The 72,089-nt window shown below is 50.6% G+C and overlaps 1 protein-coding gene across 1 annotated transcript; it reads left to right on the top strand.

Annotated features, from left to right (window-relative positions):
* Positions 1 to 30,732: 30,732 nt before the first annotated feature.
* Positions 30,733 to 48,885, top strand: LOC149337110 (zeta-crystallin-like). The gene is made up of 5 exons (XM_089553332.1): positions 30,733 to 31,097; positions 43,017 to 43,081; positions 43,191 to 43,292; positions 46,891 to 46,986; positions 48,644 to 48,885. Coding segments are annotated over exons 1-5 (432 nt in total). The 5' UTR covers positions 30,733 to 31,096; the 3' UTR covers positions 48,812 to 48,885.
* Positions 48,886 to 72,089: the final 23,204 nt, after the last annotated feature.

Below are 72,089 nucleotides of genomic sequence, written 5' to 3'. Positions count from 1 at the left end.
CCTACTGGTCCAGGAGTCCACGGGCTTGTGTTCACGTAAAGCCCGATCCACCATCCATTTCTGGCCGGCGGGTTGAGTGGTCCGTAAAGCAGCCTCCCAGGAAGAATGAGTGGGATTGGGTATGGGGGATACTGCCTTTGGGGAAGGACATTCCCAAAGGTAGTGGAAAAGTGTGGATTTGGGTACGCCACAGGTGTTACAATCAGGAGGAAAGGTGGGGTGAAAGCATGAGAGACGGCCCCCACTGTGCCGTCTTCATAGGCTGCGACTGCCGTGAAATATCCTGCTTTAGAATTTTGTGCGGCGTCGACATAAAGGATGAGTGGGCTAGGCTGCAGCGGCACCGGCGTCATGTTTAATCGCTGCTTGCTCTTCATGCAGTTCATCACGTGTTTTGATGACCACGGCCCTTGCGGAATCGTCTCGTCTGGCTTGGCTTCTTCGCTTCTGGATGTGCACGTGGGTACCACCGTGTGCTTACCCTTGGACTTGCCAGCTGATACCCTGTGTGATGGCTTCGGGTTTCCCGCTTTCTTCAAATATCTGCAAGCCAGTCATCTCGCCAACTTCTCGTTAAATCAGCCAATCTCGCTGCTCTGCTGGTCTGTGACGTCACCTGCCAAGGATATAAAGGCCATGTGCGCGGATCGACTCTTCAGTGGGCTAGGCAGCTGCGGCACCAGCGTCATGTTTAACCGCTGCTTGCTCTTCATGCAGGTATGTTACTATTCTGGCGCTGAGTGCGTCCGGTCCGATGATCGATACTTGCTGCTGTACCCTTGCCCACGTACTCTTGTGTCCTGCTGCGTACACGCGTTTTATTGCGCAAGTCATCTCCTCCTGAGTGGTGACGTGGAACTCAATCCAGGCCCCCCATCAAAGTCAGCGATCTCCAGTAAAAGCAGTACATCTGGTACCAGATCTTTAACCCGGGCTGTGAGTGGTTCCAGTCTCACTCTCGGGAAGGCTGACGATGCGAGTTCTTCCGCTGTAAATCTTGACAGTGAAATCTCTTCAAATCCTTCGGTGTCTGATATGTTTTCTAGAATACTAGCAGGGCAGAATCAGTTGGTCCGTGACATCGCGGACATTAAGCAATCTTTTGCTTGTCGCTTTGATGCTTTGAAGTCACGTGTGGCTGCATTAGAGTCTTTGCCCACGCCCGAAAATTTCAATCTAATTTCTGATTTACACGTTGAAATTAACTCTTTAAATTCCAGAGTAACACAGCTGGTGCAAAAGAATGATGACCTTGAAAATCGTTCTCGAAGAAATAACATTATAATACACGGCGTTTCAGAAGACCCGAACGAAACCGCTGACACATTGTCGGCTAGCATCTCATCTGTATTTACTGATAAACTGAAGATTAGCTGTCCCAGTATTGAGCGCTTCCACAGGCTCAGCCAGCTCGCAGAGGTTATACTCGTCCAGTTATCCTAAATCTTTCTAGCTTCAACAACAGAAGTGTGGTTTTTAAAAACGTCTCTAAACTCAACGGCTCTGCCTTCTTCATTACAAAAGATTTTTATGCAAGTGTTAGGTTCATTCGGAAAAAAATACGGTTCTATCGTGAGGTTAAGTTTCGATCATGCCTTCATTGACAAGGTTCGTTACAAATGGGATGAAAGTTCTAACTCGTTGGTAAAAGCATACAATGATCTTGCTTGTTCTGCGCCTGTGTCCTTGAGTGCCGCATCATCGACTCCCTGACTTAGCTCTGGCCATCCTGATAAGCTAGTTGTTCTCAATATTAACGCTCGCAGCATTGTTAAAAAATTTCCAGATTTACTGTCCCTTATTTCTGTTCACTGCCCCATATTATTGACATAACGATGACTTGGCTGCATAGTGGAATTTACGACTCCGAATTCACTCGACAAAGTTTTGTTACCGTGCGCTTAGACAGAAGTTGCAGTACTGGTGGCGGTGTAGCATTGCTTATCAGGTCGGATTTACGGTTCTCAATTTTGCCTTCTCCCCCGATACAGAATCCTTGTGGTGCAAAGTTTATCTAAATAATTATAGTATTCTAATCAGTGTTATTTATCGTCCACCTGGTTCTTCCGTTGATGTCCTTCACGCTGTCGCAAATTTCATGACCAAGATCAACAATACTTCATCAAGATTTATCTGTTTGGGACACTTCAACACTCCTGGCATCCACTGGCCATCATTGTCTGCATTTGGTCGTGACATTACAATTTGTTAAGAACTAATAAACATTTCCTTATTGTTTGGACTAACTCAGGCTGTATCTAGTGCTACTAGGCTTAATTCCATCCTCGACTTATTTTTTCTAAGCTCTACTTTGGCCCAAAATGACTACTCTTGTGAAGTAATTGCTGGGCTCTCAGACCATAAAGGCGTGTTAGTTTCACTCTCTTGTCCAGTCTCCAAATCACCCGATTAGTTTACTACTTTTCCTGACTTCACTCGTGCTGACGACAATTCCATTATTGATATCTTAGCTGATCGTTTCGATACATTCTCTGCTTTCTCAGCAAGCCACGACGTAAATTTTCTTGCTAATTACTTTGAATGCCTTGTCAAGGATTGCGTCCAACGCTTTGTTCCTATTAAAACTAATAAAAGAAATCCTAATGTTCCTTGGATGACTCGAGACATTTTGCATTTATCTGGTCGCGTTCGTAGGCTAAGGCCTTCAGAAGAAGCAGCGATCCCATAACCTTAGACAGATTTCCCAAGGCAAAAAAAAAAGAACTTAATCTTAAGTTGCGCATGGCCAACGATTTCTTTTTTCGTGTCCACCTGCGCGATCTCTTAAGAACTAACCCCCCAAAATTTTGGTCATCCATCTTACCTCGTGATATTTCATCCACTTCGTTCAGATTAGATAATGACGTCATCAGTGAGCCGGCTGTAGTATCGGATGCTTTGAACAAATATTTTCACTCGGTGTTCGTTCCGGATAACAACGTCATTCCGCCACTCACTAATATAATTTCTTCTCCAGCAATCAGTGATGTTGTCGTAAACACTGATGGCATCCTAAATCTTGTATTAAACCTCGACGTTAAGAAATGTACCGGCCCAGATGGAATACACAATGCGTTCCTGGTTCGTTACTCCATGTGGTCTTCGAAATATCTGACCATCATATTCAACAAGTCTTTATCATCTGCTACCGTTCCTTCTTCTCGTAAATTAGCCAAAGTGCTCCCTCTTTTTAAATCCGGTGATAGACAGTGCTTGTCGAACTACAGACCGATTTCATTGACACCACAGTCATGCAAAATGTTGGAACACGTCATTCATAAACACGTCATGCTTTTAGAGCGCAGCTCTTTGGCGTCCGTTCCTGGGTTTCGCGTCGTCGTCGGCGTCGGCCTCGTAACCAGCTCCGCCCCCCTTTCATCCCCCCAGCGCTATCGGCGTCAGCGGCATCAGTCAGTCGCTGCTATCTCTTCCCTCCTCCCTTTATCGTGTTGTCCGCTTGCTGCGCGCGCTTCTGCCCCCATCGTTTGCCGCTGGGTGTACACGCCGCCCCCCTCCCCCCTCTTCCTGCGAGTCTCCGGTTGTCAAAGCGCCGGCTCGAACTTAATTCCTTTCTTCGCTCCTCCTCCAATGCAACCCCTGTGCGGTGGCAATCAGAGAGCCAGATCGGTGGCGGCGGATCTGTATATGTGCACCGCCCGAGCCGAAATTGCGAATGCGTGTGAAAAATAAAAAAAAATTCTGTGATAGCGCATACATGTGTTGCTCGATTTCTTTGCCTCAATCTATCGAAAAGGTGAAACAGCTTATTTGCTGCGCTCAAATTTCGCATTAGGAAGTAACGTAATCGTCGGTAATTTTTTTTGTTGAATCCAATAATTTGCTATCTAACATTCAGTATGGGTTTAGGCGCGGTTTTAGTACGGTAACACAATTAACAGAATTCTCTCATGATATGTTACATACCCTCGATGTCGGTAACCAAGTTGATGCCATTTTTATAGACTTCTCGAAAGCATTCGATACTGTTCTACATTCCAAGCTTCTTGCTAAACTAAATGCTATAGTAAACAATCCTCACTTGGTTGATTGGATTTTTAGCTTTCTCTCTTCTCGTTCCCAGTTCGTATCCTATAATTCTTCTCATTCTGCTGCTGTTGGTGTAACGTCAGGAGTGCCTCAAGGCTCCGTCCTTGGAGCACTACTCTTTTTAATATATATAAATGACTTGCCACATAACATTTCTTCTAACATTCGTCCTTACACTGATGACTGCGTTTTATACGAAGTAATTAATGGACCTAATGATCATCGTCGCCTCCAAGAGTCATTTACTATGTTTTGTAGTTGGCGTGGTACCTGACAAATGAGAATTAATTTCGACAAAACCGTCGTCATGTCTTTTTGTAACAAATCTTCCGTTTCCCATTTTAGTTACTCTTCCAATGGCCATGTGGTAGATAGGGTCTCTCGGTACAAATATCTTGGTGTCATATTCACGCATAACATGTCTTGGTCTAAACACATTGATTACGTATGTAATAAAGCACTTAAAAACTAGGTTATCTACGACGCACGCTACCCAATTCACCAAAAGACACAAAACTACTGTTGTATAAATCTCTAATCCGCCCTGTTCTTGATTACGCAGCTGTAATGTGGAACCCGTACAACCAATTCGAAATTAACATGTTAGAAGCAGTCCAGAAGAAAGCTGTGCGTTTTATATGTCATCATTATGATCGCGATTTTTCACCCTCTTCTACACTTCTCTCATTGAATTTAACCACGCTGTCTGCCCGTCGCCACACTGAATCATTAAAATTCTTACACTGTATCGTCAATTCCTTAGTAAGGCTCTCAGCTAACCACTACATTAACTTTGCACCATTATCATCTACAGGAAGTCATCACGAGCTTAATTTGATACCGTATTTTGCGCATGTAATTTTTTCAAATTCAGTTTTTTTCTTATTTCAAGAAATGCTTCGGCGCGGCAGACAAGGACAAAACGTAGAATAACATCACAGAGCTCTGTGGTGTTATTCTACGCTTTGTCCTTGTCTGCCGCGCCGAAGCGTTTCTTGAAATATGTATGACCAACTGGCCTACAAAACAACCCTTCTCAGTTTTTTTCCCCGTTCAATAGAAGCCTGGAATTCTGTACCTGGGTCCATTCGTTCCTGTCGATTTCAAAACTTTGTAACTGCCGTTGAAGACGCATAATAGCTGTGTATTCTTACCCTGTCGTTAACAGTTCATTTCTTGTTTGATATTTCGTTTGTGATTTTAACTTTTTTGTAGTGCTCACTTTGTACATTTTGCGGCATTTTGTTACCTTGTGTTTTGTGTTTTTCCCACTCCTGCCACAGCGCATATAATTGCGCTGCAGTATGTAAAAATAAATAAATAAATAAATAAATAAATAAATAAATAAATAAATAAATAAATATCGGAGCGGTTGCTGTATGTTTTGGTGTAATAGCTCGCTTGTGCCTGCCGCCTACCGTGATGGAGACTAGCACTCATATTGCGCGGTAGGGGCTTCTGATATATGTGATCCTGCGTGCGCAGAGAAATCATGTAAGGTGTAGGGCTGGTTGGGGTGGGAATTGGTGGATTGAGACGTAGCTGTCGCAGTTGGCATTGTCCTGTTTCCGTGCGACTCAGGCGGACTAATGAAGTTGGCGTTTTTGTTTCATGGAACATGGCGCAGTAGCTGAGTATCCCTCCACATTTATACACGCGGCGCAATCTCCTCGCTCAAGCGCAGCAGCCCGCAGCGGCGAGCGCGCGCGGCGGAGCACGCCAGCTGTGCGTAGTGACGTCACTTGTACCTCGCGCATGCGCAGTATAGTCGAGCAAGAGAGCACGAGGAACGGCAAGACTGTGGCCAATGTAGCTCACGCTACTAAAATTCAGGGGCCTTTTGTTGACCCAAAGTGCGGTGAGGCGAAAGCCTTAAGCGCAGTGTTGCTGCTTGTGTCACTGATGTGTGGTTAAAGTGTTGAGCTTCGCCTCTAAGAGTGGAACGCAACAGCGTCTTGCAACGCTGCCAGAGAGTCCACAGAACGCCACCGCCAATTCGGCTGTACGCCTTGCTCGACGGTAAATTCGTTTTTGAGGAAAGGAAATGCATATGTCTCGCATATCTTCGTGGACACCTGAACCCCGTCGTAAGGGAAGGGAGGAAGATGTGAGTGAAGAAAGACGGCGTATTAGCTAGACGCGCCTTTGTTCATTCCAAACCACCGAGCTGGTCTGCGTGAAGTGCCTGCGTACCGAATGTTGCAATTGCGATTTTCAATGCAGTACCTCTGCAATGTCTCTAGAAAAAATCTCTATAAAGATTTAATTGAATCAGTGCTCCATGTACCCATTTACCGATTGTCAAACTGCGGAGGCCCTGAAGCAGATGTGCTCAAAAGGGTTAAAAGAATGCCAGTTCACCCATCTTTGAAAACTTTCTTCTTCAAACTTCACACCGGAACACTGTAGGTCAAAACATGGATGCAAGATAAAGGACTCTTTGTCCCTTGGTCAACAGATTGTTTTGTATGTAAAAAACCTGAAACAATAGATCACGTGTTTTTAGATTGTTCGGATGCGTTTTTCTTCTGGCATGTGCTTCAAAGAACCTTAAAGAAAGATTTACCGCTACACCCGCATGGTATCAGGTTCTTACCGGTAGGAAAACAGCACATCCTTTATGACACTATTACGCTCCTTGTGCTCCATCCCCTCAAGGGTCCGTCCTTTACCCTCTCTCTTTAACATTACTCTCATCCCCCTCGCCCGAAAATTGGCAACTATTCTCCACCTGAAGCACACTCTTTATGCCGACGATATCACCCTGTGGACCACCCACGGCAGTGACGGCGGCAAAGAGAACACCTTACAGGAGGCAGCCACACTCACCCAACATTATGCACGGACCATCGGACTGTCTTGCTCCCCGTAGAAGTCCGAACTGCTCGTCATCCGTCCTAAGAACCACCGCTGTCCCCGCTCCCCAATTGTCATTGAACTGAATGGTGACCCGGTACCTGAGGTTGGCACCCTCCGTGTATTGGGCCTGCACATCCAGAACGATGGCAAAAGCACCACCACCCTCAAGAAACTCAAGCAGGTTGTAGGCAGGATATTCCACCTCATCCGCAGGGTTTCGGGACATCACAGAGGCATGAAGGAGCGCGACCTATGTCGCCTCATTCATGCCTTTGTTCTCAGCCGTGTGCTGTTACAACTATCCAAACATGACATAAATGCTTTGGATGCTTTGATTCGCAAGGCATTCAAGGTAGCACTTCATCTTCCCCTCAACACACCCACAGACAGATTACTAGGCCTGGGCCTCCACAACACGATCGGGGAACTGGTGGAGGCCCACCGACAGGCCCAATACATCAGGCTCACACAAACCTCCACAGGTCGGTATATCCTGGACTCCCTCGGAATCAGAATACCGGCCAACGACCCAACCTCCTCGCCACCCCCCGACCCCTTCACCAGGAGCTCCTGCATCAGGCCGCTCCCGAGGAATATGCACCCGTCCCACCATTAGCAGCGCCGCAGAGCCTGTGCGAAGGCACTCCATCGAGCGTACGGCCCCGAGCCGGACGCCGTATGGGTGGACGCTTCCTGCACGGGTGATCAAGTGACAGCAGATGTGGTGGACTCCTCTTTATCCGCCCTTCTCACACTACCTGTGCTTCCAGACGCCTCCCCAGAAGCTGCAGAGGAAGCCGCCATTGCACTTGCTATCACCCGCACGGAAGCCCGGTACATTTTAAGTGATTCTAAAACTGCGATTCTAAATTTTGCTCGAGGCCGAGTCCATGTTCCTGCTTTTGGCATACTAGACACGCCCGATGCACCCCCGCCCCGCCAAGTGGAGCTGATATGGGTGTCCGCGCACTCCGGGAATCCCGGAAACGAGGCCGCCAACCTTTTAGCCCGAGGTTCTTTAATCCAGGCTCAGGTGCCCTCGGATCGGGGATTCACGAAGGAGCGCATGCACTCATTCAGCGAGCTGACGCAGGCCTACAGAGCCTCACGCCAGCTCTACCCCCGCCCCACCCCTCCCTAGATAACAAACACGCAACGCTCTGGCGCAGACTAGAGACACACTCTCTTCCCTCATCCCTTACCCTAGCCCACTATCATCCCTCCTTCCCCACTCCAGCACGCACCCTATGCCCAGAACCCTTCGCCTCTTCCCTCCACATCCTTTCCCTCTGCCCGGCGGACCCTCCCCCGCGGAACCTAGAGAACCTCAAGACCTGGAGGACTGGGAGACCCTGCTGCGCTCGGAGGACCCGGCCGGGCAGACCATCGCAACCGGCCGGGCTGCCAGTGTTATGGACCTTAGGAACATAAACACTTGAGTGCAGCGGGGTCGTTGGGGGACCCTGGGGCGTGTCCCGAATTCCTTGTACAATAATGTTTTTTCTCTCTCTCTGGGCTCCATAGTTTATGGAAAACAGGGACACAATTCAACAATGCAGAAGTAGTTGTGAGGTCTCCACGCGAGCATTTCATTGAAGGTGTCACACGTCTGAGGGAGAGAGAGAAAACTTTATTTACACAGGAATTCGGGGCACGCCCCAGGGTCCCCGCACGACCCCACTGCACTCAAGTGTTTATGTTCCGAAGGTCCATAACACTGGCAGCACGGCCGGTGGCGATGGTCTGCACGGCCGGGTCCTCCGAGCGCAGCAGGGTCTCCCAGTCCTCCCAGGTCTTGAGGTTCTCTAGGTCCCGCGGGGGAGGGTCCGCCGGGCAGAGGGAAAGGATGTGGAGGGAAGAAGCGAAGGGTTCTGGGCATAGGGCGCAAGCAGGAGTGGGGAAGGAGGGATGATAGTGGGTTAGGGTAAGGGGCGAGGGGAGAGTATGTGTTTGTAATCTGCGCCAGAGTGTTGCGTGTCTGTTATCTAGGGAGGGGTGGGGCGGGGGGTAGATCTGGCGAGAGGCTCTGTATGCCTGCGTCAGCTCACTGAATGAGTGCATGCGATCCTTCGTGAATCCCCGATCCGAGGCCACCTGAGCCCGGTTTAAAGAACCTCGGGCTAAAAGGTTGGCGGCCTCGTTTCCGGGATTCCCGGAGTGCGCGGGCACCCATATCAGCTCCACTTGGCGGGGCGGGGGGGCATCGGGCGAGTTGCTGACATTTTTTAGTTCTTTGTACCCGTTGAGAAAATGCAATAAAGAAAAAAAAGGGCATGGCGGAGTAGTTAGCGTCCTTGTCTTGCACCCCTGAGACTGTGGTTCGATTCCCCAGTTCTAACAATTTCCTACTCGGTTTTATTTATTTAGGTGGTCTGACTAGGAAGGTTAATTAGGCTGTACCGCAGCTGTTATGCCATCCATCACACCCTGTCAAGTGATGAAACTGTCTAGAATGCTCGACACGTGTAACTGTTGTTGATGGTTAATGAAAGTTAAGCATGACTTGCACATTTCGTGCCGTCAATAAATTGCAAGACTGGAATGATGTGAAACTGTCCAGAATGCTCGACACGTGTAACTGTTGAAGGTTAATGAAAGTTAAGCATGACTTGCACATTTCGTGCTGTCAATAAATTGCAAGACTGGAATGATTTAATGGAGGTGGTCTCCATGTGCAATGTGCCAGAATGTTCTTGCGCAAAGCGCGAAAACATGCAGGTGGTTTATTTTTAGTGGCTGAACCAAAAACTAGAGCAACTTTCAGAACAATGCACTCTCATCCGACTAATATTATTTCGTTCCCAGTCCTGCGGAAAATTCTTTATCAATTCCTTCCACGCACTCGAAAATAGCAAAATTCTTCAGCCCCCTGATGGCATTTCCTAGTAGTCATGTTGGTTGTCAGTGACAGAGCGCACAGGTTGGGGTGACTAAAATTGGTTTTTGAGGAAAGAAAATGGCGCAGTATCTTCCTCACATATCTTGGTGGACATCCGAACCGCGCGCCGTGAGGGAAGGGAAGAAGGTGGGAGTGAGAGAAGAAGGAGAGAAAGAGGTGCCGTAGTGGAGGTCTGCGGCATAATTTGGACCACCCCGCCTATCCCTTCCCCCATCATGGTGGTGGAAATATTTATTGCCAAGCAATGCAGAGGGGGCAAACCCTGCCTCCCCTTACGTGGCTCGAGGCAACCCTTAGGGGGTTGCCCTTAAAGGGCAAAGGAAAAAATTCAGGGGGCACTTTGACTGTCTAAAGTGCGTAGAGGCGAAAGCGTTTTCCGCACCTCTTTGACTGCTTCTGTGGCACTTGTGGCGTCACATGTAATTTAGTGCTAATTACTAAGTGACGACAAATAACTAATTAATGATTAATTACTTATTTGTTCCTGAATACTAATTAACTACTAATTAATGACGCTTCAGCTTCGCCTTTAGGAGTGGAACGCGACAGCGTGTTGTAGCGCTGCCAGGGAGTCCACGGAACGCCACCACCCGTTCGGCGCGATGCCTTGCCCTTTGAACGCTTTTTGAGGAAAGGAAATGGCGCAGTAATCCGCTGTCATCTCGGTGGACACCTGAACCGCACCGTAGAAGAAGGGAGGAAGTGGGAGTGGAAGAAGAAAGACAAAGATGGCCCGTAATGAAGAAAATGAAAATTGTATTTGAGGAAAGGAAATTACGCAGTAACTGTCTCACTATCTCGGTGGACACCCGTCAAAATTCAGGGGGGCACTTTTTTGACCTAAATTGTGGTCACTGATGTGTGGTTAAGGTGTTAAGCTTTGCCTCTAAGAGTGGAACGCGACAGCGTCTTGCAACGCTTCCAGGATTCTATAGAACGCCATCTCCCATTCGGTTTTATGCCTCGCTCGCCGGCAAATTGGTTTTTGAGGAAAGGAAATGTATGTGTCTCTCATATCTCGGTGGACACCTAAACCTCGCAGGAAGAGAAGTGAGGGGGATGGGAGTGAGCGAAGACACCGTATTCACTAGACGCACCTTTGTTCTTCCCAAACCATTGAGCTGGCGTGGAGGAGTGGATAGGATGCTCGTCTCACACTCCGAAGACCGGGGTTCGATTCCCGAGCTCGACCAATTTCTCACTTGGTTTTATTAAGCATGAAATGCTTTTAGCCCCCGTTGTCGGCAGTGTGGTGACGTCACGCCGAGACCGAGAGCCATCATCCGGGCACTGAAATCCAGTCATCCGGGCACTGAAATCCAGTCATCCGGGCACTGAAATCCAGTCATCCGGGCACTGAATTCCAGTCATCCGGGCACTGAAATCCACTCATCCGGGCGCTGAATTCCAGTCATCCGGGCTCTGAAACGAGAACATCCGGGCACCGTACGAGACTTAACGAGATTTAACGAGACTCTCTAAGCCCTCCTACGCGACCGGCATGCAAGCGCCGGTTGGTCTCCAAACGAGACAAAAAATAACTGCTGCCAGTGCCTTCTCAATGTTTATCAAGATATCAGTGGAGCTGTGGGTTTGATAATGCACGGAATTATAATTTCCGATTTCTAATAACGCGTGCAAAAAGCACATAAATGCCACGTTACACTTCGTTGTCATACGTGATCTCTTAGGGGCTTCGCGCATCGAAGCAAAGCCGCGCAGGCGCACAGGGGCCCGGGGGAGAAGCGCTGCGTTCAAAGGGCAAGGCATCGCGCCGAACGGGTGGTGGCGTTCCTCCGTAACGGTGCGGTTCGGGTGTCCACCGAGATGGCAGAGAATTACTGCGCCATTTCCTTTCCTCAAAAAACCTTGCGGTCAAATGGCAAGGCATCGCGCTGAACGGGTGGTGGCGTTCCTCCCTTCCTGTACGGTGCGGTTCGGGTGTCCACCGAGATGACATTAGGCCCGTAAACATTTCATGCTTACTCTACTCTCGTTTACGGGAGAGGCAGAGTTTTTTTAAGCATGAAATGCTTTTAGCCCCCGTTGTCGGCAGTGTGGTGACGTCACGCCGAGACCGAGAGCCATCATCCGGGCACTGAAATCCACTCATCCGGGCACTGAAATCCACTTATCCGGGCACTGAAATCCACTCATCCGGGCACTGAAATTCACTCATCCGGGCACTGAAATCCACTCATCCGGGCACTGAATTCCAGTCATCCGGGCACTGAAATCCACTCATCCGGGCACTGAATTCCAGTCATCCGGGCTCTGAAACGAGAACATCCGGGCACCGTACGAGACTTGACGAGATTTCACGAGACTCTGTAAGCCCTCCTACGCGACCGGCATGCAAGCGCCGGTTGGTCTCCAAAGGAGTCACAAAAAAATTCAGGGGGGCACTTTTTTGACCTAAAGTGTGGTCACTGATGTGTGGCTAAGGTGTTAGCTTGCCTCTAGGAGTGGAACGCGACAGCGTCTTGCAACGCTTCCAGGAGTCCACAGAACGCCATCTCCCATTCGGTTTTATGCCTCGCTCGCTGGCAAATTGGTTTTTGAGGAAAGGAAATGTATGTGTCTCTCATATCTCGGTGGACACCTATACCTCGCAGGAAGAGAACTGAGGGGGGTGGGAGTGAGCGAAGACACCGTATTCACTAGACGCACCTTTGTTCTTCCCAAACCATTGAGCTGGCGTGGAGGAGTGGATAGGATGCTCGTCTCACACTCCGAAGACCGGGGTTCGATTCCCGAGCTCGACCAATTTCTCACTTGGTTTTATTTATTAAGGCGAAAGCGTTTAATGTCTCATCGTTATAAGCAGCAGTTGTCGACAGAAATGTCACGCTTTTCAGTTGGTCGAAACGGTCGTGACGTCACCGCGCGCAAATTTCAAACAGAGGCAATTGTACTTGCTGAAGTATGTCATTGTAAGTTAGTAGTGGGGTAGGAGGTTCCACGGCATCCGCACTGGGTGCCCGGGGGAGAAATGCTCGGGCTGAGGCATGTGCGCTCTCGTTCCCTGGGATGCCCTGGTGACCTGGTACCCATATTAAGTGTTTGTGTGTGGGTTGGTAGCCACGGATGTAGCTATCTTGCAGGATTTTAGCTGCTAGCGGTGCGACCCTGCCCCTGAGGTAATTGCGATACGCTGTCTGTGAATCTGTGAGAATGTATATTGAGCTAGTGTGTGTTGCAGCTAGAGCAATCGCCACTTCTTCCGCAGCCAGTATGTCCTGGCTAGCCAGTACTAGTCCGTCGACTGTTGTATTTTGGTGCACTACCGCGACGGCCGTCATTCCCTGCTCGGGACCCGCAGCATCGACATAGAACACGCCCTCGCGCTCGCCGTAGTGTCTTTTCATGGCTTCGGCTCGTGCTTGTCGTCTTGACTGGTGAAAATCAGGGTGCATATTCCTGGGTAGTGGAGCTGCCTTGAGTTGTCCTCTCCATGAGGCTGGGATGTCGGTTTTGGTGTCTAGCTGTCGGGGGCAATTGATGTTTAAATCACTCAGGACTTGTCGGCCAGTTCGAGTTGTGGAGAGCCGTACCACCTGCGCCGTAAGGTGTGCCTCTATCAGCTCATCGATCGTGTTGTGCACACCCAGTCGCAAGAGCCTGTCCGTCGATTTCGCAAGAGGGAGTCCCAGGGCCTTCTTGTAGGCAGTTCTGATTATGATGTCGAGGTTTTTTATGTCACGCTTCTTAAGGCGGAGGTAGGGCGCTACGTAGACGACGCGGCTTACAACGAAAGCCTGCACCAGTCGCAGAGTATCGTCTTCTCGCATCTCTGATTTGCGCGTCGTTATCCTGGCGATCATCCTGGCGACTTGCTCGCTCACGAGCCGTAGTTTCTGGAGGGCAAGAAGGTTGTTGCCGTCGCTATTTATGTACAGACCCAGTATCTTCAGGGTCTGAACTTCCTTGATGGGTGAGTTGTCTACGCGGATATTGATGGTGTCTTGATTCTTGCGTTGACGGAAGACTATGAGTTCGGATTTTTCGGGTGAGCACGTTAGTCCACACGCCCGGGCATAATTTTGAACTGTTGTCGCCGCGGTTTGTAGTTGTTCTTCAATCATTCCCATACTTCCCGTGGTTGTCCAGATGGTTATATCATCAGCGTACAGGGCGTGGCGTATTCCCTGTACCTGATTGAGAAGAGGTGGGAGGTTTAGGAGTGCTTTGTTGAAGAGAAGTGGGGATAGTACTGCCCCTTGCGGAGTGACTCTCGTGCCCATCTTCACTTGCGTTGTGTGTTTTGTGCCGGTGCTGATGTTGACGGTTCTGTCCGTAAGGAAATCGCAGATGTACGAGTAGGCTCGCTGTCCGCAGTTCATGCTGTGGAGGTTGTTGAGGATTGTGGAGTGTTTGACATTGTCAAACGCTCCCTTGAGGTCAAGTGTTAGAAGCGCTCGGTTACTGTTTGTGCGTGCGGGATCAATGACTTCACGTTTGATTTGCAGAAGCACATCATGGGTGGACAAGTGTGCCCGGAATCCAAACATCGTGTGTGGCAGTAGCTCATTGTCCTCAAGATAATTGGAGAGACGGGTGTGGACTGCCTTTTCCATGAGTTTGCCTGCGCACGACGTGAGGGATATGGGGCGCAGGTTTTCAATGCTGATTTTCTTGCCGGGTTTGGGAATAAAGTGTACATTGGCTGTTTTCCATGCTTGTGGAATGGTGCCGGTACGCCAACATTCGTTTATGTAATCCGTGAGTTGCTGCAGAGCCTCCGTGCCGAGGTTGGCCAGAAGTCCGACAGTAATTTTGTCTTGTCCCGGGGCTGTGCCTCGGCGCATATCTGCTAGTGCTGCAATGATTTCCTCTGAAGTGAAATCTCTGTCTAGGTCTTCGTTCGGTTCCCCACGGTACTCCTTATTGTAGGGTTGTGGGTCTCGCGCGGTGCAGATATAGCGACGCGTGAGTTCATCCACGAGTTCATGATCCGTGCCTTGAAAGCTGTGTAGGGCTCGATGCAAATTTCTGTGTTGTTCACTCTTCGCTTTCGGAGGGTCAATTAGGCATCGCAGAAGGTTCCATGTAGCCTTGGTGTCTAGGCGGCCTTTGAGGGATTCGCACTTCGTTAGCCAATTGGTGCGAGCGAGGTCCCATGCGTATTGGTCTGCTTGAATAGTAAGCTTGGCTATTCGAAGTCTTAGTTTCCGATTGTGTCTTTGTTTTTTCCATCGTTTTATAAGACTACGTCTTGCTTCCCAAAGGTGTAGGAGGTGGTTGTCAACAGCTGGGTGGTCCTCCGTGGTGGCAAGAGACTTTGTGAGCTTTTCTTTAAGGTCGAGAATGGAAGCCGCCCAATCTTCGTAGCTGGTTATTTGTTCGGATGTGGTTAGTTTGGTGTCCTTTCTGAATGTCTCCCAGTCTGTAATTCTGGCTTGCCCTCGTGGTTTGCTGTGCTTGTTGCTTTCGAAGATGGTCTGCAGCACGTAGTGATCGCTGCCTAGGGTCTCTCCTGTATTGAGCCACTCATAGTTGCGGGCATTGCGGACGAGCGTGAGGTCGGGAGAAGTATCCCGCGTTACGCTGGTGCCGACTCGCGTCGGGTGCTGCGGGTCCGTGAGTAGGGTCAGGGCCATGTCAGCGATGGCGGATGCTAGTTTTCTGCCTTTCGTGTCTTCCCTGGGGTATCCCCATAGGGGGCTAGAAGCATTAAAGTCGCCAACTATAGCTAGGGGAGCTTTTTGGGCTTCTCTTAGGGCTTTAAGAAAGATCACGTCGAAGGCTACGCGGTGCTGTTTGGGGCGACTATATATATTGAGTATATAGGTGCCCTTGCTGTTTCTGTGCTGTGGCAGTATTTTTATGAAGGTATATTCAATGTCGCTGTCTAGATTAAGGTCTACAGTGATTGCCGTGCATGATTTGTGGACCAAGATGCATGTCGAGGGATTTGTTTGATGTGTTGAGTATCCTCTGATCTTAGCCTCCATATTCACTTCTTGCAGGGCTATTATTTGCGGCGTATCGGGATGAGAGTCTATGTATTGCTGTAATGTTTCCCTCTTCCGTTTTAGTCCTCTGCAGTTCCACTGTAGGATAGTAAGATTATGTCTACGTTGTGGAGCCATGCTGAACACTAGAAACTTGTGCCTCATCATGTGGTGCGCCCTCAGGTTGTTGATCTGGCTGAGTGCTTGGCAGACGACGAGTTCCCATTTTACCCTGCAGCTTTGTGCCTCTGTTGTGAGAAACATCTGATAATTCCTGAAGTTTGCGGTCAATTCTGATCTCCTGCGATTGCATCCTTATTAAAACTGGTTCGAGGTTTTCCATCATGGGTTTAATAACTGATTCGAACATACTTTTGATTGTCGTCTCGATCATAATTTGTAATTTATTTTCAATGAGGTCTTGAATTGTTTTTTCCAAGCGAGTGATGCGTTCCTGGGTTTGGGGGTGCTCTGTATATTGCTGCTTTAGTGCCTGCGATGGTGGTGCCTGCGGAGTTGGTGCATGGTGGGGTGCGTCTGGTGTAGTTGCTTGCCTCTCGGGGGTGCTAGCATCTAACTGGTGTGGAGACGGAGGGTGTAGCTCTGCCCTATCTTCTTCCATCGGACATGCCTGTTGCGTCGATGGAGGTAATGTGTTGTTTGGATTGACTGCGATGACTAACTGCTGTTTCAATGTGCTATTTTCTGATTTTAGTTGTTCAATCTCTGCTTTAAGTCGTTTGTAAGCCAACGCTTCGGGGGAGGAGGCAGCTACATCTGCCCAGCTCACCTTGCTGCCGTTGCGCTGCTCCTTGTTATGGGGTCCTGTTGTCTTCTCGGCTGGACGACTGCCGTTGTTGTGCGTCACATTATCGGTAGTCCCCGGTCCATTGCTTGAAGAGCGTGAGCCGGGTGGTGCTGAGTTGTTGCTGGACTGGTCCTGGTGGGTCAGTCGGTCCCCGCTGCTCGATGGACCTCTGCTGCCGGACCGGTTCCGAAGCCTGGATCTTGACCGGTGGTTGAATTCTCCTGTCTTGGGCTTGGTTTTTTGTGATGTTCGGTACTTGTACTTGCACTGATTCGACCCCATGGGATGTGGACCTTCGCAGACCGTGCACTTGGGTTGGCAGTGGTGGGATTCTGGAACATCTTGCTGACCGCACTGCGGACATCTAGACTTCGAAGGGCAAGGGCAAACATCCGCCCGGTGTCCAAGTTTCCCGCACAGTGCGCAGGCTGGCGTTGTTTTCTTGTATAGGCGTACTGGAACCGCTTCACCGTAGTAGAAGACGTGAAACGGAACCTTTCTTCCTTCAAACGTGATGGCCGCCACGTTGGAGGAACCTAATTTTCTCACGCTCACCACTGGTGCGTCCGGGGAGCGAAGCGCGTTCGTGATGTCTTCGTTGGAAACCCTCGGGTCCACTTGTATTACTCCTTTGCAAGTGTCGTCGGAGGGGCGGAGGTAGGAGTACACTGCCTGTGCCTTGTCCCCAAGCTGAATTTCGTGAATTGCCAGGATCTTTCTGATTATTTGGGCGTCTCGCACCCCGACGACGATGATGTTCTGTTCCCATATGGGCCAAACGCTGAGCTCGGCTGAGCCCTTGTCGACGCCAGCAGCAATGTGCAAGGCGTTTCCGACCGCGTTGCTTCCCCTGAATTTGCTGAGATCCAGCGTTCCTTTAGGTTTATGATCACTGCGTCTTGCTTGTCCAGACGCGGCTGCGGAGGTGGCTTCCAACGCTTGACTTGCGTGCGGGGCGTCTGCTGCAGCGGCGTATCCCCTGCCGCGGTGACGCGTCCATCTGGCGTTCGACCTTTTTGCCGTGCCGAGTGGTCGTCACGGGCTGATGCGCGTTCCCACTCTTCTATCTTGCGTTGGATAATCGCCTCCGTAACCTTGTCGAAAACTGGGGTTTTCGCCTGCGGCATGGTGACAATCTGCATCCCCTCCGGGTCGTATCCCATCAGGGTCGTCATGGTTTGCGGCAGAATTTGCCCGCGGAGCCGCGGCGGGCAGCTGAGTCGTGGCCTAACTGTTAGGCTTAGCAACTCGCGCGATCCGCTTGGTCTTCAAATTCTCGAAGGATTTGAGAAAACGGTCCCACCTGAACAAGGGTGAGTGGTCTCCTCGTTGTTCTGGAAGTGTAGCCAGATGGTGTCGCAGCGCTTCGGCAAATGCTTCGGGAAAGGATCATAAAATTCGGCGGAGCCGACGTGAGACACGTCCGCTCGTCCCGACTGCTGAGGCGCGTCTCTACAGGAAGGGAGGAACGTCACCACCCGTTCAGCGCGATGCCTTGCCATTTGAACGCAAGGTTTTTTGAGGAAAGGAAATGGCGCAGTAATCCTCTGCCATCTCGGTGGACACCCAAACCACACCGTAATGGAAGGGAGGAACGCCACCACCCGTTCGGCGCGATGCCTTGCCCTTTGAACGCAGCGCTTCTCCCCCGGGCCCCTGTGCGCCTGCGCGGCTTTGCTTCGATGCGCGAAGCCCCTAAGAGTTCACGTATGACAACGAAGTGTATCGTGGGCATTTATGTGCTTTTTGCACGCGTTATTAGAAATCTGAAATTATAATTCCGTGCATTATCAAACGCACAGCGACTGATATGTTGATAAACATTGAGAAGGCACTGCCAGCAGTTATTTTTTTGTGACTCCTTTGGACACCAACCGGCGCTTGCATGCCGGTCGCGTAGGATTGCTTACAGAGTCTCGTGAAATCTCGTCAAGAGTCATACGGTGCCCGGATGTTCTCGTTTCAGAGCCCGGATGACTGGAATTCAGTGCCCGGATGAGTGGATTTCAGTGCCCGGATGAGTGGATTTCAGTGCCCGGATGAGTGGATTTCAGTGCCCGGATGAGTGGATTTCAGTGCCTGGATGATGGCTCTCGGTCTCGGCGTGACGTCACCACACTGCCGACAACGGGGGCTAAAAGCATTTCATGCTTAAAAAAAATCTCTGCCTCTCCCGTAACCGAGAGTAGAGTAAGCATGAAATGTTTACGGGCCTAATGTCATCTCGGTGGACACCCGAACCGCACCGTACAGGAAGGGAGGAACGCCACCACCCGTTCAGCGCGATGCCTTGCCATTTGGTTTTTTGAGGAAAGGAAATGGCGCAGTGATTCTCTGCCATCTCGGTGGACACCCGAACCGCACCGTAAAGCAAGGGAGGAACGCCACCACCCGATCGGCGCGATGCCTTGCCCTTTGAACGCAGCGCTTCTCCCCCGGGCCCCTGTGCACCTGCGCAGCTTTGCTTCGATGCGCGAAGCCCCTAAGAGATCACGTACGACAACGAAGTGTACGTGGCATTTATGTGCTTTTTGCAGGCGTTATTAGAAATCGGAAATTATAATTCCGTGCATTATCAAACGCACAGCGCGACTGATATCTTGATAAACATTGAGAAGGCACTGGCAGGAGTTATTTTTTGTGACTCGTTTGGAGACCAACCGGCGCTTGCATGCCGGTCGCGTAGGAGGGCTTAGAGAGTCTCGTTAAATCTCGTTAAGTCTCGTACGGTGCCCGGATGTTCTTGTTTCAGAGCCCGGATGACTGGAATTCAGTGCACGGATGAGTGGATTTCAGTGCCCGGATGACTGGAATTCAGTGCCCGGATGACTGGAATTCAGTGCCCGGATGACTGGAATTCAGTGCCCGGATGACTGGATTTCAGTGCCCGGATGACTGGATTTCAGTGCCCGGATGAGTGGATTTCAGTGCCCGGATGATGGCTCTCGGTCTCGGCGTGACGTCACCACACTGCCGACAACGGGGGCTAAAAGCATTTCATGCTTAAAAAATAACTGCTGGCAGTGCCTTCTCAATGTTTATCAAGATATCAGTCGCTGTGCGTTTGATAATGCACGGAATTCTAATTTCCGATTTGTAATAACGCGTGCAAAAAGCACATAAATGCCACGATACACTTGGTTGTCATACGTGAACTCTTAGGGGCTTCGCGCATCGAAGCAAAGCCGCGCAGGCGGACAGGGGCCCGGGGGAGAAGCGCTGCGTTCAAAGGGCAAGGCATCGCGCCGAACGGGTGGTGGCGTTCCTCCCTTGCTTTACGGTGTGGTTCGGGTGTCCACCGAGATGGCAGAGAATTACTGCGCCATTTCCTTTCCTCAAAAAACCAAATGGCAAGGCATCGCGCTGAACGGGTGGTGGCGTTCCTCCCTTCCTGTACGGTGCGGTTCGGGTGTCCACCGAGATGACATTAGGCCCGTAAACATTTCATGCTTACTCTACTCTCGGTTACGGGAGAGGCAGAGATTTTTAAGCATGAAATGCTTTTAGCCCCCGTTGTCGGCAGTGTGGTGACGTCACGCCGAGACCGAGAGCCATCATCCGGGCACTGAAATCCACTCCTCCGGGCACTGAAATCCAGTCATCCGGGCACTGAAATCCAGTCATCCGGGAACTGAAATCCAGTCATCCGGGCACTGAAATCCAGTCATCCGGGCACTGAAATCCAGTCATCCGGGCACTGAAATCCAGTCATCCGGGCACTGAATTCCAGTCATCCGGGCTCTGAAACGAGAACATCCGGGCACCGTACGAGACTTAACGAGATTTAACGAGACTCTGTAAGCCCTCCTACGCGACCGGCATGCAAGCGCCGGTTGGACTCCAAAGGAGTCACAAAAAATAACTGCTGCCAGTGTCTTCTCAATGTTTATCAAGATATCAGTCGCTGTGCGTTTGATAATGCACGGAATTATAATTTCCGATTTCTAATAACGCGTGCAAAGAGCACATAAAAGCCACGATACACTTCGTTGCCATACGTGATCTCTTAGGGGCTTCGCGCATCGAAGCAAAGCCGCGCAGGCGCACGGGGGCCCGGGGGAGAAGCGCTGCGTTCAAAGGGCAAGGCATCGCGCCGAACGGGTGGTGGCGTTCCTCCCTTCCATTACGGTGTGGTTCGGGTGTCCGCCGAGATGGCAGAGAATTACTGCGCCATTTCCTTTCCTCAAAAAACGTTGCGTTCAAATGGCAAGGCATCGCGCTGAACGGGTGGTGGCGTTCCTCCCTGCCTGTACGGTGCGGTTCGGGTGTCCACCGAGATGACATTAGGCCCGTAAACATTTCATGCTTACTCTACTCTCGGTTACGGGAGAGGCAGAGATTTTTTAAGCATGAAATGCTTTTAGCCCCCGTTGTCGGCAGTGTGGTGACGTCACGCCGAGACCGAGAGCCATCATCCGGGCACTGAAATCCAGTCATCCGGGCACTGAAATCCAGTCATCCGGGCACTGAAATCCATTCATCCGGGTACTGAAATCCAGTCATCCGGGCACTGAATTCCAGTCATCCGGGCATTGAATTCCAGTCATCCGGGCACTGAAATCCACTCATCCGGGCACTGAATTCCAGTCATCCGGGCTCTGAAACGAGAACATCCGGGCACCGTACGAGACTTAACGAGATTTAACGAGACTCTCTAAGCCCTCCTACGCGACCGGCATGCAAGCGCCAGTTGGTCTCCAAACGAGACATAAAATAACTGCTGCCAGTGCCTTCTCAATGTTTATCAAGATATCAGTCGCTGTGCGTTTGATAATGCACGGAATTCTAATTTCCGATTTCTAATAACGCGTGCAAAAAGCACATAAATGCCACGATACACTTGGTTGTCGTACGTGATTTCTTAGGGGCTTCGCGCATCGAAGCAAAGCCGCGCAGGCGGACAGGGGCCCGGGGGAGAAGCGCTGCGTTCAAAGGGCAAGGCATCGCGCCGAACGGGTGGTGGCGTTCCTCCCTTCCTTTACGGTGCGGTTCGGGTGTTCACCGAGATGGCAGAGAATTACTGCGCCATTTCCTTTCCTCAAAAACCTTGCGTTCAAAGGGCAAGGCATCGCGCTGAACGGGTGGTGACGTTCCTCCCTTCCTGTACGGTGCGGTTCGGGTGTCCACCGAGATGACATTAGGCCCGTAAACATTTCATGCTTACTCTACTCTCGGTTACGGGAGAGGCAGAGAATTTTTTTTATTTATTAAGGTGAAAGCCTTTAATGTCTCATCGTTATAAGCAGCAGTTGTCGACAGAATTGTCACGCTTTTCAGTTGGTCGAAACGGTCGTGACGTCACAGCGCGCAAATTTCAAACAGAGCCAATTGTACTTCGGCTAGTAACCAGGCACCCAATTGAAGGGATAGTATAGTGATGCTCCAAGTAAGTGGGACTGAGCTTAGTTAATTGCTTAATTGCTCAATTAGCCTAATTAAATTTCAAGTGAGGCCATATAAAAAATTAAACCAAGTGAGAAATTGGTCGAGCTCGTGAATCGAACCCCGGTCTTAGTTAGTTAGGCTAATTGAGCAATTCAGCAATTAACTAAGCTCAGTCCCACTTAGAGCATCACTATACGATCCCTTCAATTGGTTGCCTGGTTACTAGCCGAAGTACAATTGCCTCTGTTTGAAATTTGCGCGCAGTGACGTCACGACCGTTTCGACCAACTGAAAAGCGTGACATTTCTGTCGACAACTGCTGCTTATAACGATGAGACATTAAACGCTTTCTCCTTAATAAATAAAACCAAGTGAGAAATTGGTCGAGCTCGGGAATCGAACCCCGGTCTTCGGAGTGTGAGACGAGCATCCTATCCACTCCTCCACGCCAGCTCAATGGTTTGGGAAGAACAAAGGTGCGTCTAGTGAATACGGTGTCTTCGCTCACTCCCATCCCCCTCACTTCTCTTCCTGCGAGGTTTAGGTGTCCACCGAGATATGAGAGACACATACATTTCCTTTCCTCAAAAACCAATTTGCCGGCGAGCCAGGCATAAAACCGAATGGGAGATGGCGTTCTATGGACTCCTGGAAGCGTTGCAAGACGCTGTCGCGTTCCACTCCTAGAGGCAAGCTAACACCTTAGCCACACATCAGTGACCACACTTTAGGTCAAAAAAGTGCCCCCCTGAATTTTGACGGGTGTCCACCGAGATATGTGAGACAGTCACTGCGTAATTTCCTTTCCTCAAATACAATTTTCATTTTCTTCATTACGGGCCATCTTTGTCTTTCTTCTTCCACTCCCACTTCCTCCCTTCCTCTACGGTGCGGTTCAGGTGTCCACCGAGATGACAGAGGATTACTGCGCCATTTCCTTTCCTCAAAAAGCGTTCAAAGGGCAAGGCATCGCGCCGAACGGGTGGTGGCGTTCCGTGGACTCCCTGGCAGCGCTACAACACGCTGTCGCGTTCCACTCCTAAAGGCGAAGCTTAAGCGTCATTAATTAGTAGTTAATTAGCATTCAGGCACAAATAAGTAATTAACCATTAATTAGTGATTTGTAGTCACTTAGTAATTAGCACTAAATTACATGTGACGCCACAAGTGCCACAGAAGCAGTCAAAGTGGTGCGGAAAACGCTTTCGCCTCTACGTACTTTAGACAGTCAAAGTGCCCCCTGAATTTTTTATATGGCCTGACTTGAAAAGCTAATTAGGCTAATTGAGCAATTAGCATTTAACTAAGCTCAGTCCCACTTACTTGGAGCATCACTATACGATCCCTTCAATTGGTTGCCTGGTTACTAGCCGAAGTACAATTGGCTCTGTTTGAAATTTGCGCGCTGTTACGTCATGACCGTTTCGACCAACTGAAAAGCGTCACATTTCTGTCGACAACTGCTGCTTACAACGATGAGACATTAAAGGCTTTCGCCTTAAAATCCTTGGAGGGCTATCCGCTTCAAGGCGTCGCTAATTATCCAGCGCTGGTCAGCAGCAGCGGAGCTGGCCAGGAGAGTCTCCCAGTATGACTCCTCCTTGGTTGGGGATGGAGGCTGTGGGAAGGTAGGGCATGTGAGAATGATATGAATAAAGTGTCTCTGTTTTCCGCAGGGCTTACAGGAGGAAAGGAACTGATCGGGGTTGCGGGCATGAAGAAGAATAGGGCAAGGAGCAGTACGGTTCTGGAGTCGGCGCCAGTGGGAGGCCTGAGTTTGAGTTAGAGAGGGAGCCGGTGGTGCGTATCTCAGTAGTGGGTAAGGATATCTCTGAAGGTAAGCATATGCTCCTGGGATGGCGGAGGGGGCCAGCTCTAGCACGGAAAGTGAGACCTCGGGCGAGGGAGTGGACCTCCTCGTTATCCGGGAGGCCTGCGTGTGCAGGGGTCCAGATTAGGGTTACATGGCGGGTGGGGTGCCAGAAGCGTAGAAGCCGAGCCGCAGTGCGGGATATCAGGCCTTTAGCGAAACTGGACAAGTCGGTATTTGAGTCGGAGAAAATTTTGGTGGCAGAGGTGGAGATGAGAGCGAGCGCAATGGCTGCTTCCTCTGCAATTTCTGATGAGTCTGTGGCGATGGAGCCTGATGCGAGTAGTCGGGCCTGATTGTTAGCGATGGCGGGGACCATGCGGGAGCCCGACGAGCACTGCCATGCGCATGTAGGCTACCTCGGAAATGTGGCCGTAAAGCTTGTGCAGGGCTTTGGCGCGGGCTGCCCTGCGTTCTCCGTCGTGCTCCGGGTGCATGTTCTTAGGGATGGGATGGATGATGAGGTGGGAGCGTAGGTCAGGATGTAGGGGGGCCTCGGTAGAATGGATGATCGGGGCGATGCCTAGCTGACAGAGCAGTGTGCGGCATGTCGCGGTACCCGACAGGCGAGTCAGTTGTGCTGTTAGAGTGGCTTCTGCCAGCTCCTCAAATGTGTTGTGGGTACCGAGATTGAGGAGCCGGGCAGTAGAGGTGCTGGGGGGTAGGCGGAGAGCAACCTTCGTGCAGCTCCTGAGGAGCGCGTTGATGCGGTCCCGCTCCTTCTGCTTTAGGGGGAGGTAGGGGAATGAGTGCGCCGTGCGGCTCGTGATATAGGCTTGGGTGATGTGGTGGTGAAAAACATTTATATACAGATACACTTCAAGAGGTTATGTACGAGCTGGCCCAGAGGGGGCCAGCACTTACAAGTACTAGGTGGAGGTCCCTAGTTCGCGACCCCAGTGGCGTTGGCCGCTGCCCGAGCTCGCGCGACCAAGGCCCGTTGGGCTGTCAGGTCAGAGCAGCTGAGCACGGTCGCCTCCTTGTCCTTCCGGGTTAGGTTGGGGTGAGGGGGATAGCAGGGTTGGAGGGAGAGGCCCACACCATGTTGTAGATGTCCGAAGACTTCTACGCACAGTGCGGACAGCTGCAAGAGAAAGAAGGGTCGAAGTGTTTGAGAGCTGCCAGAACAGCAAAGTATTAGTATACAGGCGAAGGGGAAGCCGCTCCTGCGCCTTTGAAAGACCTTTACACGGGCGGGGATAAAGACCGTGGCCAGATTGAAAGAGTAAAATAATTTCTTTCAAGGTGTAAGCTAGAACAAATTCGAGTTCCTGATAGTCGGGGTTGGAGGGGAATGTCCGGTGAGAGAGCGCGCGGGCGGCGTCGTCAGCTGCCTCATTTCCCTCAAGTCCCATGTGAGCAGTAGCCCAAACGATACGCCGGTGAGCGGGTTCCCCAGTGTAGACGCTGTTTTGGAGAATGCGGTAGGCTAGGTACGGTGCCCAGCCCTGCTCGACGTTCCGACAGGCCCCTTGAGAGTCGGAAATGATTGTTTTTGGAAGTCGGATAAGATGCAGGCAACGCAATGGCGACCTCCTCCGCGTGTGTTATGTCACGGGTTCGGAAAGTAAGGCCGTTCACTGTTTTGGATCGGTGGACGACTGCGGCCGTGTACCATCCCCCATGGTGGGGGCCGGAGGCATCAACGTAGAATACGCCGGGTTTCGATCCATAGTGGCGGGCCAGGGCTTCCGCCCGCGCCAGGCGCCGGCCATTATGGTCATCACGGTTCATGTTCGTGGGAAGAGGGCGCACGTGGAGGGCGCTACTCCACTGGGTGGTGGTGGTGATGAAAAACATTTATAATACAATAAATATTTACAGAGAGGTGATTGGGGTAGGCCCTATTGGCCCTTTCCCCTAACAATACTAGGTGGAGCCCCTATTCCGGGGCCCCATTGGCAAGCAACGCCGCCCGCGTCCGGTGAACCAAGGCCTTTTGGGTCTTTAGGTCCTGACAGCCGAGCAGGGCCGCCTCCCAGTCCTCTCTGGTGGGGTTGGGGTTGGGGGGGATAGATGGGTTTGACTGACACGCCCAAACCATGTGGAAGGTGTCAGCCACCTCCCCACAGAACTGGCACGCGCCATCAAAGGATGTATTGAAATGTTTAAGCACCGCCGGGCACAGTACAGTGTTAGTAAGAATTTTGATGAGGAGGCGCTCGTCAGCGCGATCCAGACCCTTACAAGGGGCCGGGTACGCCGGTGCTCCTCCTTGTAGTAATCGGTGATTTCTTTGAATGTAATGGCCAGATTGTCTGATTGGGAGTACCCTTCCAAGGACAGGGAGATAGCCCGGGGAGAGAGTGCGCGGGCGGCCTGATCGGCCTGTTCGTTTCCCTGGAGTCCCTGGTGACCGGGGGCCCAAATCAAGTTGCGTGGAGTTGGATCTTCAGATCGACAGCTATATTCCAGTATGCGCCAGGCAAGCGGGGGAGCCCAGCCCAACTCGTAGTTCCGACAGGCCCCTCGCGAGTCGGTGATGATGTGTTTCGACTTGGGAGTAGTGAGAGCAAGAGCAATGGCAATCTCCTCCGCGTGTGTTGCGCTGTAGGCTTTGAAAGTGAGCCCGTTGACTGTGTTTGTGTTGTGTACGACTGCGGCCGTGTACCACACCCCGTGGTGTGGGCCGGCAACGTCTACGTGATACACATGTTCTTGGTTACCATAGTATCGCGCCGACGCTTCCGCGCGCGCCTGGCGACGACCGCTATGGTCTTCTCTGGACATGTTGCGGGGAAGGGGTCGGACCCGGAGGGCGCGTCTCCAGGGTTCTGGCACTCTCTCCCTTTCCTCAATATGGTAGTCATGTTTGATGTGTAACCGGTCCAAGAGGCGGCGACTGGACGTGGTCTGTGCAAGACGCGTGTATTGGTTGACTAAGTGGGCCTCTCGAAGCTCCCGAAATGTGTTCACCACGCCCAAGGCCAGATGTCGCTGGTTGGACGTGGTGACCGGGAGGTCGAGAGCCCGCTTGATGACTTTCCGGTGGATGACCTCCAGTTGGTCATCATCATGTTTGCGCAGGTGCAAGTAGGGGGTTGAGTAGAGGATTCTACTCGTTACGAAAGCATGGGCAAGCCGCAGTGCATCCTTGCTTCGTAATCCGCCCCGCTTGTTGGAGACCCGGCGGACCATGCGGCCCACCTGGTCTCCCACCGTGCGAAGTTTGGCTAGGGTGGTGTCGACTCTGCGTTGGTGGTGTATGAAGAGACCAAGGACGCGGATCTCCTTGGACTCCCGGATCGGTCCCGAGGGGAGACTGATGCAAAGCGGAGTTGTGTCCCGAGGGGAGGGACGTATGTGCACAAATTCTGATTTAGACGATGCGCACTGGAGTCCGCAGTAGGCCGCGTAGTCGTAGACTAGGCTCGCCGCTGCTTGCAGGCAGGATTCCATGTGGCCCAGGTTACCTTGCATGGCCCAGATTGTAATGTCATCCGCATAAAGAGCGTGTTGTATCCCGGGCAAAGAGGACAATTTGGAGGGAAGATGAAGCATTGCCAAATTGAAGAGGAGGGGAGACAGGACCGCGCCTTGAGGTTTTCCCCTCGAGCCGATGGTGTAAGGCCCGTGTTCCGCATCTTGTATGCGTATGTAGGCTTGACGGTCTGTAAGAAATTGTTTTATGTAGTTGAATGTTTTGTGGCCACAGTTGGTGTTACTGAGGTGGTCCAGGATTATGGAATATGTACGCGCTTTTCCATGGGAGTGGTGTGTTGGATATATAATCGGGCAAGCAGGCAGCGACCCGACGATGTTTTCGAGAGAAATGTGCATTGGTTTGTCAAGGGGGCTTCCCGGCGCTCCCGAAATGTGTTCACTATGCCCGGCCCCAGGAGGCGCTTGTTGGAGGTGTTCACGGGGAGGTCCAGAGCCCGTTTAATAATTTTCCGGAGGATGACTTCGAGTGAATCCTCGTCTTGCTCCCGCAGGTGGAGGTATGGAGTCGAATACTGCATTCAACTGGTTACAAATGCATGCGCCAGCAGCAAGGTGTCCTTACATCGTAACCCCCCGCGCTGGTTTGAAACCCGGCTGGCCAAGCGGCCCACCTGGTCCTCCACCTGACTGAGTTTGGCCAATGTTGTTTCGGAGCCTCTGTCTTGATGTATAAAGAGCCCCAGTACCCGGATTCTGCATTTTCAGGGATTGGACGTGTCTCAAGAGACAATGAAATTTTAAGGCGAAAGCCTTTAATGTCTCATCGTTGTAAGCAGCAGTTGTCGACAGAAATGTCACGCTTTTCAGTTGGTCGAAACGGTCGTGACGTCACAGTGCGCCAATTTCAAACGGGGCCAATTGTACTTTGGCTAGTAACAATGCAATTAATTGAAGGGATCCTATAGTGATGCTCCAAGAAAGTGGGACTGAGCTTAGTTAATTGCTTAATTACCCAATTAGCCTAATTAACTTTTCTAGTCAGGCCATATAAATAAATAAAACCGAGTAGGAAATTGGTCGAGCTTGGGATCGAACCCCGGTCTTCGGAGTGCGAGACGAGCATGCTATCCACTCCGCCATGCCAGCTCGATGGTTTGGAATGAACAAAGGCGCGTCTAGTGAATACGGTGTCTTCGCTCTCTGCCATCCTCCTCCCTTCCCTTCCGGCGAGGTTTAGGTGTCCACCGAGATATGAGAGACAGATAGATTTATTTCCTCAAAAACCAATTTACCGACGTGCGAGGCGTAGAACCGAATAGGCGATGGCGTACTATGGACTCCCTGGACTGCTATGGACTGCTGCCACTGCATCACACTCGGGTTGTTTATTCATGGCTCTAAGTCTGCCTTAGGGCAGGTCCATGTGACATATTCTAGTGTAGGTTTACCCTGACACCACGGACATTCCTCTGCATATTGTGTAGGGAAAATCTTGCGTAGTTTGTGCAGGTGTGGGTAGGTACCGGTGTGTAGTCTACGCCAGTCTACCGCCTCCTCTTTGGTGAGCCTGTCATCGGCGTACAGCGCATGCTGCACACCGGCAACAGCGCCCAGCTGGGCCGGTAGGTGCATCATAGTGAGGTTGAATAACAGGGGAGAGAGCACCGCGCCCTATCGTGTACCCCTGGTTCCTAAATGAAAAGGGCCATGTTCTTTATCCTGGATTCGAATGTAAGATTGTCTGTCGGTTAAAAATTGCCGAATGTATTGAAATGCATTTCTGCTGCAGTTAGTTTGAGAGAGGTGGGTGAGAATGATCTCGTGGGTAACGTTGTCGAATGCACCCTTCAAATCCAAGGCGAGTACGACCTTGTCATTGTGAGGGCATTCGACGGGGTCGAGGACAGCTCGATTGAGTTGTAGCAGGACATCTTGTGCAGATCTGTGTGGGCGAAACCTGAACATGGTGTCTGCGAAAAGGTGTTTGGATTTCATGAACTCGGACAACCTGTCACGTACCATCGTCTCCATGAGTTTGCCCACACAGGAAGTCAGAGAGATGGGGCGGAGGTTGTCCGTGTTGATGGCCTTGCCAGCTTTAGGAATGAATGTGACCGGGGTGGTCTTCCATTCGATGGGGAGTGGTACTTCCCCAAGCCAGATCGAGTGAATGTAATTCAATAAAGACAGGTATGCCGGGTCAGGGAGGTTAGCTAACAATTTGAGTGTAATTTTGTCCCGACCCGGAGCGGTGCCATGTTTCAATTTGCCAGGGCCGCCCTCAGGTCATGGAGCTAGAAAGGTTGATCCAGCTCAAAGTTCTCAGAGCCTGCATAAGAGTACGCCTGCCCGCGGGGGTCCTGGGTGGTCCACAAGTACTGGTCCCGGAGCTTGTGCGCAAACTGAGTTGTGTTGCCCTGAAAGCTGTGTATTGCTCTTTGGAGGTGTTTTTGTGTTTCCGTGCGTGTTTTCGTACGGTCAGTTAGGGCTCGAAAAAGTCGCCACGTGTACCTGCTAGACATTTGCCGCGCGGCCGTGTTGCATGGGGCCACTCAGTTGGAGTCGGCGTGTTGGGCCGCATACTCATCCGCTCGTTAATGAGCTGGGCGATGCGAGCTTTAAGTTTCTGCTTGTGCTTTTGCCGGCACCACCGACGGACAGGGCAATGCGGGGCCTCCCAGAGGTGGAGCAGATGGTTGTCCACATCCGAGACCGCCTCTAAGAGCTGAATTTGAGTTTTGGAGTATCGAAGCCCAGAGACCAATTGTTCGGACCAAGACTGGCAGCTTTGCTCATCTGTGGCTGTCGCAGTGTTATAATTTTGCCTGAACTTGGTTCAATCTGGGAGTCGCGCTTGTGTTGATGGTCGCGCGAAAGGATGGGTCCTAACCGCAGTGTTCAGGAGGCAGTGGTCGCTGCCTACGGTTTCCTCGATGTTGACACAGTCTGCATATTGAATGTTTGGGTTAAGGTCAAGTCCGGACATGTATCCCTAGTCACGGAGTTGCGTATAGGAGTTGAGTGGACTGGGTCAGTGGGGAGAGAGAGAGAGAGAGAGAGAGAGAAACAACTTTATTGCCATAGATTGGCGGGATTTAGGGCAGGTGGGCTTGGTGTGGCCCCCAGGTGGGGGCGACTTCCTGGGCCCACGAAATGAGTGCCAGTTGGATGCTCTTGTCTGGCCTTCTGAGGAGTTGGTTCCATCCGTCTTCGGAGGGAGCTGGCAGTAAGGTTCGAGGGGGCGGATTTCCCGCGCAACCCCAGAGGATGTGAGCCTGGGTGGCGATTTCTCCCTGGTAACAATTTTGGCAGACGGGGTCGTATTCCCCGTCTGTGATGAGTGAAAGTCTAGAATGGCTAAGGATGGAGTGTGTCTGCAACCTGCGGAGCAAGGTGGCTTGCGCTCGATTCAAGTCGGGGTGTGGAGGCGGTGTAAGGAGATAGCGCCACCCAGCGGCGTTCGTGAGGAGAAGAAGACAAAGCACGAGGAGCGTGTGCGGAGGGGAACGCGGGACAGGTCGAAGAGGATTACGGGGGAGAGAAGAGAAGAGCGCGGTGGGCGACGGACGTGGACGAGTTCTGCTGGCTCCCCGAGTTCCGGGCTTGGGCCTTAGCCGCAGACGTCCGGGCCACCAGACCTGGACATCCATCGTCGAGAGCCTCAACCACCAGGCCCAGGCGCCACTCTTCTCCGACCACCCGTCAGCTGCTCCACACAGGCCGCCTCTGGCGCCTACGTGACCTTTTCCGGGATACCAGACCTGGAAACCGTGCCGGGAGCCCACAGACGCCGACGCTGCGGTAGCGTCGCATCAACATCGGAACGCCAAGAGACTCCTTGACTGCCCGACACCCAGCCAGTCCTCTCCGCTCGTTACTCAAATAAGACAAGTAGTGTGAACTTTCCTCTTTGATTTTCTTTTCCCTGTATTGTCCGTAAGCACTTTGTTCTGTTCCACCGTGTGTTTCTTTCCCTTGCGTTGCCGCCTTGCTCTCTTGTTCCTTTCCTTTTTTTCTCGTTCATATTGAAATTGGTCTCCTTTCCGATAAAAGCCGCCTCGTTTATTGTTTGTACTTTTGTGTTTGTTCAAAATAAGACCTGCAATCTCACAGAGTCCTCACAGGCGGGAACTGGCGTCTCATCTCTCTGTAGAGGTTGGTAATTTCGGCAAAGGTCTGGGGTGCCTCGGCAAGAGCGTCTGGGTCCGTGGGGCCGGCCGCCCGGTTGGTTAGTCCTCGGGCTAGTCGGTCGACCCCTTCGTTTCCAGAGTTTCCCGCGTGTGCGGGTACCCAGACCAGATTGATCTTATGGTCGGGAGTGCAGCAGCGAAGGATGCGTGCAGCGGGGTGGCAGATAAAACCTGCCGAATAATTTTGTATCGCTCTTTTGGAGTCGCTGAGGACTGTGCGCGTACGTGGGTCAGCGATGGCCAGCGCGATGGCGGTTTCTTCTGCCGCTGTCGGAGAGTGAGCTACTACTGTGGCGGCGGTGACGATAGTAGATTGTGGCGTGGTTGCACAAGCCACGTATGTGTTTGCACTTTGCCGTGCAGCATCTACGTATATTGCGTGTTCGTCGGCAAGGTATGTGGCATCTAGTGCTTGGGCTTTCAGCTGACGGCGCGTATCATGGCGGCCAGGTAGCATGTTTTTGGGGAGTGAGGCCCAGCGTTGACGCAAGCTCCGCCAACTTGCGTCCCTACTTCGCGGCAGTAACCCCACATCTGAGCGGGAGCGTTGAAATCGCCCACAATAAAGAAGGGGCCCCGACGTGCAACGCTCAGCGCGCGGCTAAATAGGTCCGCGAATGGTACATTCGGTAATTTCGGATTGCAGTATACATTGAGTATGGGTAACGGTGGGTCCTGCTTCCGGAGTGGGAGGAGGGTCACCATTACATGTGAGTATTCAAGTTGCATGTCTAAGTCGACCTGATTGGCTGTACAATTTCTGTGCGCGCATAGAAGAGACGAGAGGTCCTCCTGGAACGTCGTGCAATTTGTTAGTGTGGCGCCTTTTCCTGGCTCTTGGAAGGCAACCACGGCTGGCAAATGCTAAAAGGTTGAAAAATAAAATTGGCTGAGGCTAGCTTGGTTAAGCTCGGTAATTGCGAAAGCAATTTCCCCTGGCTGCGCCTAGGTTGGCTGGTGGTGTCTCTTGGTGGTGCTCTTAGTAATGGTTATGCTATCAAAGTAAGTTAATGAGGCTTAAGCTTCGCCTTTAGGAGTGGAACGCGACAGCGTGTTGTAGCGCTGCCAGGCAGTCCACGGAACGCCACCACCCGTTCGGCGCGATGCCTTGCCCTTTGAACGTGACGCTTTTTGAGGAAAGGAAATTACGCAGTAATTCTCTGTCATCTCGGTGGACATCCGAACCGCACCGTACAGGAAGGGAGGAACCCATTCAGCGCGATGGCTTGCCCTTTGAACGCAAGGCTATAGCCCTGGCTGCGCCTGGTTTGGCTGGTCACGTAGAGCAAGCGCCTCCCCCTCGTGAACGAATACACGCGGCTCATGCAGTGGTGGTGGTGGAAAACATTTATGTGCAGATACACTTCAGGAGGTGAGGAATGAGCTGACCCAGAGGGGGCCAGCCCTCACAAGTACTAGGTGGAGGTCCCTAGTTCGGGACACCAGTGGCGTCGGCAGCCACCCGGGCTCGCGCGACCAAGGCCCGTTGGGCCTGCAGGTCATAGCAACCGAGCAGGGTCGCCTCCCAGTCCTCCCGGGTTGGGTTGGGGTGAGGGGGGATAGCAGGGCTGGAGGGGCAGGCCCACACCACGTGGCAGATGTCCGAGGACTTCTCCGCACAGCGCGTACAGCTGCCAGAGAAAGAAAGGTGGAAGTGTTTGAGAGCTTCCGGGCACAGCAAAGTATTTGTATACAGGCGAAGCAGAAGCCGCTCCTCCGCCTTTGAGAGACCTTTACACGGGCGGGGTAAATACCTTGGCCAGATTGATAAAATAAAGCAATGTCTGTGAAGGAGTAAGTGGGAGTGAATTCTATTTCCTGATCGTCGGGGTCGGAGGGGAATGTCCGGTGAGAGAGCGCGCGGGCGGCGGCGTCAGCTGCCTCATTTCCCTCAAGGCCCATGTGAGCAGGAGCCCAAACGATACGCCGGTGAGCGGGGTTCCTGGTGTAGACGCTGTTTTGGGGAATGCGGTAGGCTAGGTACGGTACCCAGCCGTGCTCGACGTTCCGTCATGCCCCTCGCGAGCCGGAAATAATTTTTTTGAATTGGAATCAGATGCAGCCAATGCAATGGCGACCTCCTCCGCGTGTGTTATTTCACGGGCTCAGAAAGTAAGGTCGTTCACTGTTTTGGATTGGTGGACGACTGCTGCCGTGTACCATCCCACATGGTGGGGGCCGGAGGCATCCACGTAGAATACGCCTGGTTTCGATCCATAGTGGCGGGCCAGGGCTTCCGCCCGCGCCAGGCGCCGGCCATTATGGTCCTCACGGTTCATGTTCGCGGGAAGAGGGCGCACGTGGAGGGCGCATCTCCACTGGGATGGAATACGTACGCGCTCTTCCATGAGAGTGGTGTGTTGGATGTGTAGTCGGGCAAGGAGGCGGCGACCCGACGATGTTTTCGAGAGATGTGTGTATTGGTTGGTCAGGTGGGCTTTGCGGAGCTCCTGAAATGTATTCACCATGCCCAGCCCCAAGAGGCGCTTTTTGGAGGTGTTCACGGGGAGGTCCAGAGCCCGCTTAATAATTTTGCGGAGGATGACTTCGAGTGCATCCTCGTCTTGCTTTCGCAGGTGGAGGTATGGAGTCGAATATAGAATTCGACTGGTTACAAATGCATGCTCCAGCCGCAAGGCTTCCTTACATTGTAACCCCCGCGCTTGTTAGAAACCTAGCGGACTAAGCGGCCCACCTGGTCCCCCACCTGATGGAGTTTGGCCAATGTTGTTTCTGACCGTCTGCCTTGATGTGTAAAGAGCCCCAGTACCTGGACTTTGATATTTTCAGGGATTGGACCTGTCTCAAGAGACAATGAAATTTTGGCTGTGCACTTTGGTGAGGGGCGTATGAGCACAAATTCAGACGAGCTGTCCTCGACTCCGTCGAATGCCCTCACAATAACAAGGTCGTACTCGCCTTGGATTGGAAGGGAGCATTCGACAACGTTACCCACGCGATCATTCTCACCCACCTCTCTGAAACTAGCTGCGGCAGAAACGCCTTTCAATACATTCGGCAATTTTTGACCGACAGAAAATCTTACATTCGAATCCAGGATAAAGAACATGGCCCTTTTTAAGGAACATGACCCTTTTCATTTAGGAACCAGGGGTACACCACAGGGCGCGGTGCTCTCTCCCCTTTTATTAAATCTGGCTATGATGGACATAGCGGTCCAGCTGGGCGCTTTCGTCGGTGTACAGCATGCGCTGTACGCCGATGACATCACCCTGTGGTCCACACAGGGTTGCCTTGGAGACATTGAGGACAACCTGCAGGAGGCGGCGACCATAGTGGACCGTTATGGTCGCCGCTGCGGCCTCCAATGCTCCACCCAAAATTCTGAATTTGTGCTCATGCAGACGGCCCCTGGGTGCCGCCTGCTAAACCGCTTACATATCCAACACGACTGCACTCCAGAGGAGGCGGAGCATATCCCAGTACTGTGGCGCCATATGCTTTGGGTCCCTCCGCTCCCCCGTAACATGGACACCGACATGAACGAAAACAGACGACAAGCGCGGGCTTGGGCTCTTGAGAGACGGGATCCACGGGATTTTACACGGCCGCTGTCGTTCACCAGGAAATGCACGTTGATGGACTCTTCTTTCGAGCCCCGAATTCAATGCAAGCCGAGGAGGTAGCGATAGCGCTTGCTGCCGCCCACGCAAATTTGAGAATCATCATCACGGACTCCCGAAAAGCATGTAATTATTACTTGGCAGGGGAGATCTCCCCCTTAGCTGCTTGCATTCTAAGACGGACTGCCACTAATCCAACATCGAAAAGAATCATTTGGGCTCCTCGCCACTAGGGCTTACGAGGTAATGAGGCCGCTGACGCGGCTGCCCGAGCGCTTATTCACCGGGCTCCTCATCCCAGCTCTTCTGGCTGGGAGACTAACCAGCCGCTGCTGCGATTCAGGGAAATAATAACGTATTATAGCGACAACCACAGCCTTTTGCCAGCCCCTGCAAAGGGGCTGAGGAAGACGGAGGAGCGAACTTTAAGGTGCCTGCAGAAAGGTACTCTACTCTGTCCTGCAATAATCAAACATTACGATCCTAACACGAATGGGCGATGCCCGCACTGTGGCGAGACCTGTGATATCTTCCACATGGTGTGGGCATGTACTCAAAATCCCCACCTCCCCGCTTCCCCTACCCCTTCCAGAGAGGCATGGGAGACTGCCCTCCTCAACTGCTCCTCGCTTGAGTCCAAAGGGCTCTGGTGAAACGGGCGAGAGACGGGGCCTTGTCATGCGGTGTCCCGGACTAGGGACGCCGACCATGTAGCGGGGCCACTCTGTGGTTTCCAAACTCCATTTCATCAAAAAAAAGTTCACCACCACCACGGCAGCGACGCGTGTAGGATTCGCTGGGACGATCGCGACGAGCCGAGTTGGGGCCCCGCTTTTCCAGAGCTGGTAAGACGTCACGTACAGCGAGCGCCCCTCGTGGCAGCGCCGCGCAGTTGCGGCATGGAGGATTCGCTGGGACGATCGCGACGAGCCGAGTTGGGGCCCCGCTTTTCCACAGCTGGCATGACGTCACGTACAGCGCCGCGCAGCTGCGGCATGGAGGATTCGCTGGGACGATCGCGACGAGCCGAGTTGGGGCCCTGCTTTTCCACAACTGGTATGACGTCACACATAGGTCACGCTAAAGGTCAATGGTGGATTCTCCGGGACGACGGCCAAGAGCGGAAACCTCGAGCAGTATCGTCATAGTGATGGTTCAACAGCGCAAACACACACAAACAACTGTAAGTTCAGCGCTGTGTGTGTCTGCTCTCCTTCTTGGTCTGTGTGTGTTTGCGCTGTTGAACCATCACTATGAATGTACACCAACTAGCCCAATCTGCAGTTCTTCTAGAGCAGTATCGCTTTCGCAATAAAAGCCGGAGGTGGGCCCACTTGGAACGGGACCGGCGCCCCCGACCGTTCAATTGAGTAATCGTAATGGGGGAAGATGATTTCGAAAGGGGGGAGCGCCTACACCTAGGATGTACCGCCATGCTCAGATTGAGAGGTGGAAGCGAGGCTACCCCCGAGCCAGTTACTGGGGGCTGAAGCTCAGTACCTAAAAGGGGGCAGCTGTCTTCGTCATCGTCGAGGTCATTGACTCGGCGGGACAATCTGGAGGGCCGACCAGATACGTCCTTAAGGAGACCGCCTCTGCTAGAAAGGCGGGGGTTAGTCGCGGCGTGTTGAGCGATCATAGGGGGAGTAGCCTCCATGTTTCGAACGATGAGGCGTTGTATCGCTGTCTCCAACAGGTTGTCAAATTCGGCATTAAGACAGGCTTCGAGTTCGGCAAGGGAAGATTCCAGAGTCGGCGCCGCCATCTGGCTCTCCATAGCCTCCGCATCTGGGGTACTGCGAGGGAGGGGGGTTGTTTTAGCCTCTAAAGCTTCAGTTTTCGCGAGTAGCATCTCGTTTTGTGCCCGTAGAGAAGCTATAAGGTTGCGGAGTTGAGCGTCAGCCGCCGAGTGAGGGGGACAGGAGAGGGGATGGGAGGAGGAGGCAACCTGTCCCGAACCGCTCATCTGTTTGCCATTTTTGACGATGTTGGCTCAGGCACCCGCGACGCCATTCTTGAGCGTGCTTTTCCTGACCGCCGTGTGGGGGTGGTGGTGGCACTTGTCTGCTCTTTGCGTCATTCCCGCTAGTAGGCGTCTGTTAGTTTGAGCTGGGGATGTCACCGCAATGTGTTGAAGCATTGCTGCAGACGCTGCCGTGGTGTTGGGGCTGCCTGCCCGTCACGCTGCATTTCGCACCCTTTGGGGCGGCTGGCTTGTGACGATATTTTTCAGTGCAGTGCCGCGAGTTCGTGACATGACCACCACCACAAACCGCACAATTGGGCGTACACTTGTGAGAGGCCCGCTCCCCATCTTGTATGGGTGCCCGCTGTCCACACAGGCCACACTTGTCTTGGGTTGGGTCGGGGCAAGAGTCCTCCCGATGGCCGACAGTTCCACACAAACTGCAGGCCGGAATACTGCCCAAATATGGCTGCACTGAGACGATCAGAGAGTTGTAGTGGGCGAACCTAGGCTTCGCCGTGCCGGCAAAGGTGAGCCGGGCCTTGTTTGATTTATCAAGTAAAGTGCCGTTCCTAGTGCCGTTCCTCGACTACACGCAAGGTTGAAGTAATTCAGACGTCTCTAGGTTGACCACCGTAATGAACCCATGGCAGACGTCCTCTTCATGTTCTTTGAGATGGCCGGCTGGAGGCACATCTTTGGCTCATTTAATGAAAAAGTCACGTAACAGGCGGTCTGCGATGTGGGCGTTCCGAGTGCTAGCGAGGATCAAATTTTGCTCCTTGCAGAAAAGGCCCACACCCACACCTTTCTCACCCCCGCACGTCTTGCGCTCCTCCACCCCACAGCGTACTCGTCGGCCTCCGATTATGTGGCAGCTCAAGGGGTGGTGGTGATGAAAACATTTATTCAGAACGGACAGGAGGTGTTTGGATCAGACCGTAAGGGACCGATCCTTACAAACACTAGGTGGAGGTCCCTAGTACGGGACCCCAGTGGCGGTAGCCGCCGCCCGGGCGCGCCCGACTAAGGTTTGTTGGGCCTGTAAGTCGTGGGTTGGGGATGGGGGGAATGGCCGGGTTGGAGGGGCAGGCCCACACCATGTGATAGGTGTCCGAAGACACCGCACTACAGTGCGGGCAGTTGCCGGTAAATGAGGGGTCGAAATGTTTTAGGGCTGCCGGGCACAGCAATGTATTGGTGAAGAGGCGGAGAAGGAGACGCTCATCCGCCTTCTTCAGGCCTTTACATGGGCTAGGGTAAAGGCGATGGCTATCTTGATAGTAGGTTGAGATATTTTTTAACGTATCGACCGGATTAAAATCGGGTTCCTGATCAGGTGGGGAGGAGAAAATAGCCCGGTGAGAGAGCGCGCGGGCGGCTGCGTCTGCTGCCTCGTTTCCTGGCAACCCCTGATGAGCAGGGGCCCATATGAGGTAACGGTGTGCGGGGTCCGTATCCCGTATGCAATTTTAGTATATTCGATAGGCTAGGAAGGGAGTGCAGCCTTGCTCGACGTTCCGACAGGCCCCTTGCGAGTCGGTGATTATGTATTTTGAATTGGAATGTGAGGGCGCGAGAGCAATCGCGACCTCTTCTGCTTGTGTTGCACTGCGGGCTCTGAAAGTTAGGCCGTTAAATGTGTTGCTGTTGTGAACTACCGCGGCCGTGTACCATCCCCCGTGGTGAGGGCCGGAGGCGTCCACGTAGTATACACCTGTTTTGTTGCCATAATATCGGGCTAGCGCTTCCGCTCGTGCCAGGCGCCGACCATTGTGGTCTTCATGTGACATGTTTGCTGGAAGAGGCCGCACGTGGAGGGCACGTCTCCAAAGTTCCGGGATGCGAAACCTGTCTTCCATTGGAGGGATGTGTTGGATATGGAGTCCAGCAAGAAGGCGGCGACCCGACTCCGTTAGCGACAAGCGCGTGTACTGGTTTGTAAGGTGCGCCTCCCGGAGCTCCCGGAAAGTATTCACCACCCCAAGAGCCATTTTGCTAAACCTGTTCTTTTTTGCATATATTATGTATTCGCCCCTCCTGCTTGGGCCTACTGTAGGCCTGCAGTATGTTCTAAATAAATAAATAAATAAATAAGCCGGCTGTTCGAAGTAGTGATGGGAAGGTCAAGGTCACGCTTAACAATTTTGCGAAGGATGACCTCAAGGGCGTCCTCCTCTTGTTTCCGTAGGTGGAGATAAGGAGTCGAATAAAGAATTCGACTAGTTACGAAGGCGTTTGCCAGCCGCAAGGCATCCTTACTTCGTAACCCTCCGCGTTTGTTGGAAACCCGGCGGACCATGCGGCCCACCTGGTCCCCCACCTTACTGAGTTTGGCCAATGTAGTGTCTGTTCGCCTGTGTTTGTGGATGTAGAGTCCGAGTACCCGTATCTCATTACTTTCGCGTATGGGACCACTCTCAAGAGAGAGAGATATTTTAGTTGTGCACTTCTGTGAGGGGCGTAGGTGCACAAATTCCGATTTTTGAGGGGAACATTGAAGACCGCAGCGGCGGGGACTCTACATAAATGTTTCGTAGACTCACCGTCGCCTTGACCATTTCATCGCTCAGCTCTGCGCATCAGTGGCAGCAGGCTGGGGTGTCCAAGTCCTAACAATGGTGACAGCGGTGGTATGCCCCAATCCCAACAATCTTCAATTGTATGCCTTCCCAGCATCTTCATCTCTTCCCTTAAGGCGTGGTTGAGGTGTCCAGCGATATGTGAGGCAGTTGCTATTCCATCGTCTTGTCTGAAAAATCAATGTTCCCTTCAAAATTATGACGCAATCGTTCATCGTACATCGTTGCGGGTGGTGTCGTACGATTTTTCTTCGCATATAGCGTACGTGCCTTAGGTTGGAGGCTAGTTCGCGACAGGTGTTCGAACCGAGTATTTCACTCGAACCTTCGTGGACTCAGTCGAATCAGCGTTCGCAGGCGCGTCTTCATTTCATTTCTCAGTGAGCAACATGCATCGAGGTCGAACCTTCACGCTGACACACGCCTGCTTTTGCCTTGGCAGCACGTAAGCAGTCTTAAGTATCGTCTGATTTTTGTTTCATTTTCGAATACGCTTTGTCGTCGGCAGAGTCCCGCACGACCAAGTTTTCAACCCCTCACATGCTTTCGCCTGAATTACAGCAAAAAATGTAGCCCAGGCTTTCTGCTCCCTAGTGCATGTTATAAATTGTTAGAAACCTTCCAATGTACCATTCAAAGTTGGGAACCTTCGGGTTAAATTTATCTAACCTCGACATTTTCTTTTTACGACGTTTATTAACAGCGGCGTTCTGCGCAGATCGCACAGTATTTAACGGCTGAGCACCTTCCCGACATGGCTTTGCGTCGTTGACGACTACGGCGCTTCTTCTCCAATGCGTCGATTGGGCCCGATACTGGTCGAATGCGCTGCAGTGCTCCTCAGAGTGCGTACTCCGCTGATTCCTTTCCTACTGAAAGTTGTCCAAAATCTTACTGGCATAACGGCAGCTCCAATTAAGAGAGAGAGAGAAATGTTTATTATTGTTTATATATAAATCCTCAATGGATGGGCTTGTTTCCAGACCTCCACTGGAGATTGCCAGCCGCTCTGCTCCGTCCGCTATAGGTAGGTCTGAGCGGCAGGGCCATCGCTGGCCAGCATCTCCTCCCATGTGGGTAAGGGTGTGGGGTCTGGGAGCATTGTTTGTCTCTCGCACGTCCATGTTAGATGTGCTAGGGTGGGTTTATTCCCGCATCATGGACATATGTTTCTTTGATATTGAATAGGTGCACCTTGTTAGTGTGTGCAGGGGTGGGTTACGCGTTTGCATTGAAATATTTTATTGCCAAGTCTCGCACACGTACGTGCCCGCACACACACACACACACACACACACACACACACACACACACACACACACACACACACACACACACACACACACACACACACACACACACACACACACACACACACACACACACACACACGCACACACGCACACACGCACACACACACACACACGCACACACACACACGCACACACACACACACACACACGCACACACACACGCACACACACACACACAGACACACACACGCACACGCACACACACACACACGCACACACACGCACGCACACACACACACACGCACGCACACACACACACACACACACACACACACACACACACACACACGCACACACACACACACACGCACACACACACACGCACACACACACACACACACGCACACACACACACGCACACACACACGCACACACACACACACACGCACACACACACACGCACACACACACACACGCACGCACACACACACACACACACGCACACACACACACACACACACGCACACACACACACGCACACACACACACACACACACACGCACACACACGCGCACACACACACACACACACACGCACACACGAGCGCGTGCGCGCGCACACACACACACACGTATAGGCCGCTTTCACACCAGCGGAGACACATCTCGTTGCGAACGCTGTATACAGAGCTGACGCGGAATTATTGCAGGCAATGACATTGCTTTCTCCGTCTCCCATTTAGAGCCCCTTTTTTTCGTCCACCCGCCGGTGTGGCTCAGCGGTTAAAGGGATACTGAAGGAAAATCTTAAAATTGAACACAAACGCTGAAAATAGATTCTTGGAATGTGATTTCAACGAAATCTAGTCATCACTTCGCATATTTTTCAGCGGATGGTTTTATTTTTGTTTTTTTATGAGCGCGCGCCAAGACCTCCCGGCCAGTGTGAGGTGAGGAGCGTGACGTTATGACACCCTTGTCCGACAGGCAACCGGTCGCGTCACTCGAAGCGCGATGTCGCACTGTAGTTTGGGTAGACCATGCGATAAGACTCCCAACGTCCGACGCTGTCGACGCAAAACTGGCAAAGCCCGCGAGTAGCGATGGCATACGTGCGCCTGCGGGAACAGTGGGTGCGCGGGCGTTATGACGTCAAGTCGCGGCTACCACAGGCGGCCGCCAGGTGGAACGATACGGGAATAAATCAAGAAAAAAACGTGCCATCCGCCTTTTTTCGTCAGAATGCTTGTCGCATTTATCAATTTTGGCAGTAAAACTCTTCTTTACATGTAAAAGAGCAGCTCCGGCTCGCCGCGGTGGCTCAGTGGTTACAGCGCTCGGCTGCTCACCCGAAAGAAGCGGGTTCGATCCCGGCCGCGGCGGCCGAATTTCGATGGAGGCGAAATTCTTGAGGCCCGTGTAGTGTCCGATGTCAGCGCACGTTAAAGAACGCCAGGTGGTCGAAATTCCGGAGGCCTTCACTACGGCATCCCTCACAGCCTGAGTGGCATTGGGACGTTAGACCCTAATAAGCTGTTAAACTGTTAAAAGAGCAGCTAGAAAAGTTTGGTTCAGTATCCCTTTCAGTCGGTCAGCTACTGAGCTCGAGGATCGGGGTTCAAACACGGCCGCACTTTCTCGAAGATTGTGATAGTGATGCCATTAAAAAGTAATACTGTTAAAAAAAAGGAAAACAGAAAGCAAAGGGGCGCAGGCCCCGGCATCTGCAATCTTCTGTCTAAATATAATGAAGTAATGGTTGGTTATCAGGAAATAAAGACTCAGTAATTGTCTCACTTGGTGGAAACCACTGGACTGTGAGGAAAGGGATGAAGGTGTAAGTGAAAGAAGAAAGGAAGAAACAGGTGCCGTAGTGGAGAGATCCTGAATAATTTCTCCCACCTGGGGGATCTTTAATGTCCACTGACATCGCACAGCACAAGGTGGTCTTTCCGTTCCGCCTCCATCGAAACGCGGCCGCCGCGGTCGGGTTCGAACCCGGGAAATCCGGGTCAGTACCCGGGTTCGAACCCGACCGCGGCGGCCGCGTTTCGATGGAGGCGAAACGCAAAGGCCGGCTTGTGCTATTAGTGGCTGCTGGGCACGCATCATAATAGAAAATCAGTGCATAGAAAAACGCACAGGACCTGAAAAAGAGGAAGAGCGTTTTATTACTCTGAACTAAAACCTTCGTTGTAAAATATGCAGAACACTGAAGCACCACCTTTACTCGCAGTGGACGAGTGGCCACAGATAAAGATTGTACCCACGTGTCCACACTCTGCAGTGGCAACTGAGGCCGTAAGAGCAAACCTTGCGACGTCATTTTGTCCGCTATTGTTAGCGTATAGAGACTTGTTGGCTGTTACATGCTAGTGTGTCACTAACCTCTGCTGTTGCTTGCCATCAGGAATGGACGGAAGGGCATGGAGTGGACACCATCGTTGAAATGCTGGCCAACGTTAATCTTCAGCACGACTTGAATCTCCTAGGCCAGAACGGCACTGTCGTAGTAAGTATCGTTTGTCCTCTTCCTATTCTGGACTTTTCACACCCTTGCTGCATCCACTTTGGTAGAATAGAGGTACTATCGTGGACAAAAGTGGTATACTTCACGCGGCGGGAGCAACAGAAAACTTCGGCATTTTGGCGAGCTATGCACGAAACATTGAAACCAGCCAAGCGACAGGCCTGCAGATTACAAAGGTCAGGCATTGTCTGTCTCGATCCCATATGCCGCCTGTAGATGGCGTCGCAACGCTGTATTTCGTTGTTCCTGCTCCCGCCGCGTGGAGTATACAACTTTTGTCCCTGCTAATACATGCAGCAGTCTGAAGGCACGGACCTGTTTCAAAGCATGCTTGAGCTCTTCAGAGTGTTAGCAGGCCACCCCACTTTCCAATTGTGCTCGTCGGTTTTACGGTCTACGTACACATCTTATCGCATGGGGAAAGAATGGAAGTAAATTTCATAACACAAAAATAAAGCACCGACCACTTTTGTTTTTTTATTTAAAAATTTCAATTTGTCCTCTGAAAGCCATGGCAGGTTGCTGCATTAGACTTCTGGGGCCTTGTCGTTTTTGTCTCTTCTTTTATGTCTTGGGTCTTTTCGCGCCGAAAAAATATGGTTACAAAGGCACCCTCGCATTTTTAAAAGCAATAGCGCTAAAGCGGAAGTCCGCCGAAAACCTGGGCGGTGTCGGAAACAAAATTTCCATCGTTCGATGGCGATGAGATGTCACACCCACATGACCCAAAGCGGGTAATTCAGACAACCCACAGCGATGATAACGTACAACAGGAATGATGTCACTTCACACTTACTCATTGTATTACAGGGCCGGGACGTCATTCGACCAGCATTAGGTAGTGCCTGCGAAGAAAGAAAAGGGGCTGCGCTGAAAACAAAAAGGGGGTGGAGCCGGGGCTCGAAACACTGCATCTTGGTTTATGAAAAGGGTGCGCTACGCTTCAGCCTCTGGGGAACTATTTTCTTGGGTGGGAATAAACCTCGCTTACCTGCGAAATGACATAAATATGCGAGTAGAATTCCGCGATGCCAGCACACTTTCCTGCGCCTTCATACACCTCCCCACCACCCCCGCTCATCAAAATGGCAGGAGGCATGCACAAGCATAAAGAAGCGGCAACTCTTCAGGAGGATGGTCCTGCGTAGCATAGCCTTCTTCCCCCCAACCAAGGACAAGGCGCACTCTTATCTGAACAGACAGGCGGCCATGCATAGAGATCCTCCATGTGGCACTTCGACTCGCTCCTGAGGAACATTCGTTCTGTGCGATACGTTAGGGGCTTTATGCGACCACCTCATGCCGCATAGTTAGCAACGCATTCACATTTGACTTAAGGACATTTAAGCGTCCCCACAACTTTTGTTCTTCATTTGCAAGGTTCCTAGTAAAAGCTTGGCTTCTCTCTGTGTCCCATGTGCCTATTAATTTTGTCCACGTGGTTTCGTCTTACACCTTTTAGAGCACGGCCTCTGAAGGCGAAGGTTCGCGGCCTTTGTGTAGTGGTCGTGGTTGTCAACAAGAAGCGTCCGCGCATCCTACGCACGGATCGCATGTAGAGGCTAGATGACGTAGCGCGAGCAATAAGCGGAGGATGAACGGCGCGTGCACACGGTCTACCCAGCAACGTCTTCAGAACGCGTTACTGCACATATCGATGTACAGTCTTTGTCAAAAGTTTAGAGCCCAGGGGGTTTGCTTCTAAGCCTCGCAGTGGGACTCCTGTAACATTCGTGGTAGTCCTACCCATTGGAGGAGGCAGGGCCAGAAATCTTCTTACCTTCAGCAAAGTTAGAGCGCTGGAGATGCATTATGAACCAGACAGTGGGCTTCAGAAGCAAACCCCCTGGGCTCTAAACTTTTGACAAAGGCTGTACCTGGCCTCCCAAGGCCTTCGTCTCTCGCCAGAAAAGTGTGTTAACCATGGCTTTTACAAGTAAAACGATGACTCAATATCGCTCCTCCTAGGTGAACAGTGCTCTATGTACTATCTCAGCGACTCCTTGGTGTTGTGACTGACAGAAATATCTCGTGGTCACCTCAGATAAAAAACCTCGAGTGGGGATCACTGCTGCATCGCAAGTTTTCAGGTGTGTGACGGAAACACAGTGGGGCAGGAAGTGCCATTCAGTGGTCCTGCTTGAAAAAGCCTACGTTTAATGAACCTTGTGCTACAGCCTACCGGTGCTTCGAATATTATCTCCTACAAGTAAGAAGATCCTCGAGGCTGTGAGAAAAAACTGCCTGCGGTTATGCCTTGGCCTCCCAAAGTGTTTCTCTTCATCAGGGAACAGTGGACTGTGTACTAACAATGGACAATGTTTCAAGTCCCTTAGCCTGCCGTGAGCAACAGATACATGCAATGAACTTTTTGTTTACATGTTGAATTGACATTGGACATCTAGAAAAGCTGAACTTTTACCTTACATATTATTCTCATCTATTATTAACACAGTGAATTTTGTTAGCCCATGAGTCAGACTAGGGACTTCATAATTTCGTATCTGACATCACTGCTCGCCGCTGCACTTTAGTACGCATTTATTGGCCACATTTTTTCTTCCTATCTTTTTATTTCTTTTATTTTATCTGTTCCGAACCGCTCTCCTTCCACTTTTATCTCACAAACTTCCTTCCCCACGCAGAGTAGCATGCCAGCAATATTTAAACGGTTGCGAAGTTTTTGGTTTTTTTCATTAAATGGTTTCTCTCTCATTTTTTGCCGCTAATGGATGTTGATGTACAGCTTGAAGTAGGTTTTCAGCCGAGTGATGTTAAGTCAGCGAGCTAACTTGTAGGCAAGTACGTCTGCAGTGGTGACTTTCGCTAAACTCAATCGTGTTAGACGGCGCAGCTGAAACGAAGGCGAGGTGTCACTCGGTGCAAATGACACTAAATTTATCATTGTGACAAGATTATAAGTCGCCTTTAGAGTGAAATTATCAGCGCTTTTATGATCCTTGATACCTTTCTTCAACTAAATAAAGGGCTAAAATATTCAAATACGCGCTTTGGAAGTTTAGTGCTTTTGACGTTGCCTTCTTGGTATGCCGCCTTGAAACACATATATTAGGTGGATATTCTACTCGTAGTACTCTTGTGCTGTGAGCATTGAGTCTCCAAAATTAAATGCCCTCTCATAAATATGTGCTGTGAGCTCGAGCACGCATGTTGCTCCTCTTGCATGCACAGGCTGTCAAGATAAAGTATACGTGCTTTAATAATAATAAAAAAACGCTATTACCACGCAACAGAGGCCCAGCCTCATCGCTGGCAGTCTCTACCCGGAACGAATGCTGGCTAAAAGCGTGCACGAGGTAGACGTGCTAACCTGAGGCCCTCGATGGCTCTACTTTGGCCAGTGTGCTACCTGAAGATTAGAAAAGGATAACACAGGTAGTCAGTAGCAAGGCAGCTGCAATAATGCGCAACCATGCGTTCAGTCTGGGGATAAGCGCTGTAGCATGTTACTTTCCCGTGCCTCAATTTTTCGAAGGTCCGGAAAGGCAAAAGGCTCAGTGACGTGGGGGAGGCTACTGCAGTGAGCTGCGCATATCTAGATGGCGTTTCCACTGCGCAGGTAATGGGCAACCGCGGCTCCGTCGAGATCGACCCCCGACGCATGATGTGGAAGGAGACGTCCATCACCGGTGCAGCGCTCTATGCCACAACGCCTGTGAGTCGCATGTTGTCTCCAGCCTGCATTTCGGCATATAAGGCTGCTGAGTACTATGCGGAGCGAGCGTTAAAAGAGTTTTTACCAGGTGCTAAGGCGGTAAAGTCATTCCTAAAAGAGGAATATTGCAACGAGTAAATGAGACTTATTTCCTTGCTTCATGTTTGGCATATGTTTACCGCAAGCTAGAATTCTTCGGTACTCTGGAGAACAGACGAATCGCCTTCGACATACGGTAAAAAAAGTCGCTCAGCACTGACGGAACTCTAGATGTGTCATATTTTAACAATAGCTACATTAGACAAAGGAATCTAGTGACTTCAGTTTTTAATTATGTTCATGTAGCAACTTCTCTGCCAGCCCTTAGTTGGTAAAAAACGTCCTGAAATAGTCACTTGCGTGCCATGGAAGCTGCAACGTCTAAAAAAAGGGCAAAGTGTACTCATGTTCTAGTTGATAGCGAGGCAACGCAATGAAAGTTCTATAGAGATCCTGATGTCTCCCCAAGTTGCACGGTTGAAACTGTTGTGGTATATTCTTTTAAGTCGGCCTTCTGTTTATCTGAGTTTCACTATGTTGTCAAAAATGCAGTTTAAGCGGTTGACTTGTGCAGCCGTAGCTGGTAGTCGACTATCTCCGATGTAAAGGCTGTCGATGCGTGAAGAGTTGGAATAAAAAAAATCTGCCTACTGTTGCAGCCCAACAGAAATTTGATGCTTTATGTTGGGAAGTGGGTCTGCCTGAAAATGGCTCCTGAGTGATGTGGGCTGTGGAAGGGGGCAAGGGGAGGTGATCAAAGTTAGCTCGATACAGGGTTGAAAATGTTGGCGATCTTCCGTGGCGGCTACATCTGCAAGGTTGCTTGCTGAAGTGTATCCGCGAGGCCACAGTGACGCTTTGTTGACATAGGTGAAAACTGAGTGAGGTCTACGCCTAAATGGCTCGAACAGTCAGCTTGGAACGCAGGAAAAATACGTTCAATCCTTTTTTTTTCTTTCTTGTTTGATACCATAAGCCAACTCTCCCACAAAGTGTACACCACTGGGCGCAGTGGCACCGATTTGATGGCAGCATGGCGGCTTTCGAGACATCTCGCAAATACGTGAAGAGCACGTCGCATAGAAATTAAACCGAGCTTTGAAGTTATTTAAAATGTTGAATAAGGAAGCGTGAAGATGGGGGCTCCCAAAAATGTTTTCACGTCGAGAAGATCAGCAGCCAAGAAGAAAACCGAGTTTGATTCGAGTGCTGAAGGCCGCATTTGCAGGCCGGGCACGCGTACTCATTTTTCGCGTGGTTGTGTCCCCTCGGAAAGCTTCAATGCGCCCATCACCTCGCCAGAGGTTGAAAGTGGTCCTGTGACCAAAAATTCACTCCTATGCTACGCATAACCGGTTAGAAAATAAAGCTAAGCACAAATTAGCGGGCGTGTCTCGCATTCCCAATAATTCCAAGGATGGGCACATTGCTCCTGCATTGCGCTGTGTGCTCACCGCGGAAATACACAAACCATGTTCTCTGAACAATGCTTAGCGTCTCCAAGCATATCGTATTGCCCGATAGCAGCGTGTCTGTGCACCCGCTTAAATTCGCGAAAGTGCATCGATTTGTATAAAGCAGCTTTTTGTTTATTCATGTTACTCGCATGCCTGTGCAGGAAGAGTGGCAAGCCACAGCCAAAGCTCTTATCCAGGGGCTCGAAACCGGCTGGCTTGACCCTGTCATGGACCGCACCTATCCACTCACCGTAGCGAAGACTGCGCACCACGACATCATCCACTCGAAAGGCGCCAAAGGAAACATTGTCATTCACCCGGACCTGTGACGCGCGCGGAAGTCACCGGATGCAACCGTGTCTCAAATAGCTCTGTGGCACTACCAAATTTAAGGGCTACCAGACTTTCAGTTTGTGTTGTGTTTTTGCTGAATACTAGACTTCTTTTAGTGGTCTGTCTTTGCTAAGTTAGCAGTTTACAGATTTCATTGTGTATGTTTAAGAAATGTGTCCCTGAGACATGTGGATATTTATTAAACGTACTTTTGCAATCTGCTGAGAATTTGAGTATTATTTTGTTGGTTTTAAGTATTCTTGTGCTGTGCCCTTTGATCCGGTTTACCTGCGTGGTGTTCTTGACTGCCAGTTAGAGGCTCTTGAGCCAAGTCAAGCTTTTCCTATATGTTTTAGCCCTTTCACTTCTCCAGGACCTATTTTTTACTTGGAAGAATAACGTGGGTGGAATCTCACTGATGTTCTGTTCCATGCGTACAAAGCCACAGTGTTACCTTCAGTGCAGTGAGAGTGTGGTCTGCGCGCAGCTGAGATGTGTTATTGTGCAGAAATGAATTTTCTCATTACGTGCACATCTGTTGCCATTGCAAACATTTTGCTGGTAGGCTATGACGCTACTTCTTCAGTTTAGTATTAAATACGGGACATGAATATTTCGCATCTGTACATGACGCAAGATCAGTCGTGCAGGTACTTTAGTCAAGGCTGCCTTCCGTGGACGTTGCTTTGCTCTCTCTGCAGGCGCGCGGCTATCGGGTGGCGTCAGAAATATCCCTACACTTGTTGAGCTACAGAGGCTAAAGTAAACGCGTTTACAAAAAAGTGATATGGCTGTTACTAACGACCGACTGCCAATATCTAATTGCAATAGCCGCTTATCGGAAATAGTCGGAGAGTTAACCAATAAAATTTATTCAATAACTTTACTAGCTAACATGATGTGCCTGTTTTTCGACGTCCGCTTAGCACTGGTATTACTTTGCTACAAAAAGCTTCCCTTTACCTTGAAAACTCTAGTTTTCAAATTAATGGCGGACGTCCTTGCAACAACTGGTATACTGCGTAAACAGTAAGAAATATTTTAAAGCATAAGGAAAAGACTGATGGCGAAAAAGAGTAAAGAGTACAGTATGAACTATCGCGTAGTGGCGATACACTTAGCCGTACACTCAGGAACAAAAACAACAATAACAAATGAGTAGAAGATATAGGCCCGGCCGTTAATGGTTACTGACCTAAATTCTGCTCTTCACTATATTCTGCACTTCCCACAACAAGCCTGAATCTAAGCACATCTTACTTTCTAAACATTAAAAGAAAGAACTCGTCTATTCGACGCAGTGACAGCACTCTCGCAGTAGTCAGTGCGCCCGGTCCCGGTCACAGCGCGTAATCCCAAGAGCATTTAAACATGCGTCCGCACCGCATGGCTGACAGCATCACTCTCCAAGACACAAAAGACAGGTCTAGGACAGAAGCACTGCCATCTACCTCATGGATTTTGCACTGCGATTTCGATTTACAGCCGCCTTCGCTATATCCGGTAAATTCCCTTGTTCTATCAGTTAATAAATGCTATAAACGTGCGCAACCCAACACGACGAATCGTTTAACACCATCCGGAACCCCTTGCGGCAAACAGTTTGGATGTAATGGCCGTCTAAAGGTCCTCGGAATACACAGTTTGGGGGCAAAGGTAATCGGTGGGGATCCCGCACATATTTTGGGCTTGATCTCAATTAGTAATTTTATCCTCAGGAATACGCCAAGTCGTTTGGCACCACTTGGAACATCCTGCGTCAAACGGGTGGTCGACAAATTTGATGCGAATGGTGGTCCCGGGGGGGGGGGGGGGGGGGGGGGGAGGGGGTGTTGCATTTCGATGGCCGCTATACTGGAATATACAGGCTGTTTCGCGTAAGACTTTACAGACTTTTTAAAAATAGGCTTTTTGAGTTTTAAGACTGCTTCTGTCGGCAGAGCATTGTCAGCGATGTAGTACATTAGAATAAAGCTAAGACGTGCTAACTAGCAGGCTGGTTAATTAATATTGAATACTTTTTCATTATTACTGTTAGGCTACTTAATCATTGAGAGGCGTCTAGGCCGCCATAAATGATATTCATTTCCGATTTTAGGAAGAGGAGAAGGAGGAAAAACTTCATTAAAGTGAAGTTAACCTGGGAAGTCAACCTCATCCGCATTCTCAGTTTTTAGAATTTCGAAAGCGCGGCTACTCTTCGGGATGTGACACAAGAAATTTCGGCCATATCGGCGAATTACGTGTCCTGGAAGAGTTGCTTTTCCTGCAGGCTTCTCGAAAGCGAATGTATTTTGCAGCGATGTAGCCAGATTTTGATGGGCCGCACCGCCGAGGATAACCACCTTCTCTGAAATTCTAAAAATGTTTATGGATATTACTTACGGTGGCCTACACGCATCTCAATAGTTAATGAGCATAGCAAAAATAGTTAAATAGTAAAAAAGTTAACTGTTCAACATTAGTTAACCAGCCTGCTAGGCAGTACATCTTAGCTGTACTCTGATGTACTGCACCGGTGACAATGCTATGCCGAAAAAAGCGCTCGTCTAACACAAAAAGCGTATTTGTAAAAATTGTGCAAAATGTTCGGTAAAACACCCTGTGTATGACGGATCGGAACTATAGATATCAAATGATGCGCTATGTGATACAGTGTGGTCACGTGGTGACTGTTTAGGCCAGTTTGACCTTCATTGCAGGCAGACGCGTCCTTGACAATCGTAAATAGTAAGAACCAGTCGCCACAACCTAGAGGCGCTTACATAGTTGCCTAGAGTGCTAGTCCGGCGCACCGGGCAGAACACTTGGGTCATTTTCAAGTGGTGTAGAGCTCGTAGCCAAACCGAATCATGCATTCATATTGCCATTGATAGTAACCTTTTATCTCTTTAAAAGTTGTATCGGACCCGTCAGGTTGCGGTGATTTCTACAAATGCACAACAACGAGTAACTTTGGGCTCTATCGGGCTCGCCCGACAGCCCCATGTGGAGTGGTAGAGGGTGGCTATATCTCCGCACCACAGGCATTCTGGAGCGTATTGCGTAGGCCAAATCTTATTGTATGTGTAGCGACTTGGGTATGAGTTTGTTTGTAGCCGTCTCCATGTAGTTGCCTGATGTCTTGTGAGTGTCTTGTGGGGAAGCGGGTATTTACGGCGTCTTAACTTCCGAAACAAGGTGAGCTCTCCGTAGCTGTTCGGAGTAGTGTTGGTTTCCCCCTTGTCGTCGCTCGCTCGGTTTGCGTAACCTCGAACTACCGCGTCGACTTTAAGGTTTTCCTCCACTCCTCCGTGCCCAGGTGCCCATACCACATTCTGCTTGTTTGTGAGATCTGTCGCCTCCCTGAAGGGGGTGCCGGCCTGCTTGCTTATTCTTCCTCTTAGGAAGCGTCTGCATGCAGCCTGCGAGTCTGCTACTATTGTGTAGCTTTTGTTGTTTCTGTTTGCTTCCCTGATGGCTAAAGCTGTTGCCACCTCCTCTATTACAGACAAAAAATGGCTGTGGCTTAGCTAGCGAAAGCAAAATTCAGGGGGGCACTTTGTTGACCTAAAGTGCGGTGAGGCGAAAGCCTTAAGCGCAGTGTTGCTGCTTGTGTCACTGATGTGTGGTTAAGATGTTAAGCTTCGCCTCTAAGAGCGGAACGCGAATGCGTCTTGCAACGCTGCCAGAGAGACGCCATCGTCCGTTCGGTTCTACGCCTTGCTCGTCGGTAAATTGGTTTTTGAGGAAAGGAAATTATATGTCTCTCATATCTCGGTGGACACCTAAACCTCGCCGTAACGAGCAGGAAGGAAGATGGGAGTGAACGAAGACACCGTATTCACTAGACGCACCTTTGTTCATTCCAAACCATCGAGCTGGCATGGCGGAGTAAAAAAAAAATCTCTGCCTCTCCCGTAAACGAGAGTAGAGTAAGCATGAAATGTTTACGGGCCTAATGTCATCTCGGTGGACACCCGAACCGCACCGTACAGGAAGGGAGGAACGCCACCACCCGTTCAGCGCGATGCCTTGCCATTTGAACGCAAGGTTTTTTGAGGAAAGGAAATGGCGCAGTAACTCTCTGCCATCTCGGCGGACACCCGAACCGCACCGTAAAGGACGGGAGGAACGCCACCACCCGTTCGGCGCGATGCCTTGCCCTTTGAACGCAGCGCTTCTCCCCCGGGCCCCTGTGCGCCTGCGCGGCTTTGCTTCGATGCGCGAAGCCCCTAAGAGATCACGTATGAGAATGAAGTGTAACGTGGCACTTATGTGCTTTCTGCACGCGTTATTCTGAAATCGGAAATTATAATTCCGTGCATTATCAAACCCCCAGCTCCACTGATATATTGATAAACATTGAGAAGGCACAGGCAGCAGTTATTTTTTGCCTCGTTTGGAGACCAACCGGCGCTTGCATGCCGGTCGCGTAGGAGGGCTTAGAGAGTCTCGTTAAATCTCGTTAAGTCTCGTACGGTGCCCGGATGTTCTCGTTTCAGAGCCCGGATGTTCTCGTTTCAGAGCCCGGATGAGTGGATTTCAGTGCCCGGATGACTGGAATTCAGTGCCCGGATGATGGCTCTCGGTCTCGGCGTGACGTCACCACACTGCCGACAACGGGGGCTAAAAGCATTTCATGCTTAAAAACATGGTCTATTGTTTACAGTCCGCCATGCCAGCTCGATGGTTTGGAATAAACAAAGGCGCGTCTAGGGGTTTATTTTTGGGATGTGTTGCAGCGAACCTTAAAGAAAGAAGTTCCGCTAGACCCGTACGGCATTCGGTACTTATCTGTTGAAAATGATGATAGGGTGCGTTTCGACTTAATGCTGACGGGCCTCCACTGTATATGGCGCTCCAGAATGGCAGGCTACCATTGTGACCGAGACGCAAGACCTGCCAGGATTTACTTTCGCGAAAATATGGACATGTTTCTGGCCATTCAGAAGGCCGCTGCGGACCCTCAAGAGTGGCTCTCAAAACTAGAGCCGCTCTGTACATTGCCTGAATTTTAATAAGATGAAGCCAGATTCATGCTGGCTGACCACGAGTCGTATGTACATAGCGTTTATTGTGTTTTGTTGATTGTTTGGTTTGTGCAATTTTCTGTGTAAAAGCCAGGCAATACAGAAAAAAAAGCTGGCATGGCGGAGTGGTAGCGTGCTCGTCTCGCACTCCGGAGACCGGGGTTCGATTCCCAAGCTCGGCCAATTGCCTACTCGGTTTTATTTATTTATCTGGTCTGACTAGAAATGTTAATTAGGCTAATTGGTTAAGTAAGCAATTAACTAAACTCAGTCCCACTTACTTGGAGCATCACTATACGATCCCTTTAATTGGTTGCATGGTTAGTAGCCGAAGTACAATTGGCACCGTTTGAAATTCGTGCACTGTGACGTCACGACCGTTTCGACGAATTGAAAAGCGTGACATTTCTGTCGACAACTGCTCCTTACAACGATGAGTCATTAAAGGCTCCCGCCTTAATATCTACCATGGTTCAGCTGGTGGTGTAGCTGGTGGTGGTGCTGGTGGTTAGACTTGTGGTGATGCATCGGTTATACAAATCAATCCAATCAAATCCAATTCAATCCAATATGTTAAGCAGCTACCGGCCTCGCTACGCGACGGGCTGAAAGTGCAGGTAGTATTGCTTTCGCAATAAAAGACATTAGCAAATACAACAGAGCTGGCATCGCCATCCTGCCCTCACTCACGCCAGAAAAATTCAGGGGGGCACTTTGCTGCGGTGCCCTGTTGCGGTGCCTGCCTGAAGTGCGGCGAGGCGAAAGCCTTAAGCGCGGTGTTGCTGCTTGTGTCAATGAGGTGTGGTCAAGATGTTGAGCTTAACCTCTAAGAGTGAAACGCGACAGCGTCTTGTAACGCTGCCAGGGAGTCCGCAGAGCGCCATCGCCCGTTCGGCTCTACGCCTTGCTCGTCCGTGAATTGACTTTTGAGCAAAAGAAATGTATGTCTCGCATATCTCAGTGGACACCTGAACCTCGCCTAACGGGAAGGGAGGAAGATGGGAGTGAATGAAGGCGCGCCTTTGTTCATTCCAAACGATCGAGCTGGCATGGCGGAGTTTTATACGGGCGGAATACTATTTTTAAAACATCTCCTCCTTGGCTTCCACTATACACAGATCGATATATTGGTTCTGGGAAGGCAGAGTCAAGCAAACATTTTAACAATTTCGCACGGGTGACATTTGAAAGGTATTCCAAACTGAAGCGAGCATTAAGAAACCAGAAAGCAAAGATCACTTGTTTCAAAAATCTACTTGCACTGTGGTGGTGGTCAAAACGTTTATTGCCAATGATCTAAATAGTGGGGGCGAAGCTTACATCATAGGCCACACCACTTACGCCCTTCCATACCTACCCCCTCAAACAGAAGGAGAGAGACCGGATAAATGCGCTCCTACGTAGTTGCACGAGAACGGCTCTACGTCTTCCCCCAGTAGCGTGGCTTTTTGGGCTTGTTGGTACATACTTCAAAGACACTGTAGCGCAGCAAAAGACGAGGACACAAGAAACGAGAGACGAACAGCGCTCGTGGTGTTCGTCTCTCGTTTCTTGTGTCCTCGTCTTTTGCTGCGCTACAGTGTCTTTGAAGTCTTCCCCCAGCACATCCAACGACCGACTTCTCAATCTCTGTGTACACAACATCTCTGAGGAGCGCACAGAAGTTACCTTTACGGCACAAATATCCCGTCTATCCAGCTCAGAGGCTGGTCCTCTTTATTCTCCCAGTTGAGCCTGAACCCAATTACAGAGCCTACCGAGGGGGTCGCCCTTTCTGCTACCCTCCGCTCTACACTCAACGTAACCCTCATCCCTAAGAACATGCACCCTGAGCGAGACAGGGAACGCAGAATAGCAAGGGCTCGGGCACTCCACAAGCAGAATAGCGAGTACCGTGAGGTGGTCTACCTGGACGCAGTGGAATACACGACAGACAAGCTTCCGTATGGCCCTGGCGGTAGCCGACAAGAATTTCGATGGAGGCGAAATTCTAAATTTCTAGAGTCCAGTGTGCTGTGCGATATCAGTGCACGTTAAAGAACCCCAGGTAGTCGAAATTTCGGGAGCCCTTAACTACGGCGTCCCTCATAGCCTCAGTCGCTTTTGACGTTAAACCCCATAAAATGTTTTTATAGATCGTTCACAGCTAGTTTCCAGTTCAGATGTTCGTAGGTCGTGTTTTTCGCAAGGCTGGTATCCCATAAAATTCAATATTGTCGCCTCCTTTATAATGTGTTCGTAAGGGTCATGTATACTGCTATATTCGCTTGCAAATTATTTCAAATACAGGGGAGCACTTTGTTCACCTAAAGCGCGGTGAAGCGAATGCCTTAAGCGCTGTGTTGCTGCTTGTGTCACTGAAGTGTGGATGTTAAGCTTCGCCTCTAAGAATGGAACGTGACAGCGTCTTGCAACGCTGCCAGGGAGTCCACAGAACGCCATCGCCCGTTCGGCTCTACGCCTTGCTTGTCGATAAATTGGTTTTTGAGGAAAGCAAATTATCTGTCTCACATATCTCGGTGCACGCCTAAACCTCGCCGTAAGGGAAGGGAGGAAGATGGGAGTGAACGAAGACACCGCATTCACTAGACGCGCCTTTGTGGTTGTGATTAGCGTTTAGCGTGCTCGTCTCGCACTCAGGACCCTGGTTCGATTCCCCAACTCGAACAATTTCCTACTCGGTTTTATTAATTTTCTGGTCGTACTGAAAATGTTAGTTAGGCTAATTAGTTAATGAACCAAACTCAGTCCCACTTACTTGGAGCATCACTATACCATCCCTTTAACTCATTGCATGGTTACTAGCCAAAGTACAATCGGCCCTGCTTGAAATTCGCGCACTGTGACGTCACGACCGTTTCGATCAATTGAAAAGCGTGACATTTCTGTCGACAACTCCTGCTTACAATGATGAGGCATTAAAGGCTTCCGCCAGAAAAACATAAAACCAAACCAATAATGCAAAGCTTCTAACCTCCAGCTCAATCACTACCAATTCGACCAGAGAAGCAGGAGAGGCAGCCATCGCGCTTGCTGTCATTTGTACATCTGCCACAAAATTATCTCCGGTTCCAAATCTGCCGTTCTAAATTTTGGCAAGGGCTTCATATCCAGCGCCGCTGCTCGTTTACTATGTTTCTGGCAGCCCCGGCGCCTCATAACCCTCATCTGGACGCCAGCACATGCTGGCCTCCCTGACAAACGACGAGGCTCATTCCCTAGCCCGAGGTCTCACATTCCGGGCAGGAGTCGAGCCTCCTCTACGAGCCTCGGAGCAGGAGCTTTTATGCGTAGCATATTGCAATCATTCAGTTCAGCCCTTGGGCGCGGCCGGGCAGCCACCAAACCACGTGACGTGACGTCACGTGGTTCGGTGAAGTCACGTCAAGTGGTGACGTGACGTCACCAAATCACGTGAGAAAAAAAGAAAAAAAGAAAGAGAAAAAAGAAGAAAAACAGAAAAAAGGACGGCTGAGCATGGTGGCGGTTGCCACCGCCCCGTTTCAAAGGAGGCCACCCACCCACCCATCCGTCCGTCCGTCCGTCCGTCCGTCCGTCCACCATCCATCCATCCATCCATCCATCCATCCATCCATCCATCCATCCATCCATCCATCCATCCATCCATCCATCCATCCATCCATCCATCCATCCATCCATCCACCCAAACCCATCCATCCATCCATCCATCCATCCATCCATCCATCCATCCATCCATCCATCCATCCATCCATCCATCCATCCATCCATCCATCCATCCATCCATCCATCCATCCATCCATCCATCCATCCATCCGTCCATCCGTCCACCCACCCACCCACCCCCGCACCCCCGCACCCCCGCACCCACCCACCCACCCACCCATCCATCCATCCATCCATCCATCCATCCATCCATCCATCCATCCATCCATCCATCCATCCATCCATCCATCCATCCATCCATCCATCCATCCATCCATCCATCCATCCATCCATCCATCCATCCATCCGCCGCCGCGGTGGCTCAGCGGCTATGGTGCTCGGCTGCTGACCCAAAAGACGCGGGTTCGATCCCGGCCGCGGCGGCTGGAATTTCTTTGGAGGAGAAATTCTAGAGGCCCGTGTACTGTGCGATGTCAGTGCACGTTAAAGAACCCCAGGTGGTCGAAATTTCCGGAGCCCTTCACTACGGCGTCTCTCATAGCCTTAGTCGCTTTGGGACGTTAAACCCCACAACCAAACCAAACCAAACCAAACCATCCATCCATCCATCCATCCATCCATCCATCCATCCATCCATCCATCCATCCATCCATCCATCCATCCATCCATCCATCCATCCATCCATCCATCCATCCATCCATCCATCCGTCCATCCGTCCACCCACCCCCGCACCCCCGCACCCCCGCCCGCCCGCCCGCCCGCACGCACGCACGCACGCACGCACCCACCCACCCACCCACCCACCCACCCACCCACCCACCCACCCACCCACCCACCCACCCACCCAAACCCACCCACCCACCCACCCACCCACCCATCCATCCATCCATCCATCCATCCATCCATCCATCCATCCATCCATCCATCCATCCATCCATCCATCCATCCGTCCATCCGTCCATCCGTCCACCCACCCCCGCACCCCCGCCCGCACGCACGCACGCACGCAGGCACGCACGCACGCACGCACCCACCCACCCACCCACCCACCCATCCATCCATCCATCCATCCATCCATCCATCCATCCATCCACCCACACACCCACCCACCCACCCACCCATCCATCCATCCATCCATCCATCCATCCATCCATCCATCCATCCATCCATCCATCCATCCATCCATCCATCCATCCATCCATCCATCCATCCATCCATACGTCACGGAGGAAAAGCTGCTGAGAAAATCGAGTGCCGCCAAGCAATACCTCGCGCAAAAAGACCGCGCAATATGCAACGCATTCTTGGCTTAACCAAGCTAAGCCTGGGCATCTTTTTATTGCGAAAGCAATACCAGTTGCACTTTCAGCCCGTCGCGTAGCGAGGCCGGTAGCTGCATAGTGCCTAGAATATACTGGAATATACTGGCCAGTATAGGCGCCATAGTAGCTACCATATTAGCATATGGGATTGGATTGGATTCGATTGGATTGTATAACCGATGCATCACCACAAGTCTGACCACAAGCACCACCACCAGCTACAATACCAGCTGAACCATGGCTAGCTACATATATTATTGCGAAAGCAATACTAGTTGCACTTTCAGCCCGTCGCGTAGCGAGGTCGGTAGCTACCAATGATCTTTAGCATGACCCCCTGCTGTGACGTCATGCCATCTGCCGCAAAAACCAGGGGCCCAACTAGCGCCGTCGCGTAGCGAGGCCGCAGCTACCAAGCGCGGCCTAACTCCCGCTCCTGCCGCGCGCGGCGCGCTTATCGGTCGGTTCGGGTGTCCATCGAGATGACAGAAAAATACTGCGCCATTTTCTTTCCTCAAAAAGCGGTGCATTCAAAGGGCAAGGAATGGCGCAGTGATTCTCTGTCATCTCGGTGGACACCCGAACCACAGGAAAGGAGGAGCGCCACCACCCATTCAGCGCGATGCCTTGCCTTTTGAACGCAAAGCTTTTTGAGGAAAGGAAATTCTCTCTCATCTCGGTGGACCCCCGAACCGCACCGTACAGGAAGGGAGGAAGTGGGAGTGAAAGAAGAGGGAAGCTTCTAGACAATCATCCGTTAGCGTCAGCCGCTCGTGTTGGCGACCGAGGCACGCATAAATCTCCCAGCACGCGGCGGCCCTCGTGTGGTGAGTATAATGCCATGCAAAAGAAATGGGCAAAACTTTCATAAACATACGCTTTACTAAGAACACTACCAAGACACACCACCAGCCAAAGCAGGCGCAGCCAGGGCTATTGCTTTCGCAACTTACCGAGCTAAACCAAGCTAAGCCTCTGCCAATTTTTTTCCGTGATATTCTCTCGTACTGCTTGCACTGCATCGCATCCCATCTGCAGTGGAAATAACGATTTGGCAAAGCCGAAGACAGCCTCACTTTAATAAAAGTCCGCAGGAAAGGGTCGCGTTGATCTCGAAGAAGCATAAATTGACACCACCTGCCTCAGGTACAAGTCTGTCAAAGAAAGACCCCCTTTTCTCAAACGCAGAAATAAATGAGCACGTTTAGTGGTCTCCCATGAGGACTGCCAAACAAAAATTGCGAAGAGACGACGAAACTTTTGAATGCTGTCGTGAGCATGAAAGGGGCTGCAACGAATAGCACACTTTTGAAACCATGTATACATTACATATGTTTGCGCGCGCGAATATACACAGTTCCTTTCCTGACCATTTCTGTGTACGCGTGGAGAGTTCTTGAATTTTCTCCTTCCAAAAGTGATCGTTATCTTGATACTTGTCAAGAGGCACACCTAGGTATTTGGAAGGGACACGTGACCATTTTACACCTGCATGAAACAAAGGCGCTGATGCCCAGTTCCCATGCCAAAGGCCCGCACATTTGTCAAGATTGACAACGCTATTGGTTTCATCACAAAACCTGCGAACAATCGACATCGCATGCTCTATACTGCGGTGGTCGGTACAAAAAAAAAACGCCACATGATCGTCATACGCCGTATGGAATATGATTCCTGGACGTTGAGCCAGATCTTTATAATTACGATGTTATTTTTGTGGTGTCCGGCTTATCGCCGCCCTGGCTAATGCGCAGGCGCGCCAAAACAAATAAAAGGCGTGCGCCGCAACCTACGCGCGGGCTTATCTCGGCCAGCCACGCACCGACGAACATGCGGGAATAAACGTCGCTTCGCCCCTGGAAACTTGCCTGCTCCTTCGCATGAACGCGCGCTCATCTACGTGCGCGCAACTTGCCTGCTCCTTCGCATGAAAGCGCGCTCATGAACGCGCGGGTATGATGAACCACGCACTACAACTTTCCTTCCTGGCCTGCACAGTTTTTGACGAAGCAGGATGGCTGTTCGAAACTGCGATGAAGATGCGCGGTCTGTGCGAGATTACTTCAAACAAAACATATTTAAGCTGCACAAAGTGTACAAGGAGCTATGTTTTGGATAATGTTACCGAGTTGATGGGAGGGTTGTGTTCCTTGAAACAGTTTTGATTTTCTCCCATGTATGAAACACATGTCCGCTCTTGCTGTTTGAGAGTGCAGCGCAGAACATATGTTTGTATTGTGTTGTAATCTGTCAAAACAGTCAATAAAGACAAAAAAAAAAGCTGGCGTGGCAGAGTGGTTAGCGTGCTCGTCGCGCACTCCGTAGACCCCGGTTCGATTCCCTAACTCGAAGAATTTCGCACTCGGTTTTTTATTCTTGTGGTCTGACTAGGAAGCGTAACTAGGCTAATTGGTTAATTAAAATAATTAACTAAACTCAGTATCACTTACTTGGAGCATCACTGTACCATCCCTTTCATTGGTTGCATGGTTACTAGCCAAAGTACAATTGGCCCCCTTTGAAATTCGCGCACTGTGATGTCACGACCATTCGGACCAATTGAAAAGCGCGACATTTCTGTCGACAACTTCTGCTTACAACGATAAGGCATGAAAGGCTTCCGCCTTAAAAATTGGCAGTGGCTTAGCTGTGCTATCCCAGGATATACCTAGCATGAGGTATTGGTGTATCTTGGTTAATGTTTTTGTTATTCGCTTGGTTTCCTCCATGTTAAACCTTGAAATTCCGGTAAGTGTAACTATGACTAAAGACGAGACAATGTGTTGTATCAATTGTGGAGCGTTTATTTATTTATTATGGTTTCTCTTGTTCTCCTAGTTGGTGAAGCCATAGGCCGTCGCCGTCGCTGAAGCTATAAGCCGTCGGCGTTCGTTGTGTTCGTTTGCAATGGCGTTGACGTTTTACACTGTGATCATTTGAAGGGAAGGAAGTGCGCATAATGCTCCCTGGGTCAGTGGACCCCTGAATCGTGCTTATAGGTACATGGGGCGATGAGAGAAAGATGTGGACTGCAGGCATTGACAAGTTTGTGCCAGAAACGCGGCGCTGAAGCAACAGGCTGTCGGCGTTCATTGTGCTCATTGGATGGATGGAAACAACTTTATTACACACACAAAAAAAGCCTTCCAGGGTGGTCCCCTACTGGTCCAGGAGTCCACGGGCTTGTGCTTCACGTAAAGCCCGATCCACCAGCCATTTCTGGCAGGCGGGTTGAGCGGTCCGTAAAGCAGCCTCCCAGGAAGAATGAGTGGGATTGGGGATGGGGAATGCTGCCTTTGGGGAAGGACATTCCCAAAGGTAGTGGAAAAGTGTGGATTTGCGTACGCCACAGGTGTTACAATAAGTAGGAAAGGTGGGGTGAAAGCATGAGAGACGGCCCCCACTGTGCCGTCTTCATAGGCTGCGACTGCCGTGAAATATCCTGCTTTAGAATTTTGTGCGGCGTCGACATAAAGGATGAGTGGGCTAGGCTGCAGCGGCACCGGCGTCATGTTTAATCGCTGCTTGCTCTTCATGCAGTTCATCACTTGTTTTGATGACCACGGCCCTTGCGGAATCGTCTCGTCTGGCTTGGCTTCTTCGCTTCTGGATGTGCACGTGGATACCACCGTGTGCTTACCCTTGGACTTGCCAGTTGATACCCTGTGTGATGGCTTCGGGTTTCCCGCTTTCTTCAAATATCTGCAAGCCAGTCATCTTGCCAACTTCTCGTTAGATCAGCCAGTCTCACTGCTCTGCTGGTCTGTGACGTCACCTGCCAAGGATATAAAGGCCATGTGCGCGGATCGACTCTTCAGTGGGCTAGGCAGCTGCGGCACCGGCGTCATGTTTAACCGCTGCTTGCTCTTCATGCAGGTATGTTACTATTCTGACGCTGAGTGCGTCCGGTCTCATGATCGATACTTGCTGCTGTACCCTTGCCCACGTACTCTTGTGTCCTGCTGCGTACACGCGTTTTATTGCGCAAGTCATCTCCTCCTGAGTTGTGACGTGGAACTCAATCCAGGCCCCCCATCAAAGTCAGCGAACTTCAGTAAAAGCAGTACATCTGGTACCAGATCTTTAACCCGGGCTGTGAGTGGTTCCAGTCTCACTCTCGGAAAGGCTGACGATGCGAGTTCTTCCGCTGTAAATCTTGACAGTGAAATCTCTTCAAATCCTTCGGTGTCTGATATGTTTTCTAGAATACTAGCAGGGCAGAATCAGTTGGTCCGTGACATCGCGGACATTAAGCAATCTTTTGCTTGTCGCTTTGATGCTTTGAAGTCACGTGTGGCTGCATTAGAGTCTTTGCCCACGCCCGAAAATTTCAATCTAATTTCTGATTTACACGTTGAAATTAACTCTTTAAATTCCAGAGTAACACAGCTGGTGAAAAAGAATGATGACCTTGAAAATCGTTCTCGAAGAAATAACATTATGATACACGGCGTTTCAGAAGACTCGAACGAAACTGCTGACACATTGTCGGCTAGCATCTCATCTGTATTTACTGATAAATTGAAGATTAGCTGTCCCAGTATTGAGCGCTTCCACAGGCTCGGTCCAGCTCGCAGAGGTTATACTCGTCCAGTTATCCTAAATCTTTCTAGCTTCAACGACAGAAGTGTGGTTTTTAAAAACGTCTCTAAACTCAAGGGCTCTGCCTTCTTCATTACAAAAGATTTTTATGCAAGTGTTAGGTTCATTCGGAAAAAAATATGGGACGCATCAGTGTGTTTTCGTGACAACGGTTCTATCGTGAGGTTAAGTTTCGATCATGCCTTCATTGACAAGGTTCGTTACAAATGGGATGAAAGTTCTAACTCGTTGGTAAAAGCATACAATGATCTTGCTTGTTCTGCGCCTGTGTCCTTGAGTGCCGCATCATCGACTCCCTGACTTAGCTCTGGCCGTCCTGATAAGCTAGTTGTTTTAAATATTAACGCTCGCAGCATTGTTAAAAAATTTCCAGATTTACTGTCCCTTATTTCTGTTCACTGCCCCATATTATTGACATAACGGAGACTTGGCTGCATAGTGGAATTTACGACTCCGAATTCACTCCACAAAGTTTTGTTACCGTGCGCTTAGACAGAAGTTGCAGTACTGGTGGCGGTGTAGCATTGCTTATCAGGTCGGATTTACGGTTCTCAATTTTGCCTTCTCCCCCTGATACAGAATCCTTGTGGTGCAAAGTTTATCTAAATAATTATAGTATTCTAATCAGTGTTATTTATCGTCCACCTGGTTCTTCCGTTGATGTCCTTCACGCTGTCGCAAATTTCATGACCAAGATCAACATTACTTCATCAAGATTTATCTGTTTGGGAGACTTCAACACTCCTGGCATCCACTGGCCATCATTGTCTGCATTTGGTCGTGACATTACAATTTGTTAAGAACTAATAAACATTTCCTTATTGTTTGGACTAACTCAGGCTGTATCTAGTGCTACTAGGCTTAATTCCATCCTCGACTTAGTTTTTCTAAGCTCTACTTTGGCCCAAAATGACTACTCTTGTGAAGTAATTGCTGGGCTCTCAGGCCATAAAGGCGTGTTAGTTTCACTCTCTTGTCCAGTCTCCAAATCACCCGATTTGTTTACTACTTTTCCTGACTTCACTCGTGCTGACGACAATTTCATTATTGATATTTTAGCTGATCGTTTCGATACATTCTCTGCTTTCTCAGCAAGCCACGACGTAAATTTTCTTGCTAATTACTTTGAATGCCTTGTCAAGGATTGCGTCCAACGCTTTGTTCCTATTAAAACTAATAAAAGAAATACTAATGTTCCTTGGATGACTCGAGACATTTTGCATTTATCTGGTCGCGTTCGTTGGCTAAGGCCTTCTAGAAGAAGCAGCGATACCATAACCTTAGACAGACTTCACAAGGCAAAAAAAAAAAGAACTTAATCTTAAGTTGCGCATGGCCAACGATTTCTTTTTTCGTGTCCACCTGCGCGATCTCTTAAGAACTGACCCCCCAAAATTTTGGTCATCCATCTTACCTCGTGATATTTCATCCACTTCGTTCAGATTAGATAATGACGTCATCAGTGAGCCGGCTGTAGTATCGGATGCTTTCAACAAATATTTTCACTCGGTGTTCGTTCCGGATAACAACGTCATTCCGCCACTCACTAATATAATTTCTTCTCCAGCAATCAGTGATGTTGTCGTAAACACTGATGGCATCCTAAATCTTGTATTAAACCTCGACGTTAAGAAATGTACCGGCCCAGATGGAATACACAATGCGTTCCTGGTTCGTTACTTCATGTGGTCTTCGAAATATCTGACCATCATATTCAACAAGTCCTTATCTTCTGCTACCGTTCCTTCTTCTCGGAAACTAGCCAAAGTGCTCCCTTTTTTTTTAAATCCGGTGATAGACAGTGCTTGTCGAACTACAGACCGATTTCATTGACACCACAGTCATGCAAAATGTTGGAACACGTCATTCATAAACACGTCATGCTTTTTGTTGAATCCAATAATTTGCTATCTAACATTCAGCATTGGTTTAGGCGCGGTTTTAGTACGGTAACACAATTAACAGAATTCGCTCATGATATATTACATAACCTCGATGTCGGTAACCAAGTTGATGCCATTTTTATAGACTACTCGAAAGCATTCGACACTGTTCTACATTCCAAGCTTCTTGCTAAACTAAATGCTATAGTAAACAATCCTCACTTGGTTGATTGGATTTTTAGCTTTCTCTCATCTCGTTCCCAGTTCGTATCCTATAATTCTTCTCATTCTGCTGCTGTTGGTGTAACGTCAGGAGTGCCTCAAGGCTCTGTCCTTGGACCACTACTCTTTTTAATATATATAAATGACTTGCCACATAACATTTCTTCTAACAGTCGTCTTTACGCTGATGACTGCGTTTTATACGAAGTAATTAATGGCCGTAATGATCATCGTCGCCTCCAAGAGTCATTTACTTTGTTTTGTAGTTGGCGTGGTACCTGACAAATGAGAATTAATTTTGACAAAACCGTCCTCATGTCTTTTTGTAACAAATCTTCCGTTTCCCATTTCAGTTACTCTTCCAATGGCCATGTGGTAGATAGGGTCTCTCAGTACAAATATCTTGGTGTCATATTCACGCATAACATGTCTTGGTCTAAACACATTGATTACGTATGTGATAAAGCACTTAAAAACTAGGTTATCTACGACGCACGCTACCCAATTCACCAAAAGACACAAAGCTGCTGTTGTATAAATCTCTAATCCGCCCTGTTCTTGATTACGCAGCTGTAATGTGGAACCCGTACAACCAATTCGAAATTAACATGTTAGAAGCAGTCCAGAAGAAAGCTGTGCGTTTCATATGTCATCATTATGATCGCGATTTTTCACCCTCTTCTACACTTCTCTCATTGAATTTAACCACGCTGTCTGTCCGTCGCCACACTGAATCATTAAAATTCTTACACTGTATCGTCAATTCCTTAGTAAGGCTCTCAGCTAACCACTACATTAACTTTGCACCATTATCATCTACAGGAAGTCATCACGAGCTTAATTTGATACCGTATTTTGCGCATGTAATTTTTTCAAATTCAGTTTTTTTCTTATTTCAAGAAATGCTTCGGTGCGGCAGACAAGGACAAAACGTAGAATAACACCACAGAGCTCTGTGGTGTTATTCTACGTTTTGTCCTTGTCTGCCGCGCCGAAGCGTTTCTTGAAATATGTATGACCAACTGGCCTACAAAACAACCCTTCTCAGTTTTTTTCCCCGTTCAATAGAAGCCTGGAATTCTGTACCTGGATCCATTCGTTCCTGTCGATTTCAAAACTTTGTAACTGCCGTTGAAGACGCATAATAGCTGTGTATTCTTACCCTGTCGTTAACAGTTCATTTCTTGTTTGATATTTCGTTTGTGATTTTAACTTTTTTTGTAGTGCTCACTTTGTACATTTTGCGGCATTTTGTTACCTTGTGTTTTGTGTTTTTCCCACTCCTGCCACAGCGCATATAATTGCGCTGCAGTATGTAAAAATAAATAAATAAATAAATAAATAAATAAATATCGGAGCGGTTGCTGTATGTTTTGGTGTAATAGCTCGCTTGTGCCTGCCGCCTACCGTGATGGAGACTAGCACTCATATTGCGCGGTAGGGGCTTCTGATATATGTGATCCTGCGTGCGCAGAGAAATCATGTAAGGTGTAGGGCTGGTTGGGGTGGGAATTGGTGGATTGAGACGTAGCTGTCGCAGTTGGCATTGTCCTGTTGCCGTGCGACTCAGGCGGACTAATGAAGTTGGAGTTTTTGTTTCATGGAACATGGCGCAGTAGCTGAGTATCCCTCCACATTTATACACGCGGCGCAATCTCCTCGCTCAAGCCCAGCAGCCCGCAACGGCGAGCGCGCGCGGCGGAGCACGCCAGCTGTGCGTAGTGACGACACTTGTACCTCGCGCATGTGCAGTATGGTCGAGCAAGAGAGCACGAAGAACGGCAAGACTGTGGCCAATGTAGCTCACGCTACTAAAATTCAGGGGCACTTTGCTGACCCAAAGTGCGGTGAGCCGAAAGCCTTAAGCGCAGTGTTGCTGCTTGTGTCACTGATGTGTGGTTAAAGTGTTGAGCTTCGCCTCTAAGTGTGGAACGCAACAGCGTCTTGCAACGCTGCCAGAGAGTCCACAGAACGACACCGCCCATTCGGCTGTACGCCTTGCTCGACGGTAAATTCGTTTTTGAGGAAAGGAAATGCATATGTCTCGCATATCTCCGTGGACACCTGAAACCCGCCGTAAGGGAAGGGAGGAAGATGTGAGTGAAGAAAGACGCCGTATTAGCTAGACGCGCCTTTGCTCATTCCAAACCACCGAGCTGGTCTGCGTGAAGTGCTTGCGTACAGAAGGTTGCAAGTGCGATTTTCAATGCAGTACCTCTCCAATGTCACTAGAAAAAATCTCTATAAAGATTTAATTGAATCAATGCTCCCTGTACCCATTTACCGATTGTCAAACTGCGGAGGCCCTGAAGCAGATGTGCTCAATAGGGTTAAAAGAATGCCAGTTCACCTATCTTTGAAAACTTTCTTCTTCAAACTTCACACCGGAACACTGTAGGTCAAAACATGGATGCATGATAAAGGACTCTTTGTCCCTTGGTCAACAGATTGTTTTGTATGTAAAAAACCTGAAACAATAGATCAGGTGTCTTTAGATTGTTCGGATGCGTTTTTCTTCTGGCATGTGCTTCAAAGAACCTTAAAGAAAGATTTACCGCTACACCCGCATGGTATCAGGTTCTTACCGGTAGGAAAACAGGACATCCCTTATGACACTATTACGCTCCTTGTGCTCCATTCCCTCAAGGGTCCGTCCTTTCCCCTCTCTCTTTAACATTACCCTCATCCCCCTCGCCCGAAAATTGGGAACTATTCCCCACCTGAAGCACACTCTATGCCGACGATATCACCCTGTGGACCACCCGCGGCAGTGACGGCGGCATAGAGAACACCTTACAGGAAGCAGCCACACTCACCCAAAATTATGCACGGACCATCGGACTGTCTTGCTCCCCAGAGAAGTCCGAACTGCTCGTCATCCGTCCTAAGAACCACCGCTGTCCACGCTCCCCATTTGTCATTGAACTGAATGGTGACCCGGTACCTGAGGTTGGCACCCTCCGTGTATTGGGCCTGCACATCCAGAACGATGGCAAATACACTACCACCTTCAAGAAACTCAAGCAGGTTGTAGGCGCGATATTCCACCTCATCCGCAGGGTTTCGGGACATCACAGAGGCATGAAGGAGCGCGACCTATGTCGCCTCATTCATGCCTTTGTTCTCAGCCGTGTGCTGTACACTACCCCATACTTACAACTATCCAAACATGACATAAATGCTTTGGATGCTCTGATTCGCAAGGCATTCAAGGTAGCACTTCATCTTCCCCTCAACACACCCACAGACAGATTACTAGGCCTGGGCCTCCACAACACGATCGGGGAACTGGTGGAGGACCACCGACAGGCCCAATACATCAGGCTCACACAAACCTCCACAGGTCGGTATATCCTGGACTCCCTCGGAATCAGAATACCGGCCAACGACATAACCCTCCTCGCCACCCCACGACCCCTTCACCAGGAGCTCCTCATCAGGCCGCTCCCGAGGAATATGCACCCGTCCCACCATGAGCAGCTCCGCAGAGCCCGTGCGAAGGCACTCCATCGAGCGTACGGCCCCGAGCCGGACGCCGTATGGGTGGACGCTGCCTGCACGGGTGATGAAGTGACAGCAGCTGTGGTGGACTCCTCTTTATCCACCCTCCTCACACTACCTCTCCCTCCAGACACGTCCCCAGAGGCTGCAGAGGAAGCCGCCATTGCACTTGCTATCACCCGCACGGAAGCCCGGTACATTTTAAGTGATTCTAAAGCTGCGATTCTAAATTTTGCTCGAGGCCGAGTCCATGTCCCTGCTTTTGGCATACTAGACTCGCCCGATGCACCCCCGCCCCGCCAAGTGGAGCTGATATGGGTGTCCGCGCACTCCGGGAATCCCGGAAACGAGGCCGCCAACCTTTTAGCCCGAGGTTCTTTAAACCGGGCTCAAGTGCCCTCGGATCGGGGATTCACGAAGGAGCGCATGCACTCATTCAGCGAGCTGACGCAGGCCTACAGAGCCTCACGCCAGCTCTACCCCCGCCCCACCCCTCCCTAGATAACAAACACGCAACGCTCTGGCGCAGACTACAGACACACTCTCTTCCCTCACCCCTTACCCTAGCCCACTATCATCCCTCCTTCCCCACTTCAGCACGCGCCCTATGCCCAGAAACCTTCGCCTCTTCCCTCCACATCCTTTCCCTCTGCCCGGCGGACCCTCCCCCGCGGAACCTAGAGAAGCTCAAGACCTGGGAGGACTGGGAGACCCTGCTGCGCTCGGAGGACCCGGCCGTGCAGACCATCGCAACCGGCCAGGCTGCCAGTGTTATGGACCTTAGGAACATAAACACTTCAGTGCAGTGGGGTCGTTGGGGGACCCTGGGGCGTGCCCCGAATTCCTTGTACAATAAAGTTTTTTCTCTCTCTCTGGGCTCCATAGTTTATGGAAAACAAGGACACAATTCAACAATGCGGAAGTAGTTGTGAGATCTCCACGCGAGCATTTCATTGAAGGTGTCATACGTCTGAGGGAGAGAGGGAAAACTTTATTTACACAGAAATTCGGGGCACGCCCCAGGGTCCCCGCACGACCCCACTGCACTCAAGTGTTTATGTTCCTAAGGTCCATAACACTGGCAGCACGGCCGGTGGCGATGGTCTGCACGGCCGGGTCCTCCGAGCGGAGCAGGGTCTTCCAGTCCTCCAAGGTCTTGAAGTTCTCTAGGTCCCGCGGGGAGGGTCCGCCGGGCAGAGGGGAATGATGTGGAGGGAAGAGGCGAAGGGTTCTGGGCATAGAGTGCATGCCGGAGTGTGGAAGGAGGGATGATAGTGGGCTAGGTTAAGGGGTGAGGGGAGAGTGTGTGTCTGTAGTCTGCGCCAGAGTGTTGCGTGTTTGTTATCTAGGAAGGGGTGGGACGGGGGGTAGAGCTGGCGTAAGGCTCTGTACGCCTGGGTCAGCTCACTGAATGAGTGCATGCGCTCCTTCGTGAATCCCCGATCAGAGGCCACCTGAGCCCGGTTTAAAGAACCTTGGGCTAAAAGGTTGCCGGCCTCGTTTCCGGGATTCCCGGAGTGCGCGGGCACCCATATCAGCTCCACTTGGCGGGGCGGGGGTGCATCGGGCGAGTCCAGTATGCCAAAAGCAGGGACATGGACTCGGCCTCGAGCAAAATTTAGAATCCCAGTTTTAGAATCACTTAAAATGTACCGGGCTTCCGTGCGGGTAATAGCAAGTGCAATGGCGGCTTCCTCTGCAGCCTCTGGGGAGGTGTCTGGAGGGAGAGGTAGTGTGAGGAGGGCGGAAAAAGAGGAGTCCACCACAGCTGCTGTCGCTTCATCACCCGTGCAGGCAGCGTCCACCCATACGGCGTCCGGCTCGGGGCCGTACGCTCGATGGAGTGCCTTCGCACGGGCTCTGCGGCGCTGCTCATGATGGGAGTTGTGCATATTCCTCTGGAGCGGCCTGATGAGGAGATCTCGGTGAAGGGATCGTGGGATGGCGAGGAGGGTAGGGTTGTTGGCCGGTATTTTGATTCCGAGGGTGTCCAGGGGTGGTATTCTCCCGGTGTCGCCTTTTGCGACCTGGCGCATTCGCTCTTCGCTGATTGGCTCGAGCCGCGGTGACGGCGGCGTGACGACACGGATCCGCCTTCCTGCTACGTCATCGTGACGTCGCCCCAATTCACTACGCTTAGTCGAACAACGGAATGCGCTGAAGCGATTCGTGCGGGTGACGGGCTACGAAATTGATACTAGACGCCATGGATCCCACTCTCCTTGCCTGGTTTTTGAGTTGCGAAGAAGAATGGTGTGTCCGCGGACATCGCGACCAGTTTGCCTTGGCCGACGAATCTTACCGGCATTACCGGCTGTCGATGAGCACAGCACTGTGGCTATCGTCTGCTGAGCCGGATTGCCACTCGCCATGCGAACTTACTTTGCACCGTCGTAAACAGACGACGAATGAGACGTTGCCCGCTGCGACGAGATGGCCTTGGCAGCGCTTGCACTCGCGGCTACATGACCCTTCAAGGCGTTATAATGCATGTTAGTGCAACGAAACAGTGTCTGCACGAGCCAAAGAGGATTTAAAGCATTGTGATGACTTTTACAAACCTACAACTGAACATTAGAGAGATTTAGAATTGCGGGCTTTGCGTAATTGCGTGCATATCAGAATAGCGGGTCCAGAGTGCGCATGCGCAGAACGCTAATGGGGAAATAGCGTTAGCGTACGATCGCAATCAGCAGTTGTGGCTTTTGCGCCCTTAGCGTGAAAACATGGCGGCGTCCTTCCAAGCGAGAGCCGCCCGCTTCCGCCAATTCAGGAGTCCTTGCGATGCCGGTCGGCATGTTTACCGGCAACTACTGGTGTTGTTGCTTTTCGCTATGACTTACCTTGCTTCGACGATAAAGTTTAAGCTGCAATTCAGCCTAGTTTTTGAGATACGCTCTCGATTCTGGAGCTCGCAAGCCTAATGGAACCTTCAGCTACACTGCTACCGTCTGCAACTGCCCGAAACGCAGCCGAAACCTAGCACAACCGTCCGGAACGAAACAAAAATAGATTTAGAGCTTTTTCGTGGTGTTTTATAGACTTAAATGAAGTAAAGCGAGTTTATATTAAATTTTGAAATGTTA

The sequence above is a fragment of the Amblyomma mixtum genome, chromosome 7, assembly GCF_055824585.1.
Source record: "Amblyomma mixtum isolate Tamu chromosome 7, ASM5582458v1, whole genome shotgun sequence".
Lineage (NCBI taxonomy): Eukaryota > Metazoa > Arthropoda > Arachnida > Ixodida > Ixodidae > Amblyomma > Amblyomma mixtum.
This window is presented reverse-complemented; position numbering and strand designations above follow the sequence as displayed.

What these genes read in the sequence shown, in the direction of transcription:
- LOC149337110 (XM_089553332.1), top strand. An exon ending in CTGCAGTGGCAACTGAGGCC is followed by an intron (nt 43,082 to 43,190) that starts GTAAGAGCAAAC and finishes GCTTGCCATCAG; the next exon opens with GAATGGACGGAAGGGCATGG. An exon ending in CGCTCTATGCCACAACGCCT is followed by an intron (nt 46,987 to 48,643) that starts GTGAGTCGCATG and finishes ATGCCTGTGCAG; the next exon opens with GAAGAGTGGCAAGCCACAGC.